Genomic DNA, 72,089 nt, shown 5'->3' on the forward strand with positions numbered 1-72,089 from the left:
GAAAGTCTAGGGCTGCCTAAACCCTTTTTCTCCCACACCTGGGCGTGGTGCTGAGGTGAGAAAGCAGCGTTTCTGAGAGAAAGAAATTAGTTCTGGGACAGAGGCGGATTTTTGTGATTTTCGGAGGGAAAAGAGAAACGGCATTTATTGCCTTCCTGGATTATTTGGATTTTGGGACGTGGCGGTGGGGGGGACTATTTCTTCTCCTCCTGCTGCGCGGAAGGTTATCAGGACAACGAACGCGGAGGAATCCGCCAAGCTCCTTCCTGCGGCTCAACCCAATTTTTGCGAAGCCCTCCCCAGACTCTGCTCGCGAAAACGCGAAGAAGAGGGCGTGGAAAGAGGCGGGACTCAGAGCCTGGAGGGCTGATTTGACGCTCGCCGCGGCCAATCCGGAACTTCCTTCTGCCCTCCTCCGCTGCCTCCCTCCCCCACCGGAGCGAGCGCGCCTGGCGTTAGGGCGATAGGTCGCCTCTCCCGACGCCAATCGCTGTTCGCTGAAGCCGCGAGCGAGAGGAGGGGCGTAAAGTCAGGGCCGAAGGGGGGCGGCGACTAGCCCCACCCCTCCTTTCCCTCTTCCTCCATTCCGCGCCGCCGCTCCCCTGGATGGACGACAGCGGCAGCCAATGGCCTCGCGCGCGGAGCGGGTGGAGGGCGGAGCGAAGAGGGGCGGGGCGGGGCCGGGTCTGGGCAGCCAATGGCGGGTGCGGAGCGGTGAGGGGCAGCCAGCGAGAAAGAACGAGGGTGGCAGAGGCACAGCTCGGGGGCGAGGAGGTTGGTCTCCGGGGCGGCCGGGCGCGGGGGGGCCGAGCGGGAGCGGCGAGGGCGCGGGGCCGAGAGGGCGCCGGCTTGGCCGCGGGGTGAGGGGGCGGCGTAGGCCCCAGGCCTGGGCTGCGCGAGGGGGTGGCGCCCTCGCTTTGTTGTGGTGGGGGAGGGGCAGGCCTTCCCTGGGTGGGGGAGGGGCGGCGATGAGGGTGGGGAGAGGACCCCGCCTCCCGCCGCCCCCTCCTCCCCCGTGCGGCCCCCTCGGGCAGCGGGGTGGGCTCGCCGCGGATGCTCGGCCCGCGGGAGCCTCCTCTCCGGCCTCCCCCGCCCCCATTCCAGGAGCCTCGCTCCTCCTCGGGCGGCAGGCGCGCGCCCGGGCAGGATCGCCGCCCTCGCGCAGCGCACGCTGCAGCCCCTCGCTGCCACTGCGGGGTTGCTGCGACAGCCTCCCGGGCTGAGGCGGGGATTCGGCGGGGCCGGGCAGGCGGCGGCGGCGGCAGCAGCAGCAGCATCTCGGCCAGCCCTGGAGCGCCTCCGCTTCCCTCCCGAGGCACGTCTTCCTCGCGAGCAAGGAGCAGCGGCGTTGGGCTTCCGAGGAGCTGGTCTGTACAGTCCCCAGAGTCTCGCCCGAGTCCCCCTTCTTAGATGGGCGTCGGGGCGGCCATCGGAAGCCAGAGTCGCGCCGGAGAGGCCGGGTTTGTATCTGAGCAGGCACGGAGCGGATTGCAGGATACTGCTCTGAGTGTAACTGATGGAAATCCGCATCCTCTTCCTCCCTTGCGATCTTCGCGAGCGCTTTCCTGCAGCACGGCTGGGGTTCAGGCCGCGCTCCGTGCGTGCGTAGTACACGGAGGGGACTGAACTTCTCGGTAAATAGGTTCGATATTGTGGTGTGACTTTGCATACTCGGTCGACGGGGGTGCGGTTGGCCGTCATTTTTCTCTCAACAGAAAACGGGGGTTCAGACAGCACGCGCATCACGGTCTCGGCAGTAGTGAGAAGGAAAAGGATGGAAAGGTTTCCCCTTTAGGTCTTTCAACAGGGACATGGTTAGGAGTACTGTAATACTTTAAGTACAGTATCCTCCTAAAAGCAAAAAGACGGAGCAAATTGCCCAAACTATGTATTTTAGGATAGGACGCTTCTTTTTTAAAAAAATGCTCTTTCCCCCTTTCGTTTTCCTGTTCCTATGATAAAACCAGTAAGAAGATTAAATGACTTGAACTTATGTTTTCTCTTTCCAAAATAACGCTGCAAAACATAGTCTGCACAAAATTACTTCTGGATGAGATATGTGAAGATTGTTTTTGGTGTCTGCAGTTATAGAACACCAAGAAAGGAACCTGTCCACTCTTCACACCTTTTCCATTGATTTGGGGTCCTCAGAATATTCCTTTTTTTAAACAGTTAATGGAGAAAATCCATATTCTCTTTCAGAAAGCCAGGCTTGTGACAAAAAGAGTACATGATTGCCTGTATGTAGATGAGTTAATCAAAAACTGAAATGGGATGCTTAGTTCAAAAATAAGGTGTGTACCCCCTAGTTCTTAGTTGTAAGCATTTGGTATTTTCAATCAGGAATGTACAAAATTCTGACTACTTATGAGCTAGTAATGTGCAGTTTCTGGGAATTGTTGCTGTTCTTGTACAGGCTGTTGGATACAACTATATTTCTCCAGGCTAATATCATGCTGAATGGGATAAAATCGTTCTTGTAATACAGGAAATGTTGATACTCACTGTAGGGAGTAATGTACTTGGAAAACGCAATTCAGTTGAGTGAATTCAACTTCAGAGTAATTTAGTTTTCCTTTTTCCTTTCTTATACAAGTGCCCAGTTGCCTTATGAAGAACGTGCATTTTGGAAACATGCCTATAAGCACCGCCTGTTATCAGGACTATGAACATTTATATACTCACAGGGCAAACAACAAACATCTGCTTGAAAGAATTTTAAATGGGGCATGCTGGGCAAAGGGATGAAGTAGAGGTAGGAGCTGAGCAATTTGCAGTCATTGATATGGGGGAAGCAATATCTTGAAAGGGTCCAATCTTTGTTCACTAATTTTATTTGTAAAAATATCCCTTGGTTGTCTTTTGAGCTATAGTCCTCACAAGATTTCTTAGTGAAATCTGATAGTGTACTAGCAAATTCTCTCTTTTGCCCCCTTTGACCCCAATATTTAGTCAAAATATGATTTGGAGGGCTTTCTACTATAGGGCAGTTTTTGAAAGTATGTGGTGATTACAACAAGGGAGGAGACAGGCCCCCTACTTCTACTGATGGAAGCAGTTTCTTTAGCAGTAAAGTGCCATAATACATTAAAATGTAATCTTATAGACTGCATTACCCAAGAGTCAGATTTGTTGAATTTGACACTGCTTGCACACATGCTTTGTGAAGTTTGCTGTCTCGTCTTTTTAAAGGTAGCTTGACAGAAAGGTTAACACTTTCAACATTTAACATAATTTCTAATGAGTATTGACAGCAAAAAGCAGGTAATGTCTTGTGGGTATCTATTATAGCTTTGTGACAACCTTGTAAATACCTCTGCCTATAATGAGTAAGACCTGTTTTAAAGTAGCTAATTGAAACTTAATAATAGTGTGGATTCTTACACATATACTTGGAAAGAAAGTTTGACTGAACTTGATGAAACTCATTTATTTACATGCTTAAAAATGGATTGCGTGTTCTTTTATGTCCTGTATTATTGGCAGCAGATATGTGAGACAGTGTGGGCTAGCAAATTAGTAACTCTTTTTGGCAATTTTAAGTTTTTGCAGGCTGCATTGTCTGTAAATGAGGCAATCTGTTTTTGTTTTCCTATGCAGGTTTGCAAAATCTTCTACCAGTTAAGAATACGAGAATACTGGCCGTGTTGTACTCTGAAAGGTAGAAGATGTTTTTTCTTATAGCATACAGTATGTGTCTTAAAAATGTCTCACGATATTTTGTGCTTGTTCTTGCAGAAATCCTATTAGAGTAAATTGCTGCTGTTCTTATAACATGTAAGGGGAATTGAAACTGTAGTAGACTTGCCCAAGGCCACCTATTGCTGATATGGCAATTGAGTCCAGATTTGAATGTGTCATATTTACTTGTATATTCTAAAACTAAGGTTGTTTGTTAAATTTTTTACATGCTAGTAGCTACAGTTTAACAAGTGCAAGATCTGTGTTTTAAGACCATCTTTTTTCACATATAGATGAAGATGGTTTGGATTTCTAGCTGCAGAACTATACGTGCTAAATATTTCTCAGTCTCGTTTAGTAAGACAATTCACGTTGTAAAGTGGATTTGGGAGAATCAGGAAGCTTTAATTTTGAAATACAGTATTTTGGTAATATAAATGGCAGGCAGCCGCTGCTAGAAGTAATAAACTCGTACTGATGGTACCGTTTCTCCCATTCCCCCAGACTGGGGAAGCTGAGAATGGCTGTGGCTCTGATGCACAGACTTCTTACCGGAGCGTTGTCTTACCATGGCCTTCCTGACTTAGGGGATACTCTGGTTGACAGGAGCCAGCAGCTAGGAGTCAAAGCTCATCCACTGTCAGGCGTCCTGCTGACCAGCCTGGACAGGGCAAAGGTGGGAGAGAGTCACCGACTGGGGACATGGTGTGCCACGGTTGTGGGGAAATGTGAAGTTCTGTCAGAGAAGAACAGAGAAGTAGAAGACAAAAGTTGAAAAGGAGGGAGGAGAGGCATCATAAGGGCAAGAAAACTAAAGACAAGCAGCAAGAACCAGGAGAGACAGACTGAGAAAAATAAAGGAAGCTGAGTGAAAAAAAGGTCATAAGGAAAAGCTTGAGCAGAAATAGTCTTTGAGGTAAGGGGCAGCGAGGATGAGGAAGACAAGACACAAGACAGTGATACAAATTGGGTGAAGCTATTACGATGTGTGGCCAAGATTAGGATGTTCTAATTTGGGGGCAGGGGGGAGTAAAGACTTGGAAGTTTTTTAAAGAAAATATGGCAAGTGTATTTTAGAGCTTATTTTACGGTTCTCTGTATTTCTTGCCTCAGTGGCAGGAAAACCTGCTACTAATTTTTAGCAAATGTTGTAAAAAATAGAGCTGTTTGTGTACACAGGACCTCAGGTTCATCATGGGTGGGGTAGACAAAAGGTTCCATTTACAAGGAGAGGCTGTTCCTTGGTTGCCTTTAGAAGCAGCCAGCTCCCCCTTAACATTTATGTAGATGCTCAACAGAAGTAAAACAGAATAAATCTAGGGCACATATTCTGCTCTTGCAGTAAAATAACCCCCTTTCTCTGTTGCTTTTCAGCAACTAGTACATAAGGTATGTGACTCAGAAGATAGTCAACAACCATCAGTATTAGTAAGCATTGATAAGTGGTACCCTTTTTAAACTATTGAAATTGGCTGCAATTACTACATCTGCTGGCAGTGAATTCCGCAGTTTATGTATTGTATGTATTAAATGAAAAACGTAGGGAGATTCAAGATTGTCTGTCCTGAATCTCCCTACGTTTAGTTTCAACAGCTGACCTTGAGTTCTAACTTCAAGAAAGGAAAGATAACTCTCCATATTATCTAAGCAGCGTGTAAATGTATGTATCGGTATGTTTTTCCTTGCTCTTCTTTTGCTCCAAGCTAAATAGCCCTAGTTACCCCTCCAGCTTTTTTGGCTGTCCCCATTTTTTTCATCTTTTCCAGTTCTATCATAACTTTAAGGTGCAACGGCCAGAGCTGCATACAATACTCCAAGTGTGTTCTTGCCATGGATTTGTATAAAGACATTACTGTATTGGCAGTTGTGTTTTCAAGCATGGAATTTGACTTTTGCAGCTTTTGCACACTGGGTTTATATTTTCATTAAGCTATACACCATGGCTCTAAGCTGCTTTCCTCCAATGTACATCGTTTTACATGTTTATACTGAACTACATTTGCCCTTTGAAGCCCATTTACCTGGTCTGAAGAGTTCCTTTTGGAGCTCTTCATGTTCCCTTTGGTATCATCAGTAAACATGTTACTTTACTACTCAGCTCTGACTCCAGAGTTTTTACATATAAGCTTGAAAGCATTAGCTCCAACACTGATCACTTTGCCCATCTCACCAGTGTTAGGATCACTTATTTATTCCTGTTCTCTGCATTCTGTTTTTACTTAATTCCCAATCCATGAAAGTACCTGTCCTTTTAACCTGTGACAACTGAATTTGTTCAGGAGCCTTTGGAATTTTTCAAAGACGTTTTAAAAAATTAACACTATTTATTGAACCATCTTTGTCCACGTGGTTATTGAAGCTTTTAGAAAAATCTTCAAGATTAGTGAAGAAAGACTTACCTGTGCCATATTGATTCCTTTTCAGAAAGGCACTCTCTTCTATGTGTTTGCTTATTTTCTTTTTAATAACACATTTAACCATTTTCTTGGAGTAGATGTTAAGGTGACTAGTTTGTAGTTTTCTTCAACTTTGTGATCTCTTTTTAAACATCAGGACCACATTTGCTATTTTCCAGTCCTCAAGGACAGATACCATTGTTTAAGAGAAGTTATGTATTTTTGTGGAAAGATCAACTATTTCATAAGTAAGTTCTTCAGGAACTCTTGGGTGGATATCATCCAGACTCAGGGACTGATTTATGTTTAATTTGGCTTATAACTTCATCTAACATTACTTCTGTTTGTCTGAGTTCATCTGAAATTTCTTCTTGAAAAGCTTTGTGTACAGGAATCTGTCCCACATCCTCAGCAGTGAAGACAAATAATTCGTTAAGTTTCTCTGCTATTTTTCTATCTTTATTAGCACACCTTTAATGCTCCTTCTCTAGTTGGTTTCCTGTTCTAAACAAATTTGAAGAAAATGTTGCTGTTTGTCTTAGTTTTCTTTGCCATATGTTCTTCTAAGCATTTTTGGGAGGAGGCATGTTTTATTGACTGCCTGCATATTTTTTCCCCCCAGAATTTACGTTCTTTATTGTTGTTATTTGGACATATCTTCAAATTTTTGAAAAAAGCTCTTTTCTTTAATGCGGTTTTTAACTCTTCTTAGTGACTCTGAATGGTAACACTGAACTGAGGTATACATTGTAGTTGAGATTCTATTGTGGCTTTGAATAATCTCTAGGCATTATGAAGACACTGCCATCTTGACTCTTATTTCAAATTCTCTAGGTCTTTTCCCACCTTTGTTATTTCTGTTTTACTTTGTAAAATTTCTACTTTGTCATTAATTTGTTTAATTTCTCCCATGAGATGCCCTATAGATTCTTAAACTTTTTTGTAACTTCTTGTTTCATCTCCTCTTTCATCTTTACAAACCTTTCTTCCATTCTCTCTTCAAAAGCAACCAGCTCATTTTTGACAGATTCAGATTTATATATTTGTTTATTGTATCATATTTATATAGATGCCCATCTCACAAAAGAGTGACTTTGGGCAGCATACATATCTGCTCTCCCATTTTTTCAAACATTTTTTGTAATATTTCTGGGGTAATTCCTTTTTCTGTCGATTGCTCTGATGAACCTCTCCTTCCCTCACCTTGCTTTGCAGCTTTTTTGGTGGTCACCATTCTTTTATTTATAATGCAGAAGTAAAAGTAAGTCAGTTATAAAGATGAAGGTAAAAAGCAGGTTTCTCTTTTTTTTTCCTCTTTCGCTTTCTCTATACCCTTATAAACATTTATAAACAGCTGTTAAAAAGATTGAAAGCACTTTCTATTTTCTGTTTTCTTTCTTACCTATTCACTATTCTTTTTTTTTGTTTCTTTTTCAGTGTTTGTATTGTTTTTATCTTGTTAAAAATTTGAAAAAAAGTTGAGTTAAAGATAAGAGAAATGGAGAAAAATAATAGAAAAGTGAAAAAGAAATATAGAAAAAGAAGGAAAAAAGGAAAAAGAAAAAAAAATAAAGAATTGGCTTCTGGTCTTCTTAACAGCAGTTATAAATACATTTATATTTTGCCCGCTCTAAGGTTACATCAAAGTTTCCTTCTTTCCATAGTCTACCCTTTCTAATAATCAAATCCATAAATCATCAGTTCATTTTTTTCTTTTTTAGCAAAAAGTCCATAAAGAGTTCCAGTTGCTAATAAATGTAGTAGTTGATTTCTCTCTAAGGAAACAAGTTAATTTTGCCATCTCTGGTAGATCTGTTGTTGTCACCAAGCATTCTTCCATTGTATTTCAGAAGCTTTCCATTTTTGCACATATAGTTGTCTCACAGCAGTGATCATATATAAAAATCTGCCACGGCTTTTTTTTAGTTGTCTGTTCATTAATTCCAACAAAAAAGGTTCTGGTTTCAGTCAAATCTTAGTTTTTAAAATTCTTTGTATCCGTATATGTATTTGAACCCAAAATTTTCTGGCTTTTTTACAAGTCCACCAATCGTGATAAAATGACCCCTCATGTGGTCCACATTTCCAACATAAATTTGAAGTACCTTTATACATTCTAGATAATTTTTCTGGAGTCATATACCAACGGTACATCATTTTATAAAAATTCTCTTTTAGATTATAACATAATGTGAATTTCAGTCCTTTCAACTACATGTTTTCCCACTGTTCCAGCAATATGTCCAAAATCTTTAGTCCGTTTTATCATAACCCATTACTGTTTGTTTTCAGACATTCTAAAATTTCATTTTTCATCTGTAGGTCAGTTTTAGTTTCTTGGTTGTGTGTCAATTGCATACTGCTACTGCTTGAAAAGGAACTGGCAAACCAAAATCAGAAGCAATATGTCTGTGCACAAAGAATTGTCCTGCATGTCTAGTCAACACACTACAAGTGTGACTCAGGATCAGTGCCAGAAATCATTATTAGCTGTAATAAACTTTCAGTAAATAGTTTGTTTTCAGTTACAGTGACAAGGTTCACACATTGTGCTATGTCATAATGTGGTTTGTTTACCTTAGCAGGTTGCCTGAATCCAGCTTTTGTGATTTGAGATCAAGGCTTAATGTTACAGCCCAACTAGTTGTAGCTTACAGTATTCAACAAACCAAGTTGAATTAAACCACAAATTAGTATGTGTGTGAATCCAATTGTTGGGCATATTTGCATGATTTAGTGAGCCACTCTAGTTAACAGAAATGTTTGTGCATCACCAAAATTGTCAGTTTCAAATTCTGGTTAGTGTTAACCTGAAATGGTGGCTCCTCTGGGTTAAGACTATATGTTTAACTATAGGAAAGCCACCAGTTGTAATTAAGGAGCCACACAGCATAGGGGTAAGTTAGTAGGTGTGTTGGGGTGGTGGCAGTTGTGCCTTCAAGGCAGTCTTGACTTCAGATGACTATATGTACAAGTGCGGGCAGTTTTATTGGCAACAATTTGGGGGAGTGGTTTGCCATTGCCTTCTTCCTAGGGCTGAGAGAGAGGGACTGGCCCAAAGTCACCCAGCTGGCTTTGTGTCTTAAGACAGAACTAGAACTCTCACTGTCCTGGTTTCTAGCACAGAGCCTTTAACTACTACACCAAAGTGACTCACACATTCCTTTTAATCAAGCTTGTTATGTTGTGCTAATTGGCAGAGTGGTTGCTTTGGAAAGAATTCTATTTAAGAGTCAGGTGGCCAAGTTCTCCAGCTGCATGATTTCTCTTTGGTGACTGTCTGGAAGTGGGGAAAATGGCTTCCACTTGGTCTGGAGAGGTCTTGCTATTTCTCAGGTAATGTGGGTAGATCACCAGCAGAAGTGAACAGCCCTTTCTTTCATTTTTGACAGACATTATTTTAAGCAGGAAATGAAGTTCCCCTTTCACTTTCTCCTGGAAGGGGAAACTGTCCCATGACAAGTAGTACCTTGCAAGTTGAAGTGATATAGGGCAGAAGAGGAGGGGGCTGCTGAATATGCTGATCAGGCTAGTTGCTGTCCCATTTGAGTCACTGTGGTAGAGGCAGTGGTTACATCAGACGGGGAAATAGAGTTTTTGATCCTACAAGCACTACCAGAACTTGGGATCAACCAATAAATTGGATTAACTTAAAGATGGCAGTTCCTGGTTGACTTTTGAGATTGGGTGCTAAACAAGTAGTAATTTGGCTATCAGGGAATATCAGGATTATAGGGGAGATTGCTAAATTGAAAAACATCCTGGAATGAAGCCGTGGCATGAAGTAAAATCAGTTAAGAGTTAAGCTTGACTCAAAGGAGATTTTACCTTAATCTTTAAAGAAAGTATTACTTCATTCAGTATCTAATTACTGAAGTTCTCTGTCACAATATGACAAGGCTACTAATTTAAACTACATTTAAAGGGATTAGGATGTATTTTTTGTTGATTTTTATCTCGCCTTTTGTTCAGGAGCTCATGATGATATATACAATGCTGGTCCTCCCATTTTCCTCCACAATAACACCTGTAGGATAGGTTGGGCTGAGAGAGAGTTGTTATTTATTTATTTATTTATTTATTTTTATTTATTTATTTGTTGGATTTCTCCCCCGCCCATCTCCCCCCAATGGGGGACTCTGGGTGACTTACAAAAAACATTAAAACTATAAATATATATATAAAATACATAATACATCTAAAATTTAAGTTAACTTGATTTGATCAGTGAGCTTCCTTGACTGAGTGGACGTGCTAGGATGTTTTCAATGCCAGGACAGCACTTTAACCACCCTCCCACGCTGTCTCACTTTCACAGTGATCAATAACTTATCAAAGCTGTTACCATGACAGAAAGACAATGTTTTCCAAGATATCCCCTGTTTATTAACTTACAGAGCTATATGACTTGCTTTAGTTAGAGGGGTAGAACTTTCTTCTGCAGAGAAGTATTGATACACTGGGTTTTAAAGTTGACACCTCAGATATTTCTGTAAAGAGGTAATTTCTGAAAGTTTGATTAGGTACAGAAAGTGTAATATTTGCAGTGAAAATTGTGAGAAGTAATAACAGTGCTTCTCTGTGTGAAATAATATTATTTGGATTAATTGCTACTATTCTGTGTTCTGTCACACAAATACTAATAAATCAAGCTGTGGTTTGATTTTGGTTTGTTTTAATAATTAGAATAAGCTATGGACCCTGGTTTGCTTTGATTAGTACAGTTAGATTAAACTTGCAATAGAAAATGAACTTAGTCTAATGTGAAATCAGAAGCTTGCTTTCTTTTTCATGATGTGAGGAGCATAAGTACTTAAAGCTGCCAGCTCATGCATAATTGTTTAAATTCAGATTTAGATTATTATTTAAATCAGGCAATTGTTTGTGTCTCAGATAAAAGCGCTGTTAGAGATTAGTGATTTGATCTTTAATCTTTTAAGACAGTTGGCTGAAAATACTACACATGCTCTTGTTAATTTCAATGAAGGTCATTTCATATAAATGTCTGCTTTACATGTATGCATTGTTGCATTGTTAGTCATATATAGTTACAACTTTAGAACCTCCCTTTCTGTTTTTGTATCAGAAATAAAGTCTCTATGACTCTTGTGAAAGTTTTCTCTGCTGCACTGCAGATAAACTTATATAGACTATGCAAATTGCATCTTTTTTTTAAGACTTTTTTTCCCCTAGCCCGTAGTGAAATTGTGTTTTGAATTATCTCTGTGCCAATTATTTGAGTGTTAGGGCATGGCCAGAAGCATTGGTTGGCTGCATTATTTTTTCGGCCTTACGTGTTGTACTGTCAGTATATTACCTTCTCAAAATCTACATTCATTTCCTAACCCTAACTCATTTCTGAAAAATAAAGAGTCTGGAGTTATGTATTTGTAATTGTTTCTTGATCTTGAGAGCAACAATGTACACAGGGCTTACAGCAGAGGAAACATTGCCTGTGCTCTGTATTTTTGACAATTGTATACATAGTTTTAAGGGTTTTCAGATGTATATTGCATTGCCTTAATGGACCATGCATGCAAATTTGTAATTGGAAGCATCCATTTGAGATCTTGATTTGCTAAGTGAGCTATAAATATTGCTTTCTAAAAGCTATAAATGTTGCTTTCTAAATAGGACTTAATTACTTCTTTTGTAAAGCCATAAAGCAATACCTAAACTTAATTTGTTAGAATATTTGCAATTGACCTTCAGTTAAACTGAATTGCTGCAGGTCGTGCAATAGGATTAATTGATCCATGGAACAAGATATTAGTCTGGTATATATGATCACTGATATATACCAGGAGCTCAGGTGCCTAAAAGTTTGCACTTTTGTTGTAATGTATGTCATAACATACATTAATTGTTAGTTTAAGAATATTTCCTAAAATATTGAAAAATTAAAAATGGATATATATTTTTTTATTTCTAATATCTGCCAAGATTTTACTAAAGATCAGTTAAAGATTTTGAGAGCAGTTGATGAACTACTTTATACATATTTTGTATTTTTTTTTGGTTGTACATCTTGAGGACCATGTCCTTCCTGTGGTCTGAAGAACTAAATAATGGCTTAAGGCCAGCACAGTATTTCCATAGTATTTGCTTTATTATCCTCTTCTCCAATGAACTGCAGTGGGTACCATGTTGCACAATATGAGGAGTTGTTGCCACAGAGGCTCATGGTGCAATTTTAAGAAATAGAGGGAAGTAGGAAACTACCAGCAAATTCCAACAGAGTTACTTTTGACTTCAGAAGAGGAAACTTCTGAAATATTAGGGGACTGGTGAAAAAGAGATTGAAAAGTCAAGATGGTCCCATCTCTTCATGGTACCTGGAAGTTATTTAAAACCAAAATAATTGAGGCTCATCTAGAATGTGTTTTACAGCATAAATAGGGGCCAACCAAACGATAGCTATTGCCTATGCTAACTGTGGCTGATTTGGGTCAAACTCCACAGCCTTGGAAGGAATGTAGTTTATTCACTTTTGATTTAGAGAATGTTTTAGTGTAGGGTTGTTCAGCCTTTTTGTTAATGAAAGTTCTGATTGATGAAAAATAAGCTGAGCTGCTAAAAACATAGTGTATGTAGCTTGAAAAGTGTGGACTCTCTGGGTATTGAGTTTCAGGTACCTGGACTAGAAAGCTTGGCCTTCAAAATATGGTCTCTTGCTGTCTGTTTGCACCCAGTCATCTGAGATACATAGTTGTTGGCTGTTTGGTCTGCTAAGGAGATACTTAATAAGACATTCTAATAGTCATTTTTTAGCAGAATAAAGTTTCTGTGCCAAATGAAACAATACAGTACAGGTTTTTATCTAGAACTGGGGTTGAAAGGAAACATAAATTGGGAACTAGTAATAAAAAGTCTTAATGCACTCAAAGATCTAAGAGAATCTTGGAAGGAGAGGACAAAATATCAATCATTTCTAAGCAAGCTTTTCAAATTAAAGTCCTAGATGGGTGATCTCTAGTTTATATACCTTCTTTGCTTTCTGCTATAAAGCTAATATTAACAAATACTTCAAATATTTAATTTTGTATTAACATGTTAACATCCATGTTAAAATGTGTCGTGTGAAAATATTGCTAATGTAAAGACGCTTTCCCCATTTTTCCTAAATTGTTTTATGAGTTTCTTATTGGACCTTTTTACCTTGTTTTGGAGTATCAGAATAGGATTTACTCAGTAGGCATCATTGACTTAAAAACTGAGTAGGAGTGAATGCTGACACTGCCCAGCAGGGTGCTACTTGCTCTTTCATCTTGCTCACCGTACTTGTATTGAGAAGGGAAGTAAGCTGCCCGAAGTTGTATTTTAAGATGGGTGGCCATACAAATCTTAATGAATGAATGAATGAATGGGCCGTCCATCCGTTCATTATGTGACTAGTATAGTTGCAAATGCTTTAAAAGGAAGGAACCAAGTTTGACTTGGTGGTCATTTACTGGGATCAGATCTTTAGATGATGATTCTCAGAACTAGAAGCACTTCCTTAAAAGGTTGAAGTCCCCCATCCCATCCCATTCCTTCATTATAAAGGAGCTAAGACAAAGCTACTAGAGATCTTTTATTTTGTAAAAATAAAAATATTTTTCCTGACTGGCAGGTGTACTTGCTTTTGAGTGATAACCATAGTGATCCACAAACAAGGTTATGGCACACAGTTGGCTGGCAGAACGTCTGAGTCACTAACACCTTTGCCCTTATCCTTGAATATGATGTATGTGGATTTTTTTTAAAACTTTTGCTATATTGTATTGGTGGAATCAATCTGTAATTATTAGGAATATTTTTTTGCAGTCCACTCAAATAGCAACATCTGTGGGATAGAGGAAAAGAGATCTTTTTAGAGATAAGATCCATAGATTTATCTCAACATGTTAACACGCCAGAATGTGCAGTTGCCTTTCTTAACTTTGGGAAGAGGGGGCAGAATTTCTCTGATGCTATACTTAGATTTGAGTGCCTCATGATGTCAGTGCAAACTCAAGGACAATTTTATCTCCCCTCTTCAAACTGAAGGAAAAGAAAGATGGCATGGCTTGCATAATTGTCTTTTTTTACAGTTTAGGAAAGAATAGCCATCAAGCTCTTATTCAGCAGTTATCTAAGATATAATCTGTTGGTTTGATGGATGCTCCATGTGTACCCAATTATTGTATTTTTCCCGAATTAGTGAGCAAAGCTTAACATTGAAAGTACGGATATAAGAAATGTGTGAGGAAACAAATATGACTAGAGATTACAAGACAACCTTTAAATGATAGTCTATTTTATTAATCAAATTTATATGGCTGCCCATCTCATGGATATGACTCTGGGTGGCATACAATAAAAACAGAACAATTAAAAATAAAACTTTAAAAACTGTTAAACAATTAAACCATAAATATAATGAAAACCATGAGAGAGTGCTGTCAGGCTCTTACATACGATATAACCATTCATGGACTTCCCACTTCCATGGGATTCCCAAGCCTGCTGACAAAACCAAGTTTTAAGGGATTTCTGAAAAATTAGTAGTGTCAGGGCCAGTCTCACCTTGGGAGGGATGATGTTCCACAGGGCGGGCACCACAGCAGAGAAGGCTAACTCTCTGAGTCCTGTCAGATGGAACTCCTTAGCAGACAGGACCCATAACATGTTCCTCCTGCCTGACCAGGTGGGACAGGTAGATGTAACCGGGGAGAGGCAGTCCCTCAAATAATTAGTACTAGATTAATTGGGTACATTGCAACCTATCTACACTCATATAGAGCAGAAATCTTTTTTTCCCCCAAATTATGCTTTGAATTGGTTTATATTATATTGATCTCTGTAAATGTCTATATTTTTATTGTAAGTAGTACAGTATATTGTATTGAGGTAAAGATTCACATACACGTTCAAGACATTGTTGTAGGTATTAATGCAACCTTTTCCCTTGTTGTTCTTTAAAATGGCATTGAGAACATGAATAACTTTCCAACATATATAGAAATTTGGACAAAGCAATTCATATAGAGATACATATATGGCTTTTTAGAACATACATTGTGCCTTCAAGTTGGTCTTGACTCCTGATGAATGCCTGGGTTAATCCCTGCAGTTTTCTAGGCATGATTTTCAGAAGAGCTTTCTTCCCAGGTCTGAGACACAGTGCATGACTCAATGCCACCGAGCTGGTTATGGGTTCTTTTGGCTGAACTAAAATTTGGTGAATGGAAGGATTCCTTTGCGAAATGAAGACTTGGTGCCAAACCATGAATAGTGATACAGTTTTGCTTATCTTATGCAAAAAGATTCTTGCTTGCTCTGTGCAAGATTGTGAATGTTAGAGAATTGCATTCTTTTGTATATATAATAAACAAGATGCAGGAGTATCAATTTACACATTTTCTATTCCTTCTCTCCACTCCCCCCCGCTCCAGTAATTATTACCAGCCATTGCTTCTGGTTGCGATTTTTTTTTACTTTATGATGGAATATGGCAGTGATAGGACAAACTGTTTAATAGAAATAGTTTTTTTCCCCTGTCTGTGTGATTTAAATATAAATCCTAAAACATCTTGACATGGTCATCACAATTAGATTGTCTAAAAATAAATGGTTGGTTTATGCATATGCGGGGTGTGTGTGCGCATTTTTCCCCATTACAGTAAAAATGTGAGGTTAAATATTTAAGGATTTCAGGGTTGCCTGGAAGCCTCAACTAGCAGCTCATTTCATCTGAAGAGGCTTCTGTGCATATGTTGGGTTTTGTGCAGAAATCTCTTCCTGGTCTTCCAGTAGCTCTTCTGGCTATTGGAATTACAGGAGAAGAACTTGAAAATGAAGGTTAGCAAGATGTTTATTTTACTTCATTTTTTGAAGTAGATTCTTGTTACATTGCAAACCAGTTTTGGAAGGTGCTCAAAATGTAACATTCTGTTGGCTTCTTTGTAGTATGCAAACTTCTCATTTATTACCTTTTAAATGAAAGAATCTTGGTGCTGAAAAAAGACATGTGGGTGGGGAGTTGGATAGGTACCAGGGAAGGTGTCTGTGGCACATTTGTTCTCATAGGGACTATTTTACAATTCCTGGTGGATTCTAAATTATTTTTATATGCTGATGACATTTTGGCAATACTGAATAATTACTTCACTGTCTAACTTGATCTGGGTGGTTCAACAATTGGGTAAATATTTGGGTTACAATATTAAATGGGGAAAATCTAATGTACTTCCTTTGGATCTAATATATTAATTGATCAATGTAAGATGTCAGGTTTTAATCTGTATTAGTATACTAAATGTTTAGGATTATATAAAAAGCAAAAACATTTCAAAATATTTGGAAGTTAAAATGTTACATGCTTTAGATAAGATTGCTATGGATATTAATAGATGGATCAATATTCCATTAAGTTGGTGGGGTAAAATTATTTATTTATTAGACACATTTATATAGCTGCCTATCTCACACAAAGTGACTTTAATGTTATTAAAATGAGTATTATTCCCCAGTTGATTAAGAGGCATTCCAGTGTCAATTCCAAATGGATATTTTATTTATATACAGTGATGCTTAAAAATTTGTGAACTCTTTTCAATTTTCAATATTTCTGCATAAATATGACCTAAAATGTGATCTGTTCACATGAGTCCTAAAACTAGATAAAGAGAACCCAATTATAATTGTATATGTAAATATAAATTATATCCGAAATTATAAAATATAGAAAGTCAACATTAAAAAAATAGAGATTAATTAAAACTAAAATATATATACAAACCCCAGGCAGAGAGAGAATGAGTACATCCACCTCAGTAATGGAGCCACCTAGACAAATCTCCGGTTCTCTGGGACCCCAGGCCTGGTGATATAATGGAACATCAGAAGGGATGGAACTGACCTGATTTTGCGGGGGGGGGGGGGGGATGTTCCATAAGGCGGGTGCCACGGCAGAGGCGGCCTGCCACCTGGGAGCCACCAAGTGTAGGTCCTGGGCAGATGGTATCTGTAGCACGCCCTCTTTGCCAGATCTGATGGGGCAGGCTGATGTAATTGGGGAGAGGCAGTCCCTCAGATAACCTAGCCTTATGCCATGAAGGGCTTTAAAGTTTAAAACCAGCACCTTGAATTGAATTCAGAAGCAAACTGGCAACCAATGCAGTTCATGGAGCAGAGGTGTAACATGGAGCAGAAGCACACATAACTGCCTGCGCTGCTGCATTCTGCACCAGCTGAAGCTTCCAAATACTCTTCAAGGGCAGCTGCATGTAGAGCGCATTACAGTAGTCCAATCTGGAGATGACTAGGGCATGAGTGACTGAACAGAGCCTCCTGATCCAGAAAACGATGCAACTGGTGCACAACCCAAAGCTGTGCAAAGACCCTTCTAACTACGACTGCCACCTGCTCTTCGAGTCTAGGAGGACCCCCAGATTGCACAGTGGGTCTGTCTGGGGCAGTACCACCCCATCCAGCACCAAAGATGGCATAGTTCTAGAACCAGTGGGCCCAAAAATCCAAAGCCACTTAGTCTTCCCAGGGTTCAGGTGAAGCCTGTTGTTCTCCATCCAGATCCTCACAGCCTCCAGACACTGAGATAAGACATTCAGAGCATTGCTTAATTTGCCAGGGGCAGAGATGTATAATTGGGTATCATGAACATACTGATAATACCTCACTTCATGACAACGAATGAGCTCACCAGCGTCCTCATGTAGATGTTAAAAAGGAGAGGAGAAAGCACTGAACCCTGTGGCACCCCACATAGTAAGGGCTGAGGGCAGGACCTCTCCTCCCCAATCATCACTGACTGGAATCAGCCCTGAAGAAAGGAGTCGAACCAGCACAACAGTGTGCCACCCACCCCCAATCCTCTGAGCAGATCCAGAAGAATACCATTGTTGATGGTACTGAAAGCCATTGAAAGGTGAAGTAAGGCAAGTCTGGATGCACAATTCCCATCCCGCCCATGCCAGAGATTATCCAGAAGCGTGACCAATGCCGTTTCTGTCCCATACCTGGGTCTGAATCCTGACTGAAAGGGATCCAGGTAATCCGCTTTATCCAAGGTCCTCTGAACTGTCACGCAACCACCTTCTCAACCATCTTCACCAAAAAGGGGAAATTAGATACTAGACGAAAATTGCTCAGTATAGTGGGATCTAGCGATGGCTTTTTGAAGAGATGAACCAAGGCCTCTTTAGGAGGCAAAGGAACAACAACTTGTTCACTCAAAGAAGAATTAGCCACTGCTAGAACCCACTCACACGACACCCCCTGGGCTGCTTTCACAAGCCAGGAGGGGCATGGATCTAGAGAGCAGGTGGCTGAGCTCACAGTCATATGGACCTTGTCCACTGCCTCAGGTCCAGCAGGTTCAAACTGTTCCCAGATAACTGGGCAAGATTCTACCCCAGGCATCTTGTCTGGACCTACAACAAAAGCGGTGTCCAACTATAAGCAAATCTGAGTGATTTTGTCCAACAGATGCTGAGTAAATTCCTCTGCATACCCCTGCAAAAGGTTCCCCAGGCCCCTTTACCTAAGAGGGCTCATGTCACCTGAAACAGGGCTGCGGGGTGGCATTCTGTGAATGCAGTAAGGGCACAGAAGTACTGCCACTTCACTGCTCTTACCACCACAAGGTAGGCCTTGATAGTGGCTGTAACCGTGTTTAGTCAAGTTTGCCCTTGGTTGAGTGCCAGTGGTGCTCAGTGATAAATAGCCAATACTAAAAGTTTTAAGAGTTGAAGCGTGCACATCTATAGGCAGCAAATTTGCAGAAACCTGGTCTAGTGACAGGATGGTGTAGTGCTCTAAATGTGGAGTCCCAGGTTTTAATGCACCCTCAGCTTTGGAAGGCAGCTGAGTGACTTTGGGCCAGTTGCTCTCAGTCTGACCTACTTACTTTATAAAATTGTTGTGGAAATAAAATAGATCTTATACTTAGAAATAGGCACATACCAAATAAAAATACTAGTGTAAGAAGTCTCCATTTTGTCTGGATAAAATGGAAGAGTAGGGAATTATTTTATTTAAAACTTTTAACAGCTTTCCTTTTTCCATAGGTTGTGAAGGGCAGCTGAATTGTGTTAGGTGTACTATACCTGGGCCATGTCATCTATATTGCCATTTACCCCACCGGTTGTGAAGAGACTGTTAGGGTGGAAGAAATCTGCTGGTGGTTCAGGAGGTGCTGGTGGAGGTGAGCAGAATGGACAGGAAGAAAAGTGGTGTGAAAAAGCAGTGAAAAGTTTGGTCAAGAAGCTCAAGAAGACAGGACAACTGGATGAGCTTGAAAAAGCAATCACTACCCAGAACTGCAATACAAAATGTGTTACAATACCAAGGTAAGAACTTTCTAAAGCAAAAATTGAGCGTAATTGAATAAGTATGCAGCAAGGGTACAATCTTGTTTCGCTTTTATGTATATATCAAAATGTTGCCATGTTTAGGTTATGGCAGTACCTATTACTAGAAGGCCATATTGGCTCTTCAGTCAGTTAACCATATTTAAATGTCATCTTCCAGTTTGGAACAATAATTTCAGTTTTGTAAGCCACAAATTTACTATAAGAATTCGTCTTAGTTGTCAGCACTGGTTCCGGGATGTCTACTTTTCTGTTACTGGGATATCAAGAACATCTGGATATCTTCTCCTAGTGGGCTTAAAATGACAAGGAGGGAAACTGTATATGTGGTGAATTGGGAAGTATTCCCAGAATAGAATATGGATTCATTTATTTTTTAAATTGAGTTTTTCTTATGGAACATTATGCACTGGGGTCTGATTCTTTCATATGTCCTGGCCTTCTTAAAAATATTATATATAGTGATGAATTACACAAATGAAACCAAAAAGATCCAATATGAATAAATATTTATAAAGCATAAATGGTAGTTTTAGGAGCTTTTGGATATGACAGATTAGAAGACTAAAATGAAAGGGAATATGGTAAACATTCTGAATTCTCTTTTGCTTGTTTTTCTGTGACAATTATGTCGTGAAGGCTGGGAATTCTGGGGAGTGTGGTCAGTTCCAGCTCATCTGAAGGATACTTTATTTAAAAAGTTAGGTTAAGGCCAGCAACATGCACAATACAAGCAACATGCTTAAAGTTATATGTATTCAACAACAGCAGCTGTCAACGTACTGACTCTGTCTGGAGGCTGTTTGGGTCTGGATGGGGTGGAACAGGAGGGATTTTGAACAGGTTCAGTCGGCACGGCAGTTGTGCCCATTCCTCATTTGGGAGGACCTTCAAACGGTTACTCACGCCCTGGTCACCTAATGATTGGGTTATTGCAATGTACTTTTACCCAGGGCTGCCCTTGAAGACCAACTGGAAGCTACAGCTGGTTCAAAACGCAGTGGCCCATGTGTCACCACTGCTACGTGAGCTGCATTGGTTCCCAGTATGGCACAGGGCCTGCCTATCTAAGGGATCACTTACCTCCAATCGTTTCTGCACCCCCAGTATGTTCCAGCAGGTTGGGTGCACTCCAGGTCCTCTTTTTTAAAAGTCATCTTGCAGGACTAAGAAAGCATGCCTTCTCTGTCGCGGCCCCCAAGGACAAGGACAGCACCCTCTCCTAGGGTTCCAGAAAGCTCTTAAAACATGCCTCTGGTCCCAGGCCTGGGATTAATATATTGTTGTATTTTGCTTTGTTTGATTTGTGTCATTTTGAGATCGTATTAGCCCAGGCTGTGATTTTAGGTTTTACTTATTTGAATGGATTTTGTTGGTTTGTATGCTGCCCAGAGTCAATTGGAGTTGGGTGGCTATAATAAATTTAAATAAATAAACAAGTACACATATGTACAAATCGTAATGGTTGGAATTCTCAGTAAAATGGGGGTGAGAATTGAATTTTGTTCAGTTGTCAAGATTTAGAAGAGAAGAAATCTCACTCTAAAATGATTCCTTCAAATACAGATTTAAATAGATTTGTATGCAGTCTCTACCGGAATCAATATTGGTTTACTTAAAAATGCATAGATAGATCATGGAATGACTGAACAACAAAATGATAAAGGAGGGTCTAATAAAAGTAAACATATATTGGAATATTTAATGTTTGCTTTCTTTTTATTACTGCATGGTAAATGCTAAGTGAGAGAGTCAGTTTGGGATAGTGGTTAAGGCATCAGGCTAGAAACCAGGAGACCATAAGTTCTAGTCCTACCTTAGGTACAAAGCCAGGTGGGTGACCTTGGGCCAGTCATTCTCTCTCAACACTAGGATGCAGGCAATGGCAAACCACTTAGGAAATTCTTGCCAAGAAAACTGCAGGGGCTTGTCCAGGCAGTCGCCAGGAGTCAAGACTGACTCGAAGGCACCAGTATATAGATCAATAGATGTAGGTGTAGGTATAGGTACACACACACACAGACACACACACACACACAAAGTGAAACTCTAATGGGCATTTTTATCATTCAAAGCATGTAATTTGTATAAAGCTGGCAAAATCATATGGCAGATGTAGAAATTTTAAAATAAATTCACACGTGGTATTAAGCCATAATGTTTCTTGTTTGGGATGTGCAGATAAGGTGGTGTTAGTGAATTAAACCAGGGTTTGTTTTAATGAAGTAGCTGTAATTAGAAACCATTATTTTTGTTTCAGTGATTGCAACTACAATGCAGCATTAATTGCACATAGGGTTACAGTGTTTGTGGCTTCCTGACTTAGTCCTGATTTAATTTTCTGCCCTGCCCAAGCCTCTAGTGAATCCAGAGAGCAATAGTAGTTAAAAATAATAGAATATAAACTGGAATTCAACAATTAAATCATGATTAATTACTGCATTTATGTCCTGCCTCTGGGAGTTTAATATGGTATACATGAGGATCTCTTCTAGTTAAATCTGCACAAAAACTTTTAGGAACTTCCACATTGCCCCCATGTTGATGCAGTTATATTGGTTACCACATGCTTTCAGAGCCCAATTCAAGAAGCTTACTTTATTGCATAAGCTGTAAATCACTTAGGCCCAGTTTACTTACAAGAGCAGCTATTCTGGTAGTCTGCCCTGCCCCCTTAGCTCCTCAGTTGGATAGCTGTTACAGGTTCTGTCATGATATATCTAACATGGAATTCTCATTTTGAATTCCTATTATGGAAAAATTGCCATTGAAGTTGAGGCAGTCCCCTTTCATTACAATTTAGGAGGGGCCTTAAAGCCAGGTGTTTTTGCAGTTTGGGGGGTTTAATTGTTCAGTTCTAATATTAATTTAGGATTTCTATATGTATGTATGTAAGTGGTCTAGATAAATATACTTTGTGACATATGGTGGGCTAAGGGAGAATAATTGGTCATTCTTTGCTGTTATCTGTTAGCTTGGGAACTGGGCTTCCGAGGTCCAAATCTGATATCTTAATCACTACACTATGCTAATTTCCCCGCAAGATAGTTTCAAATTAGTTTTTGATTTGTTCTGTAAACCATGACTTAATCTCTTTTGTGAATGCAGAACATTTGAAAATAAAAAGAGGGAATGTATATTTTGGCTGATGAAATAATGAATTAATAAGTAAATACTTGAAAACATTATAATGTATAAATTGGCTGTTGATTAAATGATTAATTAGTTGATAGAAGCTTGAAAATATTCCAGTCTATGGATTTTAATGCTGTAGGATGTTATAGCAAATCTTACCATAGGTAACTTTTATTGTATTTATATTTATGGTAGGTCTTTAGTCCAAAGTAATGGTAATTGAATACAAGACATTCTTCTAAGAGAAGAATGCATCCATGACTATCCCTAATCAGTTCTGCAATATAGAATGTAGAGAAATTAAATAATAACCTCCATCTCCACATTTCAAAAGATGAATGTAATCTCATAATGGTTATATGTTTTGACTTTAATTTTTATATAGCAGAAAGATTTTCAGTAATAGAACATGGGCATGATTTTGCTTAGTCTAAGAAATTTCCAAAAACTGTACTGCAGACTGCACAGGATGCCGCCTTTGGACCATATATTTGACATCTCCATACTTGAGATTTTAGTCCTTAATTCCTTTGCAAGCTAATAACTCAAACGTAAAGTGTAGATTGGTACTTGTATTTGCATGAAGACTTCACCATCCGTATTTTGCTCTGCTGCCTGCAATTCTGTTTTGTCCATTAAAAAAAGTTTTAAAACTCTACATTAACTAAAGATAGGTAATTACATGATATTCAGTAAGCTTGTGAATGTTAGGGAGACTACTAACTTATCTCTTGAAGATACAGTCTGCTGAAGGAAAGCAAGATTTTCTAGCCTAAGGTTATTGAATAATGTATACTTACTTCCCCATCTCTCCTTTTAAAATCAATTGGAAGGAATCCCCTGTTTCTGATCTATAATAAAGAGATGAGAAATCTGTGGTCTGAGTTGCTAAACCAATAGCATAGACAGTGGTGAGAGGTGCCGGAGTTCAGCAACACCTGGAAGGCCACAAATAGCTCCATGATGAAACAACTTCTGTATAAAGGGGGAAAATGAGATAAGATTTAATATCAATACAGGTTCTACCAAACTGTATTCTGGTTAAATGCTGGAGCTTGTTATATAAAAAAAAAAGGGATTAATTTTATTTTATTTTTTGTCTGAGCCAAATCATCTGGAGTTTTCATCTAATATGTGGTAGTTCTAGTCTGATCTCTCGTTAGTTTTAATTATTCATTTTTATAGGGAGCTTGCTGTTTATTTTTTAATAATCTGATCATAGATTGTTGTACCTTCTGTTGTCCAGCTGTCTGCTGTGTTAATTTAAATAGCATGAGCTATATTTATGCATGTTTATAATTTATGCATCTATGCATCTTAATTTTAATCTCAGTTTTTCAAAATCTGATTATGCTTCTTAAAATTCTCAGTTCCTTTCAGCTTGTGCCTAACAGTTTATATTCTTGCAAAAAAGATTTTATTGCCCAACCCCTCCTTTTCCCAAATATACTAGATTTTCTTGCATAAGCTAACTCAGTAAAGGTTCAGCTTTCTAGATGCAGCTAGTCTGATAGCCTTAGTTGTGCAAAATGACTACTCTTCACATCCCATATGTGATTTTATGCCTGTGCAGAAGCCCCATTGGGGTCTTATCTGAAATTTTTGGGGAGAGGCCTGCTTCAAATGCATGTACTACTCTAGTTTGAATGTTGCAACAGTTACCTCATTGAAAACTTTGCCTTTCAGGAGCAGCTGATTTTATTTTATATTTTATGTTATTTGAAGCTGATTGTGGCACTAACCTTCCATGCAAAGTATGTGTTATATATCCTCTAAGGCCCTTTGTCACAATGCAGTAACTGTGGCATTAAATGACACCTTGCTTGCAGATGCTCACTCTATCTTCTTTGCTTATAGTACTATAAGCTGTACCCTGCAACAAAATGATATATGTGCTTATCCATACAGATGCTTTTCCTGGGATGGGAACACAGGCTTGCCTGTTCAAATCCTTGTTGGATTGCTGAGGACCCCCAGAAACTTCACTAAGTACATAGTAGTAGTCATTGTTTACTTCAGATTAAAAGGTGTACAGGTATGCTTGAAGTGGCTACTCATTCCATGCTCCAGATCATAATTTTCCCATGATAATCAGTTTCACCTTACATCTTCCCAGGGTCTTTGTATCAATTCAGAACATTGGGGTGTTGCTGAACTTGACCGAGGCCACAGTTTTCCCATTACTGCTACTATTTTATTGATTTATTTATCTGCTTTTTATTCAGGAGTTCAGGATGTCATAGTAGTGCTCCCTCCTATACTTTTCCCCACAACAACAATCCTGCAAGATAGGTGGAACTGAAGAGAGTTACTGGTCCAAAGTCATTCAATGGCCTTTTGTGTCTTAGGACAGACTACAGTCTAATATCAAATAGGCAGCATCTATTCCAATGGTCCAGTTGCCAGACTGCATGCATCCCCTCTAGTGATATGTCATGGCAGACAAAGCTCAGAATGATTGTCCTGCTAGATAGCCAACAGTGGTAGGCAACTCTCCCAACATGAACACAGAATTCCCTCCCCACATTCTTTCTGACCAGAAGTATAAATTTCCTGAACAAGTTGGGGAGCACATTCTGTATGACAAAGTAACTGAGGATGTTGGAATCATCAAGAATACCAAGGTCATTATCAGTTGTCTAGAGGTGTTGATCTTATGGAAGGAACGCTGCACTTTTGAACAAGTGCTATGAAACAGGATAGTACAGATTGTCTCCAACAGTTCAGCTGCAGTCAGTTATATCAACGCACAGTCAAGTGTGAAATGATGTTCCTTTGTATGCCTAATTTGACAATTCTGAAAATGTAGCATCACACACCAGTTACCTCCAGGGGCAGGCAGTCTTCCAGGATCCAATCAACCCCTGAAGTCTAGAAGCTAAAGTCAAATCAAGAATATTTCATAGGAACATAACACATGTACTGTTCAAATACCGGGAGAGAGCAATCACAATTTCTGTTTCCTTTCACAGTATTCTTTGAATGGTCATCTGTGCATTAACACAATTCACCCACTTTTTCCTCTACTGATGCTTACTCCAGTAAGTGCTTTCAGTCTTAGGAGAAGAGAGGAGGAAATGGGAGCTGTGCCGCTAGGCACGCCCAGTGGGATAAGCTTCCAGCTAGAAATCTCAGATCCAGAAGACTCTGAAAGCTGCTCTGCATGAACAACACAATGTATTGTTGTTGTATTTTTATCCCGCTTTTTAAATTTTTACACACACACACACACACACAAATAACTCAAGGTCGTGAACATACCTAATACTCCTGCCTCCTATTTTCCCCACAACAACAACTCCTCTTTGAGCTGGGTTGGGCTGAGAGAGGGTGACTGGCCCAAAGTCACCCAGCTGGCTTTCGTACATAAGGGAGGCCTAGAACTCTCAGTCTCCTGGTTTTTAGGCCAGCGCCTTAACCACTGCATCAAATGATGATTCAGACAGATTGCAGTTACAGGTAAGGGACATGTCATATTCAGGTAGAGTGCTTTATCTGAGACTGTACCCGACTGAGAATTTGAATACCAGTGAGAGAGTGACCCAGTCCCAATACAGGTTGAATTCTATTCCTTATTTTTCATCTCTATTTTGTCTGGATTTATTTGTTCACCCTTGTGTGGTCCATAGATTTAGAATTTGAACAGCTTGGATTTTGATTTTGAAAAAGCAAATTGGAATTTGGCGTATTAACATCGGTGAACATAAACGTTCTGGATGACGTCTCCCAGTAGTTTAAGGTACATGCTAAATACCAAGAGAGAACCCTAAGGGATTCCACAAGCCAACAGTCCTGATGTTAAATTGAAGTTCCTAGACATTCTTTTTGAAATTTCCCCAAAGGAAACTGGATGCACTATAAGATAGACCTTCAAGATCTACATCTGCAAAATAGCTCAGTAGGATATTAAAGGCAAAGATTTTGACAGCTAATGAGAAATGCAGCACTGCAATGAACAGCGTTTAAATGGTTGGTGGCCACATTTAGCAATTTTTGGATGGGATAAAGAACAGTGAATGAGGCACTGATGCAGAATGGGTGGGCACGGCTGGGATTGTCTCCTTTTATAAAAAAAAGTTTTTATTTTTAAAAACTATGTTAACCATATTTTTGGACATGCTGCAATTTTCATACTTTCCATTTCAAAATGGCAGGAGGCTGCATCACCAGCAACACAGTTGGAGAGGGCTCTGACAGTCATGAAAAAGAGCTTCAGGGGTTACCTGGGGCCCTGACTTGCCTGTCCCTGGCCTAGCAGAACCAGCTAGGATACACATCTACTATTCATTCAGTTCATTGTGCTGATTGTTCATTAAGACAACCAATCTCCATCCCATTACCAGGCCTGAAGCCAGATTGAAATAAATCAAAATCAGGGATATAAATATGTGGATACAAGGTTGAGTTAGAGCTTCCTTCTGCCTTTGTTGCAGCTGTTGAAGCCCTTCCCAAAATTATGTCTGCTATGGGATGTAATCATATTTATATTAAAACCCTTCCCCCGCATTACTGATTACTGATGATTAACTAGGAATACACAAAATGAAAAATCTATTTCATTTTGAACCCAGAACAAATACCTTGTGTTTTGGAAGTTCTGCTGAACCATTCTGGGTAGGTTGTGGTTCAGGAGAACCAAAATCTGGAATGTTCTAGGTTTTGGACAAAATAAAATTCAGATACAGGTAGTCCTTGGGTTACGACTACAATTGGGACCAAAACTGCTGTCGCTAAGTGATGTCGTAAAGTGTGATGTCATGTGATCATGTTGCTTAGTGACGGCAGTTGCGATAGTCCTGGTTGCCATTGTTAAGCGAGGACCTTGTGAATCATTTAAGCGAGGACCTCATGTGACCACGACTTCTGACTTCCTGCTGGCTTCCCCATTAACTTTGCTTGTGGGAAACAGGCAGGAATGTCAGAAATTGCCATCACGTAACCATGGGGATGCTGCAACAGGTGGAACTTTGAGGACCCGTTGTAAGTCCCCCTCATTCAGCAGTTTTGCAAGTTTGAACAGTCGCTGAACAAGTGGTCATAGCCAAGGACCACCTGTAGTCTTATAAGATGAGTAGGGTGAGGCTGGGTGTGCCTCGCTCTCTCTTCCCTCTGCACAGCCTGTGCACTGTCCTCCCTGCCAATCTTCCCAGCGCCCTCTTTTCCCTTCCAAAACTTCCGCTAGTTTTGAAGCCAGATTGGCAGTGGCTAAAGAGAGATATGGAAAACAAGTTTCTGGGGAGAATAAGCAAGCAGGTGGGTTGGTTGGACAGGTGGTGCTTGCAGCCAAAGATTTTGGGGGGGTTTTCCTGCTCATCACCCCCATCTCAAGTATGGGGCATCAGCACTTGATATGGACCACTCAGAACTAGTTGTTCTGTGCACATAATAGTTTGTGTATGGGTTGTTTTGTATATCACTAAGAATGACATTTTAAAAATTTAAATAGTTTAGTTTAATCCGATTATTAAAAATTAAATTGGATTTTACTGTTATCTTAAAGCATTGTGTAACAAATGAAGGCTGAGAGATAAATACTACTAATAATTTCTGATTATTACAACCATACTTGTTAACACCAGAATAGGCAGTTGAGAATAAGAATGGGGATAGGTTTGTCCTGTTCTGCAAACTCTGCATATGGAGTCAGGCCCTTGCTTCTCTCTTCCAAGTGCAAAGGTGAATGAATAAAACACTTGAATTAAAAATAACTCTCCCACAGACATCCGGTAAACTTGTTAGTTGACTGCTTTGTGCACTATATCAAGAATTGGCGTAATTGGATGGCACTTACAAAAAAAAATGAAAAAAATAGATTGATGTGTCATAGCCAGCATTCTTAACATTGAGTTAAAGTGCAACATTGAGGTCTGTTTCTGTAGCCTTGAACAAAGTGCAGGGAAATAGCTATAAGAGTTCTAATGCTATTGAAATTTGGAAGAAACAGAAATATGCAGTGACATGAAATAGAAAGTTAAATGGGTCCAACTGATTTGTTTGTTAACATTCACTATACTCAGTACCAGGATCATTCCTTTGTTACTAAAGAAGAGGAGTAAACTATGATATGGACTTCCAACAGATGTCCTTACATGTTGAGTACCAGATATATACTCAGTTTCAGGGCTCAGGAATTCCATGCTTACTGTCATGTTAGAAATTGCAGAGTTCTGTCATGTAACTTTGAGAGGCTCTGGCAATCTCTTGTAGCTTTGGACTGCAAAGTATTTGCAGTTAATGGAATTCAAACATTTGATAGTTGAAAAAGCAGGCATATCTTTTAGTTCACCAACGGCTTTTTAGAAAAGCAATTATTTACATCTTCTGATTGATTAAATGTACTAGCCTCAGTAACTGACATCTAAATTTCTGACTGCTATTACTTAAAAGCTGAATCCAATTTAAATACCTGATCTGTTGAAAATACAGTGCTCCGATACTTTTGAGTATGATTTGAATTTTCTAGAGGAACATGAATTTCATTGACTAAATGCCTAAGTAAATATTTGGTATGCCTTTATATGAGATAGTTATGTAACTATTAATAACTGATCCTAATGACTGGTACTGAAAAAATAAAAGCTGATTATTGAGTATGGAAATGAAAGTGGGCTCAGTGAAGAGCTCCTTTGGACATCAACCAGGCAACAAATTTACAGCAATTTTTTAAGTCACAAAGCTGATAAGATTTCCTGTGATTTCAGTATGATATTATACCATTGCTCTTCCTTTAAAGGAGATCATGTTGTCCAAACGGCAATACAATGACAAATGAGGTGTGCAAGATGCAAAGTGGCAGTCAGTTCTTTTGATTGGCTCCTTCACTCCTGGCCTTCCAGAGAGATCTGAAGACCTGGCTCTGCCACTTGGCCTGGGGTGGGGAGGGAAGAGACCAAGTGTAGGGATGGCTAGCCCCTTAGAGGCCTGTCGTCTGCAGCTCTGGTAACCATCAGCCTCTTGGACTTCTTTTTTGGTAACGCTTTGTATAGTTTTCATGTTTTATGTAATTTTGGATATATTTATTGTTTTAACGGATTTTGTGAGCCACCCAGAGTCCCCCATTAGGGGGAGATGGGCGGAGATAAATCTAATAAATAAATAAATAAATAAATTTCTATGCTAAACAGTAGAACTCTAGAAAAGAATAAGAAAGAGCAAAAGACACTAAAGACAGAAGAAAAGAGGAAGAAACTTAATGCTATTCATCATTTCTCTCTGTACTTTTTAGACCTTAAAACCATTCTTATTTCACCATGCTTACACGTTTCTTCACACATTGCACTTTCTTTTTTAAACTTCTCAACTCTCTTTTTGAAGATCTTATCAACTCCATCCTCTCAGCCCATTTAGTCTTCCAACATATATCCGCTTTGTGATTCAGTCCTCATTCTCTTTATACGATCAAGCCATCTCAATGTATCTCTTTCATGCTAGTCACTTTTGTATTCAGTCTGCAGTCATTAATTACTCATTCATTCTTAATCCCATCCTTTCTTGTTTTACCACACATGCTTCCTAAGTACCCCATTCCCACTGCCTTCAATTTTCTTTTATGTTTCCTTTGCCATACTCTGATGTGTTCACTTATTTTTTTAATTGATCTTAGATGGAAATTAAAATTGAAGAGAATGTTCACTCATCAAACTACTCCGTGTAATACCAGGCATGGAGAACTGCAGTTTATTTAAACCATAGTGGGTAAGCAAAAAACCCAGAGTTTGAATGTTTTCATATACTAGTTTATTCTTTTGACCTTTGTTCTAAACCTATATTTTCATGGGTTCAGAAATGACGGGGAACTGATGGTTTAAAACAGTAATGGTTGCGTTCATTTTTCTGATGTGGAGCTGAAAAAAGGGGGTGAAAAGACTGCAAAGTTAAAGCTCTTCAGGGACATTTACAGCATGATTGTAAAAGTTTCTCAGACTCTTGGAGATTTGTCTGTGGAGAACTTAGTGCCCAAGTCAGACAGCTGAAGTACCAGTGCTGTGTACCTTTGCTTTGCTTTGCTTTGCTTCAGCCACAGTTTTGTTTGTAAGTACAACTTATGGCTGAAAAAGCACGGATAATACAGTACCTGATTATCATGACTTGATAACACAGGGAGAGCAAACATGAATTTTCCAGTGGAATTCAACAGGAGGAAAGGATAACAAAGAGAAAGAATGACCAAGGAAGCTGTGTGTTCTGAGAAATTGGGCATTCAACTGTGAGGGGTGAAAATATCATCTCCTGAATAGCTGCTGATTGGAAGAGCTGTGTCATGAGAACTGATTTCCTGTTTGGGTTATCAGATGACTGCTGCTTGCTGAGTAAGCCAAGACTGTAGGAGGTATATAAGAAAGTCAGGTTCCTGGGTGTGAGCTCATTGAGCTGATGTCAGTCCTACGAGGCAGATCAGATCAACAAACAAACTCCACAGAAGACTAAAGACTACTGTTATTTTTTGTTGTTGTTGTTTAGTCGTTAAGTCGTGTCCGACTCTTCGTGACCCCATGAACCATATTGCGCCAGGCCTAACTGTTATTTAGATTGGCTCTAATAACATAATGTTGCAAGTCTGATTCTCCTTCCTCTCTTTTATAACCATGTGAATTAGGGAGGTGTCTATCCAAGATGTTTGCACACACACTCTACATGTCCTGGACTTAATCTGTGTCTTCTTTCTTGTCTCTTTGGTAATGGTTCTGCCCTCTGTCCCTCAAGGCCATCCTCTTTATTTGCTACACCTAATGATTAATGTTTGCCTTAGGATAAATGGAAGTTCCTGAAAACAAAAATATGAAAAGCACAATTATAAAGGGGGGGAAAAAAGAGCAGTCTAGCAGAAGAAACCTTCACAAAAAGCTTAATGAAGATCTGAAAACAGAATACAAAATAAAAGGAAAAGAATCTGTATATGACTTGCTCAGTGAAGATGGCAAAAGGTTAATGGACAACTTTCGTGTCTTGGCTTCAGCAGCAGGGAAGAATGCCAGAGTGGCAGGCAGGCAGGCAGGCAGGGCGGAGGTTTTGGCTTGGTGTGGCTTGGATGAAGACAGTGCTCCCCTGGTCTTTTTAATGCAACTGGTGGTACTTTCAATATCCAGGTCCAACATCCCCCCCCCCCAAACTTCTTTATCATGGCATTGTAGAATTCTGAGTCAGAAAATCTCTGGAACTTCCATGCATGTGAGGTATCACTGTCCTCCTCTCTGGATAGCTCCCCTTCTTGATCATACCTTCAGAGGAAACTTGATTTCTCATTTGACTCTCTTGATTGTTTGCTGGGCCAGTGGTGCTGTGAAATACTTCCTTCCTCGATTAACACATTTGATCTCAATAACACCAAACAAGTACTCTTGAACTTCCTTTCCCACTGCTTCCCTCTCTGTGTTTCTTGCCTGTTCCCTTCCTAGGGAGACTTTGGTACTTTTTTAGTTGTCTCTTGTGCAAGCATAATGATACATACAATCTTCAGAGATGCAGGGGCATATGAAGGGGAGGAATATACTCTGATTTGCTTTAGTTTAGTTCATGAATTGAATGAACATCAAGAATAGCTTGCAGTGCTGTTTTACCTAGAGGTTGGTGGCTTGTAGATGGGCTTGCTAGAAGGGGGACTTTGGTCCATAGGGAAGCTACCTTTTCCCCCAGTTTTGGGCCACCTAGTAGACTTAGTTACTCCCAAGTGTATTTCAGGCATAACGGGGTTTGCTGTCTTCTCTTCAGACAAAGATCTCCAGTTTGGTACTCATTTTCTCACTGCTTGCCATTTAATAGATGTGAAGGTGGGATGTCCTACTTCTCCCAGGGACGGGAAGGGTGAAAGATGTTGAAAAGCCTATTATTGAGAAAACTGATGCTTGGATGGAATTTCATCTAGATACTGAATTCAAGGCTCCTGTCGGGGTGGGGGAGGGAGGTCTACTGGAGGGCATACAATTGCAGCCAACCTGTCTGCATTTTTGGTCAGATGCATCCCAGTCTCCTTGCAGTGGGGCAGTGCTGTTGCTGAACATTGCTCCACCACTCTTGTCATGCCATCTTCCATAGTCAACCCTACTGAAAGGACATTGAATCCTGCAGGAGAAAAAAAATTAAAAATGGCCTAGATATCTCCACTTGCTGCACTCACTGCTTACTTTAATGAGACGTAAATGAAGGGAAGAGAACCCCGCCAAGTTTACCAAGCCTGCTGTGAATGGCTGCAGCTGTTTCCCATCTTTTTGAGTTTCCACTACACTGCCACAGTAAACACAGGGTACTGCTCTTTTGTCTCTGTTTGCTGTGTCTGCTCAAGAATATTAAGCTCTTTCACTCTCTGAAAGTTGTCTCTTACTTCATCCTTTTACTTTCCTGCTCCTGTTATCTGATTCTTTGGCCTAAAACGGAGCTTAGGGGAATCCGTTTCTGTTCTTAGAAGGTAGAGGTAAGGCTAAGGAGAGCGGGTTAGTCTCCACCCAGTGGAAAAAAACCTAAAGTGATGAAGTTAACCCTTTTCAGTTGGCTGTATCATCAGGTGATCAAGGATTGGTGGGATAGCTAATACTTAGAAGGCAAAAATTAAATTCAAAATGGATCTTAATAGGTTAGGGAAATGGGTTGAAAATAACAATGAACTATAACAGAAACAAATGTGCAGGTACCAGAGGGAGGATTCCTGATTTAGTAACACCGAAAGGATTGTGGAATAGTTGATTACAAGTGGAGATGAATTAGCAGTGATACTGCTGCAAAAAAAAAGGTAAATTCAATTTTAGGATGCATCATTGAAAGTATTACTTCTAATCTCAGAAAGTAATACTTACTCTGTATTGGTTAGATCTCAGTGTTTAATATTATGTGATAATACACTAATATTAAGCATTGAGAGATTGTGGAACAGGTTCAGGGATACATTCTATGAAGAGAAATTAAAGTGGCTGGACGTGTTTAGTTTTGAGAATAGTAGGCTTTCAGGGGATAGGATAATACTCTTGAAAGTGCCTACAAGGATGCCACACAGAAGAAAATCAAGACCTGTTCTCTTTAATTTCAGAATATAGAAAACAAAACAGTAGGCTTAAGTTACAGGAAGGCTGAATGTTTGAAAAATAACAGTAAAAGCAGTTTGACTGTGGAATCACTTAGAGTTGGTAGGTTCCTCTTCACTGTATATGTTCAAGTAGAGGCTAGAGAGCCATATGTCAAGGAACTTAATTTCCTATACTGAAGAGGTATTGAACTAGAAGGTTTGAATGGCCATGTTCAACTCTGATTCTGTAGTTCCATGCACAGAACCCTAAGTTGTATGCTACTAAGCAGAGTTCGGATTTGGATTGAAGCTTTGGAAAAATTGATGCTTTAACCTTAATACTATTAAAAATATATAAACAAAAAGTATAAAATGCTAAAACTATGATGGCCACCCATTGTTTGCCAGGACCAACGGCAATATTTCATTTCACCAGCTTTTGAAAAGCAGGTGGATGGACATCCCATGGACCTTCAAGAGAGAGACTGTTCCATAGAAAGGGAGCTCCTACCAAGAAGACCTGTTTTCTGGTTCCTGCCTCATGAATTTTTGTGTATGGGGCTCTTTTAATAAATTGGTCAACTTGCTACAATTGAGTCTAGTCAAGTCATCTATTGATGTATCCTGATACTGTGCCATGGAGGGCTTTAAAGATAATTATCTTTATCTGAGGAACTGCCTGTCTCCGATTACATCAGCCCATCCCATTAGATCTGGCAGGGAAGGTATGCTATGAGTTCCATTGGCCAGGGACTTGCATTTGGTGGGTCCGAGGAGGTGGGCCTTCTCTGCCGTGGCTCCCTTCTCATGGAACATTCTCCCTCCTGATGTTAGGCTTGCTCCTTCCCTGCTATTGTTTAGGAAGTCTCTCAAGACCTGGTTATATCATCAGGCCTGGGGGTCTTTGGGAACTGGAGACATTTCTCAGATGGCTCCACTGTGATTGATATTCTGCTCTTTACATAGGGTTTGTATATTTTAAATTTTTTGATGATATTTTACTTTTTATCCTTTTATAATGTTTGTTTTTTTTAATTATTTGATGTTTTATTTAATGGTTGTACGCTGTTCACAGTCACTTTGTGTGAGATGGGTGCCCATAGAAATGCAACTAATAAATAAATAAATAAATAATGACTAGTATTTTGAATTGGGTCTGGAAGCCTATTACAACTTTAGGATCAGTGTCACTACACTGACAAGGTTGCCTTATCAGCAGTCTAGCTACCACATTTTGCATGGCTACTAGCCATTCACTTCTTTGCCAGCTGGAAGTAAAGAAGGTTAACCATTTGTTAACCTTTTTCATATTTGCTTGATGTGATTGATTTGGTGGGGGTTAGTTTTACCCCAAGGAAATCTAAGGCTATTGTAGATAGAAACTAATCTATCACTAATTAAACATGTTATAGAATACAATATGAATAGCTTCCATTGTAAAATTTTAGATGTAATGATTTGATATGAAAAATCATCTTCAAGATTTGATCTGTACTGACTGTTTTCAGTGGGTCAGTTCTTTGAGGTTGTAGTTATTAAATGAACAGCTCTTCCTGAATATGCCAAAAGGAAGGCATAGAATAAAAACAGAGCTATCATGACAGAATAAGACAGACAGCTCCTTATCAAACTGGTGACTTAAGTATTATACTTGAAAAGGTGAATGTTCTACCATTCTAAACAGCAGTAAAATTATAATTTTCATGTAAGAGTGAAAGATCACTTGCTCTAGCTATGTAATAGCCAGTATTCATACTCCATGGCTGGATTTGCACTTGATGTGTGTGAAACTCCCTATTATGGCTTGTGAACCATGTTTTCTGACTTACCCTGATTTGTGAAATATTGCTAATGCCAGAATAGATTTTCTTAATCTGCACTGTATGTCTAAAAGAAGCCAAATGTGAACTCTTTTTTCTGATTCTGATCATTACGGCTTATCATCAGTTTTATTCTGGAACGTTGTTCATCTGTAGAGATTGTAGTAACCGTTCAGATTTATCTTGTCCATTACTTCTTTAGCAGTAATGAATGGTTGTTTGAAGACAGCTGGATCAAGTCCTGAGGAGCAATGAGATTTAAAAACAGTCTCCATTTAAGCAAACTCCCTTTGTAATTAGGTTTCTTATATTTTGGTTAGTACACTTCAAAAGTGGAGATTTTATTACAACTGTAATATAAAGTGTCTTCCCTCACCTTCTGTCTTCAGTTTTTAGTGGTTAAATGCTATCTCTCTGGTAATAAATCTATCTTGTCTAATAGCCTTCAGTACATATTGTAAATCCCTTCACTTTCTTTTCAAAGCATTGTATCTAGAACTGTATATTTTGTAAGATTATTTTCTTCTGAAGTACTAGTTTGCAGGCTTGCTATCCTGTATTGACAGAGCTTTATTGCTGCAAAATAACTAATTTCTGCACATTATGTGTAATTTAGATATATTGTGGAATTTGTTGCCCAGAACAGTTTATTTGTCCCTTTACTTCTAGCTGCTGAAACCCAGTCTTCTCTGTCAGGGTCACAGTATGGGGGATTTGATCCTAGACCCTGGTCTCAAGGATGCCTGATGATTTGTAGCTGGAGATGCAAATTTCTTTCTATTTTTTTCAGTCTGTCAAAGATTGCAGAGAAGAAATGTGCAGGCAGTATGGTAGCCAGTTTCCAAGTGATAAGCAGCAAACTATTTCCTGCTCAGCAGCACTTTAACCAAATCTACAGAAATCTATTCATCTTAATTCCACTACACTCAGTAGCCCCAGGTCCCTCCTCCTTTTATATGTGCTCTACAACTTAGAGAAGACCGATGGAAGATATGTTTTGGGGCTGAGCACTGGAGCAGCCAAATATTTTGATTGTTCATTGCAGAGTAGCATGGGACTTCTCTTTCCTCTCCTACACAAAGATGATCGGTTATTTATTTTTTTTCTGGTGTGAATATTGAACAGTGTGATGAACTGTTGCCAATTCTGAAGCCTGGTAACTACCTCAACCTCAGCCTCTGCACTGTACAGAAGTTTTGGGTCTCCAGTAGACAGAAACAATAGCAAGTTACTATATCATGGTAGATGAGTATCCATGATTCTTTGCACAAATAGATATATGGGATCTGTTAATGTTCACCACAGCATTTCAAAACATTCCAGAGTTCAAATGAGCCATCATCTCTGTCCTTGAGCAGGAAAACCATGTGCCAGTGCATGGATCAAGGATAGGATAACACCTTTCCACTTAGAAATACTGCAGAGAAGTCTCTCCAGTGCCATATTATCCTTTCTTACCCAGCATCCAAGCAATTCAGTATCTGTTCATTACATTGGTACTTCGTGTCACGTATAGATTATTTTCACCCTTGCTTGTAGATTCAGTTAAGAATGGCAAGGGTTCTCTTTAGTCTGTCCTGGTTGTTTCCTAGTAAAAATACAGTCTGTTTTTTCTGACATTTTAGTATATCATCCTCCGTAAGTTCTCTGCAGGTTAAACATAAAAGCAGAATCTAATAAATTAGTGTTTCTCATGGAAAATTTGGATGGTGTATCTTCACCTGCATTCAGGTTGCCAGGGTTGCACGTGGCACAGTGCACAGTCCCACCTTCCAGTTGAGGTGGCACACTGATCACCACACAACCTATCTATCCACCATGCTGCAAGCTTTGCTTTGACTAGCCTTTGCAGTAGTCTTGGCTCTACCACGGATCCATGCAGTAAGCTAGGATTTCCCTTTCCAAGGCCAAGGATGGAAGATTCTGAGCTTTAAATGTTACTGAAATGTTACTACAATTACAAGTAAGTAAACTGGTTTGTATCCTTCTAAAGGCATTAGACCAAAAGACATACCCAACGGATGTCTTCTTTTTGCCACTTTGATTATGTTGCCTTTGAGTAATATTGCCGATTTCCTGAGAGTTTTCAGTGACATTTGAAAACACCAGCTGAGGAACTTCTCCAATTGTGTTTGCTTCATTTATTTTAGGCGTGCATATTCTAAATATTTTTGTAATGTCAAGCACTCTCAAGAGTTGCTTAGCATTTTCTTGTGTTCATTCATTCTACTTCTGAAGAGATTGTTTATTGTTTGTTTTGTTGAGGTGAGTCATTTTTTTTCCAGTACAGTTTTTTCCAGGGGTGTAACTGTATTCATTCAGAGATTGAAGTTTGTGCGTTGACAGCTACATTTTCATTCATTACTTGTGTGGTTTTGGACATGAAACCTGGGTTAATAACCTAGGTCAGTGTTTCCTAACCATGGCAGCTTGAAGACGTGTAGACTTTAGCTCCCAGAATTCCCCAGCCATCCATTCCCATTCCCCAGCAATTCCTTGCTGGCTAGGGAATTCTGGGAGTTGGTTGACATGTCTTCAGGCTGCCAAGGTTGAGAAACACTGACCTAGGTGATTCAATACTTTCTAATCTCTTTTCTGTGCCTCATAAATTGTGTCTCCTCCAGCTTTTTTTACTACCATCTCTTGGAGCCAAGCCTGATTTATCAGTGGCAGTTTATAAAAACAATTGTCACAGCGTATTGCCCAAGTTTGTCTTTTGGGAAGTAACTATTTTAACTAAAATAGATTGAGCCAGCCAAATATTAACCAAAATTTCAGGTAGACTGTGGTTTGTATTGAACTCATCTGTAAAGTTCTGCAAAGTTTTACAAACTGAAATGTTGCAGAACTTTGCAAATGGGTTCAATACATACCTTGAAAAGACAGCTCCGCTTGACTGTCTGGCAAACATTTTACCTTTTGGGTTGTGTATACTGTGTATCTTAGCTTTTTTTTTGTCTCAACAAAAATAGTTTCTGAAAATGCATAGCAAGAGATTAATTCAGCTTTTGTCATTGCTGCCTTTCTTCTTCATCTCTAAGTTAGAGACTGTTTTGAATCAAAGAGAATTTCCTGCACAAGGAATGGATATGTCAATCCCATGCATGTCCTGTGTATGTCTTTTATGCACATGTGCCTGCACACACATGTAGGTACATCTCACTGTTCTTTATAAAGCACTTATAAAACACATTCTGACTTAAATGTTTCGCTAGAGACAGTTGGAAAATAGAGGCTTTTGGGCTAAAATGAGGTTTTGGCAATGAATTTATAAATTTTGAACTATAAATTCAGTAAGGTAGCATCAAAATAGGAAAAATGTATAGTGATTTTTGGCATCTGGATTTTTTGCTAAGTTTTCTTTCAACAGTTGCTGGGGGATAATGGGTAAACTAATTATTGGCTTAATAGGAAGTGTTGGTCAGCGTTAACAGGTACTAATTTTCAAAACTTTTCCAGTACGGAGACCACAGCTAGTGCCAAAGATGAGCCAATTCTTTAAGTATGCAGCTTCTTCCGAAGGAGCAAATCGTTTTCAGGGTTGTGCAACTGAAGCAATTGTTTATGAGTAGTATCTTTCTGTTCTTGTGGTCTGGCTATATTATTCCAGTAAACGTAGTGATGTGCAGATGATTAATAAAATGCACAAATAAAGTACAGTGGATTCCTTTTGTTTTTATGAGCTGTTTTGCAGTATATTATAGGCCTGTGCAAACCATTCAGAAGAGCGTCTTGGAAAACACCTGTTGAATCCACAGTTGGAAAGTTCAGCGTGGTGAAGAAGATACCTCTGACAGGATTGGTATTGGGGTGAGGTGGCAGTGCTGAGCCTTTGAGAGGAAACTGTAATGCTTTGAGCAGTGGGTTCAGGGGTATCAATACTTTTGGCTGCATCTGTACCACTTACTTTGCAGACTGTCCCTCTGAATGATATGCACAGCTCTAGGAGATCAGAAGTATAAGCAATTAACAAATCATTTACAGCTTCCAGGATACCATTTGGTATGCTCTTGTTACCATGGGATGAATTGCAAGTTTCTTTAGGAGGTCAATTTGTTGTTGCCTTATTGTTGATTTATGCCAATATAGCCATGATGATTATGTATAATAACTGCTGGATCTTTTCCTGTTTTCATGTGCATAAATTTCCTTTCCCAATCGCCTGATCCTGGTTCTTAATTTGACTTTAATACCCCTTTAAATTGGTGTTTGATCAGATGTATAATCAAAGAGATGAGATTCATGTGAGGAAAGGTATGCTGATTCCTAGATTATGGTTAATTTTTTATGACTGCACTAATCCTGAATTGCAAAGATAATAGCAAAACTTACTAAAAGGCAACCAACAAGGAAGGAAGGGAGGGGTTGTGGTAGCCTTAATTCACAATATATGGTGATGTTCTTGTCTTAGGGAAAAAAAAGTTGGAAAATACGTTACCAGTGGAAAATCCACAATGCTGCTTCTATAAAGGATTTGTGAACGGGAACAGATGTTAACCGAGCTTCTTGCTTGCAGAATCTTCTGCATTTATTTAGCATTTCAGAATTAGTGGTGGCTAGGAATATGAAACAAAAATTTATATCTAGATAACAAATGATGTTTAAATATAATCAGATATCCCCATTCTGAGTTTTGGGGTATTATAGAGTATTGTTTGAAACAGTCCATGTAATGTATGCATTTCATATCTCGAGAGCAACAAATAAGCAACTGTTGTTCAGGAAGAATAGCAGCCTTGTTTTGTTGGCTGATAAGGAAAAGGTTTTTCAACTGAAGCTTTACACCTACTAAGATACATAGTCATGTTATTCTGTGGTAGCTAAAAATCAGAAAAATGTATTAGCACCTTTTCAGACCATCTGCTAGGTTGATTCTTCTCAGGATCCATGTTAATCCCACTAAACATGCAAATTGTCTAGCTGAATTGACTTCTAATACTTCACTATCCAGAATATTATCACCAGCAGGCAAGGCGGATACAGTTGCAACTTTAATTGGATTGACTTTTGGTAAGTATTGGCAGTTTTGAGTGATAATGGAGCTCCTTGGGGAGAAATTACAATGTATTGAACTATTGGTCAGATCTTAGATACAGTTTCTCCTTCTGGTTGGTGCAAACCGAAGCACATGAACTACTTCCGGAAAAATGCAAAACAGATGAAATAATGTTCTTTGTAGGTCAAACTATAGATTTTTGGGCATTAGTGTAAATTAGGTTTGTTGTGATGCTGTTTTCAAATTGGTAGCATTGGGTGCTGGGACTCCTATGAAATGACAGCTGTCTTTCAGGGATAGATTAAAGGAAAATCTTTAATATGAATCATTTTTTTGGAACTTAAGTTGAATTGCTTGCCTTCTGTTGGATTTCATCTTGTATTTGTATACTTGTTAACAACAAACTTTGGATGTATCCTTTCTCTCATATGGCATTGAAGACAAAGTGGTGGTGGTGGTGGGGCTTATAAGGACATTCCAGCAAAAATAATGGAAAACTTGCACATTCCAGCTAGTAACAAATATACTTCATCTTGGTGATTCCTGAATTCTGATCTAACAATTTGTTGAACTCTTAATATTTTACTGACATGGCTTTAGTCTGACTTTCTATTTTTCTTTTGCAAAGATCTTTCCTAAAGCCAGATACTGTTGTGTACTGCCAAGTTGAGGAGGTTTTGCCTGTTTTAAGGTATATTACAAATATGCTAATTGCATAAATCCAGCAAACTTGCTCACCGTTTTGAAAACATCATTTTACCTTAAATCACATGTTCCATTTTATTGGCCTCCTTCATATAGAAAATACATGATTTTATACTAGTAATTAAAGAAAAAGAACAAAACCCCAGTGTTTTCTATGTGAAAGGAAGTTTTCTGTACATTTCTCCCATGTCTTTACATCATGGTAGTTTGAATAACCATGCTTCCATATTCACATCAACTTTTTTTGTTTTTGTTTTTTCAATTTATACACAGCACTTGCTCTGAAATTTGGGGACTGAGTACACCAAATACGATAGATCAGTGGGATACAACAGGCCTATACAGCTTCTCTGAACAAACCAGGTGAATATTCTGCCCTGTGTCTCATTGTAGAGATCTTGTGGGAGGGTTCGGCTTTCAAGGGTCTTTTCAAGTTGCAGTGCTTCCTAGCAGCAGAGCATTTAAACACGGATGTTGTGTTCTCAGTTGATGTTTTGACCAATGAAGTTCTCTTCATATTAGTGCTGTTGGAAAAATGGGAAAACTTGGGAGGGGGTGCGACCTCATGATCTGTTCTTCATTTAACAACATAGGGACATTTTACATCATACCAAGTTACCAAGTGTGTCTTTAAAAATGCTTGCACACTATGCATTTGTATGTATGTTTTTTTTTTTTAAAGAATTAGGTATGTGCATTCAGAGACAAGAAAACAACTTGTCTGGCTTTTGATGGTTCTTTTTTTTCCATGTCACCCTACTTGCATTGTGTACTGAGACTTTGTCTTTCCCATCCCATGAATCATAAATTCATCTGCATTTGTGTAGGCCTAGGCAGTCTATCTTAAAACTAGCAAAACTTTTCAACTGGTAGCAGCAAGGAATGCAGAAATGCAAACTGATCGTGAAATCACAGACAAGCATGATGTGGCGTCTGATGGAAGCTGCATGTTCTATGCAATGTGAATTACTTGGGTATCTGACTGCTGTAATTTTATGCGCAGTCTTGTACAACCTATATTCTTACAGCAATAATTGTCTGTTTTAGCATAGTGTAAGTATTACTGGTGAGCAGACTTATTTATTGTTCAGTTACTATGTCACACACAGATTCTTTGATTCAAGGGCCAGTAATAGCAGTGTGTGCATTAAGTATATAACTTTTATTGCAAAGAACATACGCTGAAGGATATAAATGTCTGTTGTAGCTCTTTTGCATTTTTCTTTTTCGGGTAGGATGGAAAGGTGCTCTAAGCACCATAGTTCTGAGTATGTCAACTTAAATGTGCTGCAAGTAAACAACTCAGAACATTCTGGAATATATTTTCTCCCTGTAGGTCTCTTGATGGCCGGCTGCAAGTGTCCCATCGTAAAGGATTGCCGCATGTCATTTACTGTCGTTTGTGGCGCTGGCCTGACCTTCACAGCCATCATGAACTTAAGGCCATTGAAAACTGTGAATATGCTTTTAATCTTAAAAAGGATGAAGTGTGTGTAAATCCTTACCATTACCAGAGAGTGGAGACTCCAGGTACGAAGATGGCAAGCGCCGCTGTCGTAAAGGTGTTGGCTTATGCAGGCTTCTCTTACTAAGCTTCTGACTAATCCCCAGTGTGTACAAAGTTGAATCAAAAGAAGTCTGCGTTATTTCCAAGGGTTTGAGTGGGAGTTACTCCAAATTTTAATTTTTCACAGTGGTACATAAATGTTGAAAAGCATTGTTTGTTGTATTGAATGCATGTGTTTGGCACTTCTTGGTATAGCTTGGAGTTGCAAAGTGTTGCAAGCATTCATGTCAGTTAAAATGACAGAACTCCTAAATTATCTTCCTTTTCTGCTTCATTATAGAGACTCATGTGACATGAAGAATTTTTAATATAGAGACATCTGAATGATACATTTGTTCACTTTCCTTTGGTAGTTCTAGGGAAAGGGGTCCACAGTCTGGAGCAGCCACTTAACGTGCTTCATTTATTGTTTTTCACAGTCCCCAATAATTTCCAAGAGAAATATAGTTTGCTCAGCTGGATTTAAAAAGCATGTTTTTTTTTTAGGGGGGAGGGAGTTGTTGCTTAATTGCTATCTTGTCATTGTGCAAGGAGCTGCGACTGATAGAAATGGTGTCATGCTAATTTATTTTCACATCTACCATGTGAGCTGAGAGATGCCCCAAGGTGACTTAGTGAGTTCTGCATCTGGGTCTCTCCGTTCCATTTCTACCATTAAGCAGTTAAACAAGAATCAGAGAGATCTTGTTTGGATCTCAGTCTTAAAGATAATATAATTCTCTTGGTTTAGTAATTGCTTTCCATCCTTAAACTTCTACCTTTCCTCATGGGGGGGGAGGGGCGGTTCTGGGGAAAATAGGACAAATTCCTGCTTGTTAGAAGAAAGCAAGAAATAAAGAAGATAGCTTTTCTAGTAAATATGCCTAGGAGTTTCTGTGGCTAAGCCTAAATCTTGGTTTTTTACACATCTTGCTTCATTTTAAGGGGAGATCTCAGCTATCACAGACTGCGCTAATCACATTCACACTGGATATTTGGATGTAACATATATTAAGTCCCTCCCCCTGGAAATGTTGATACAGAAATTAGCATTTCATATGCTAATTGATATTGCAATTTTCTGTGTGCTTACTTGGAAATAAGCCCTGTTGCTCAAATTTGGATTCTGAGTAGGCATAAAATTGAACTATCAGTGCCTTGAATAATTAACCTTGTTGTTTCAATATAGGGTCTGCAATATGTTCCTAGTTTTATAGAGGAGTGTGTGTGTGTGTGTGTGTGTGTGTGTGTGTGTATCTATGGTAAATTGTGTTTAACTTTTTGGGATGTTTTCCCTCTTCCCAGTTTTGCCTCCTGTCTTGGTACCACGACACACTGAGATTCTGACTGAACTTCCACCTCTTGATGACTATACTCATTCCATTCCTGAAAACACTAATTTTCCAGCAGGAATTGAACCACAAAGCAATTACATACCAGGTATTCATGCAAAAGCAAATGGAACTATAACATGCCATCGAAAAACAACAGCACGGGAAGCGTGGGATTGCTTGCTAGGATTGGGACTTTTTTAGAAGTGTTGGGAGTGCTGGACTCTGTGTCCACCTAAAAGATTGTTTAGGCATCACCAGAATCTTTGCCAGTATTCTTTTTCATAAATAAAAGAAGAAAGAAGATCTTTGACAGCATGGATGGCCAGTCTACCCAGCCATAATGGATTTTGACATTAATGGAGAGTTGACAATGGATTTTTTTTTTTGTCTGATCATTTGTTGATGGCTTGAGTTTAGGAGGCATTGTCCACTATGGGATTTTTTCTGGTAGATTTTAATTAATAACGTTGCTAGTGATATTTGTTTAAGCCTAGTCCAGAGTAATTTACACTGCTAAAGTTATATAACCTGCATTCAGCAAATCTTGTTGAATTGTTTTTTAAACAACCCTTTTAAGATCTAAAGATTCTCCCTTTTTTAGAGTACCCAACTTAAGTCCTTCACATCTTGGTTATGGCACTGCCATGTTGAAGTTCCCTCCTAAGGATACTTTTCTCAAACTTCCTCTGAAGAATTGCAAAACCATAAGGATTGTTGTATTACATTTACTTAGGTGTTTAACTGATACATGTTCAAATGTACTACTAAGTGAATTTCCCCATTGTCATTTGATGTTATGGGTTGTAGCTCTAGTTTTATTTGTAGATCATAAAGAGTGTTCTGTGAGCTAGATTGCATATAAACTATGAAAAATAACTTTTGTGCACTGGGTCTAATTAAAAACACTTGAATTAACTTTTCTTACAAAAAGAACACTTATAAAATAAACTTCAGGAACCCTTCACTGTCCACAGTCTAAGGATATATTTACATTTGTTGGGGAGGGAATTGCTTTATAGGTATCTGTAGCCCCACGTGGGATCATGTGTTAAACTATTATCTAGTTTGCCTTTGGTGTGAATCAGTAACAGTATCTCAGAGAATGAATGGTGATAATTAGTTGGGTTTCCTGGCTTGGCCTGAGCTCTTTAGTAATTTTTTTTTATTTAGAAATCTGTGCATCCACAAGCTTGCTTAGATAAGTATGGGAGTTGAGGCTGTGAAAGCCAGCCCCCCCTCCCCCCCCCTTTATGGTCTTTCCTTGCGAAATTAGGTCTGCACTGGGCTTCTTCTTGTGTTTTGCTTGAATATGAATAGAAATCTCCAAGTGACCACAAGCTCTACATTTGTCAGGACTTTCCTGATTGAATGAGAGTGAGTAGAAAAGCTCTACATACTTATTTATATGACTGTCCATAGAAAGTTTGGGACCAGTATGTCCTTTCTGATAGTGGAGCTCAGAGCAGAGCTTTCCCTTTTCTGTTCCCATTCTGGAAAAAGACAGACCCCTATCCCTATCCCTCCAAAAAGTGTTAGAAATGTAGTGTATCGGTGTAACGTCTGAACATGTCTACAACGTAGAGAGACTGCAAACTGTGGCATATAGAATTAGGGTAGGGAGAAGGAAGGGAAGTGCAAGTGGCCGTCTCATTTTTTTCCCCTCTGAACCTGAACATTGATGGTCTTTGCTGTCTAATTGTGGCAATGCAATTTCTGGCCATAGGTGAACTTAGTGGGGTTTAAGGGAAGCAGTTTGACTCCCAAATATTATGTCTGTTCTTTATTCTTTATGGTTAAAACTATAGTGTGCATGGTATTGGGACAATGTTTTGTTTTAAAAGGTTATCAATTGTATTTTGCTCTTGGTAGAAACACCACCTCCTGGGTATATCAGTGAAGATGGAGAAACAAGTGATCAGCAGTTGAACCAAAGCATGGATACAGGTAAATGCCTTCATTTTTATAGTGTGCCCAAGTCTTTTGCCCATTTTTGTTATGGTTAGGGTTATCTCTAAACAAAAATGTTCTTAGGTTGATATCCATGTTAAACTACAAAGGTGTGCTTGTTTATTTAAGTTTATTGGCCACCCAACTCCAGTGGACTCTGATAGTATGTATGCTGTGCCAAAATCAGTTGAAATCTGTAGAAAAGATGCTATGCCAAAGATACTTGTTCTGTTGGGGATAAGGCAGGAAACATCAGTGATGGTTTAGCACCAGAATTGGCATACAGTGTCAAGCTTGATGAGTGGTACAAGAAATGCTGTGATAAATGTTCATGATTTAAGTTCTGCTTTTAATTCTTAAAAGGGCAAATAATGTTCAGATCAAGTAGCAGAGTTTTTAATGGATTACATTTCATGTTTTCTTGGATTCTTAGATACTGAAATGGCAAAGCATCAGTTGAACGTCCTTTTCAACAGGGTTTATATATGACCTATCCAGATCTCATAACCTTGATTTTTGTTTGTAATTGCTGATAGGAGTAAGATAAATCGTAAGCTAAGTTACTAGAAGTAATGTTAAGGTTCTACGATGACAACTCTGTAGTTCCTTCCATCCTTCTTCCAAACATTTCCCAATCTTTACAACACTGAAACATATGCTGTGCATGTGGCATGATATTTTTGGCATTGTTTAGTCGCTAATCTCTGAATCTATGGGTGGGCAATCTTTCTGACCCTGAACATTGAATACAAAAATAAGTGACGGTGGTACTCACTTCTTGTACTATCACCTGTGTGTAAATCATGTTCCCAACAGTGTTTGTGGGAAGAGATGCCCATAAGGATGACCACAATTGTATGCATGTAATCTGGATAAAATTGGGGGCTGAGCAGTTTGGGCATCCATGACAGACTTCAGGTTGCCCAGGTAGTCCTCAACTTACAACCATTTGTTCAGCGACTGTTCAAAGTTACAGCAGTGTTGAACGAAGGGACTTACGACTGGCTCCTGAAGTTATGGCTGTTGCAGTGCCTCCACAGTCATGTGATCAAAATTTGGGTGCTTGGCAGCCTGCCCGCACTTATAGCCACAGGGGTCCTTCAACTCCCCCCACCTACCTATCTCCCTCCCATCTATGCCCTCTTGGCCCCCGGCTACCCTACACTCTGCCGCCCAGCTGACCTTCGCCATTTTGTTGCTTCAGCTGTTGATGAGGCATGCCCGGCCTGGTCCTTCACAAGGCAGCTGCTTGCCACATGAGGCTTACTTCCCCAGGTCACACACTGTGGTTTCCTCAGAAGACCTGGGGAAGATGGCCTCCCGTGGCCAGCAGCTGCCTCGTGAAGGGCCAGGCCAGGCCACCTCGTCAGCAGCAGAAGGCAGAAAATGGGGTGGTGCAGTGCAGGGTGGCAGGGGCCTTGGAGTGCAGAGTGGTGAGGGTGACTGTGGCTGGGACTAGGCTGGGGCAGCTGTGGCTTTGGGCCAGGCTGGGGCTGGGCTTTGTGCTGTGCTGCAACTCTGGGGCTGCTTTTTATAGCCCCAGAGCTGCAGCGTGCCAAAAAGCCCCTCTGTGCCACACTCCTGGGCCGGGGTGGGGCTGGGCTTCATGCTGTGGCTCAGGGGCTGCTTTTTGCAGCACCAGAACCAGAACTGCATCATGACAAAAAGCCCCTTTACGCTGCGCTCCTGGGCTGAGGCTGGGCTTCGCACGAAGGGACTTTCTGGCACACCGTGGCTCTAATGCTGCAGAAGGCAGCCCCTGAGCTGCAACGTGAAGCCCTGGCCCAGCCTGCAGCCAGATTGGGGATACCTTATCAGCAGTGGGAGCAAGAAGAAGGTGAAGGTCAGCTGAGGTGGCAGCGCACGGGGTGTTGGGTCTCAGAGTGCAGGGTGACAAGTGGGACTGTGGATGGGACTGAGTTGGGGTTGCTGTGGCTTCCTGGGGCATGGCAGGCAGCCCCAGAGCTACACAGTTCTGGGGCTGCTTGCCGCCCTGCAAGGCAGGGTGCAAGGCAGCTAAAAGGGCAGAGATCGGAGGGAGATGGGTGGGGCAGTTGGAGGCAGTCCCTTACCTTACTGAGTCTTGGGACTGGGAGGGACCAAGCCCTGAATGGCTTGGATTGGGGTGGGTCCTTGGCTAACGACTGGCAGAATTCACTTATGACTGCAATGGCAAGTGCCGGGATTGCCATTGCTAAGTGATGCAGTCACATGACATATCAGTTTATGACTGCATCACTTAGTGACGGAAATTCCAGTCCCAATTGTAGTCATAAGTCGAGGGCTACCTGTATGTGTCTTAGGCAAAACTTGACTCACTTTTTCAAGCACAGCTTTATGCAGCTGTTTTTGTAGCAGCCATCTTTGTGGCAATTCCTAATTTGCTTGTGATAGAGAGAAAAACAAGAAGCCATGCCAAAACTGCCTTCTGGAATTCTCTCCACTCTTTAATAGCAGCTGCATTCTAGGTAACAAGAGAGAAGAGGGCAAAGATCTTAGAGAAGCTGGCAACCTTCTGAGCTCTTCCCAATTGCCTCTTGTAGGACTACATTGGGGGAGTGGATATGTGTCTTCTCTGCAGCCCCTGATGGGTCTGCCTCATTTTTAAGCTGGACCTTTCTTTGGCTGGCTTCTCTACCTACATCAAATTTGCTCCCATTCTGTTCAGCTTTTAGAGGATTACCCTGCTGATGGACAGACAGACAGACAGGGTCCTGAGGTCCTTTGTGTACTTTCTTTCCATCGTTCCACTGAGTTGGAAATAGTAAAAATGATTCCAGATTCTCTTGACTACCATGTCCAAAGGTAATGGTAGCTTGTGGAATAATACAGCACCCAGCTGCCTGTCTAAATGGTTTGTGTGAGGGTTGTGTGTATGTGTCTTTGTGTGCGTGTGCAAGAGAAAGAATAAAATAATGTTCTTGTTTGTTTCCCCAGGATCCCCGGCAGAGTTGTCTCCTAGTACACTCTCTCCTGTCAATCACAGCCTAGGTAAGCAGTAAACACTTTCAGCAACTGAATTGACTTTGCATTAGAAACCAACTCTAGTTTAGAAAGAGTACTCTATCAAAAAGAGATCTGCAGCAAGAGATGAATGGATTGCATTAGTTGGCACTTCTGCCCAGCACACCTTTAAAATATGTTTCAGGTAAAAAAATGCCTTATGCTTTAGGGCATTGGTCCTCAGATTTTGGGCTCACTTCCAAGTGTAGGATATGAGCAAAGATGCATATTCCACTGAAACAGGCAGACAGTAAATAAAGCCTTTTGAGCCCTGGAAAAAACAGCTACCTTATTTTAATATTTTCCTCAATGAAATTATTATTAGTTCTGTTCTAGTATCACTTGAAAAGCAACATTAATATGAAAAAAAAAAAGTAAAAGGGCTCCAGATTTTAAAAATTAAGACTATGAGTCACATCTAATCAGCAGCTTACTATTTAAATTAGATACCCCCACGGACACATCCTGAGCTAAAAATGTAATTCTAATAAGGATTTACATAGTTAAAATAAGTGCTGATCCTGCTTGGAATGAATTGTCAGCAATCCTCTGAATAGGTTTGAAAGGTATTATTGCCCATTTGATAGAAAGATAACTAAGGCTGAGTAGAATGTTGTGGGAGTTTTGAACCCCAAGGGTCTTGATTCATCATTTAGTTGCTTAGCTATACTGTTACATTGACTTTTCCGACTATTGAAGATGCTATAAAAGTGTTGCACTCTGCACTGCAGGGGACACATATCGGTTTCCTTCCCAGATGTTGTTGGACTCCAACTCAAACAGCGTCAGCCAGCATGTTCAGAGATGATGGAAATTATCTTCACCATCTGGAAGGCAACACATTTCTTCTGTCTTTTTGTAACTCTGTAATAGTGGTTACTGGACTGTGCAGTGGTCTGCCAGTTTTCTCGCAGGAATGCCCTTATTTATGAAATTGCAAAAGTACAGAGGAAAAAGTTGCTTGATTTCAGTTCTTGACCTAGTTGAGAAAATGAACTGGGAATGAGGTGCAAAAATAGTTAAACTACTTTGTTGGGATGTTACTGGCATGCTGTATGTTTAATGACAGTTCTATCAATTTACAGGTGCCTGGAGAGTTCTTTAAAAACCAACTGTTGGTGAATCTCTAACTAGTTCCAGCAACTTGTATTAATATTTCCATTGACTGTGTTTTTGGAAATGAGTCCCTTACTGTGAAAACAGTACCCTTACTTTGAAAATGCGAGTCCCTTACTGTGCTCTAGGCAATTAAATCAAGTTGGTTTAATCTGGGATCACATTATCATGGAAAATGTGGTGTTGAAGAGTGGAACCGAAAGTGCAGTAAAGATATGAAGTTGCTGGATAAAATGAGGTTCCAGACAAAGAACATAACCTCAACTCTGTTTTCCCCTAATAAGATCACTGCAAATAAAATGGAGAGGTGGCAAGAACATTTACAAAAATTAAGATGTTCAGGCTGTTTTGCTGTGTGAGATGAGTTAGAGCAGTGTTGTCCAAACTTGGCCACTTTAAGATGAGTGGACTTCAACTCCCAGAATTCCCCAGCCAGCATGGGTTGAAGTCCACTCATCTTAAAATGGCCAAGTTTGGACAACACTGAGTTAGAGGAAACATAGCTTTTTAAATAAAACATACAATATTTTTATTTTACCTGTTCAAGCAGCAGCCAATTAAATTTTAAAGTAACTGAAGGAAACCCATCAACCACTGTGTAGATAGAGCTTTGAGCGCGGTTTCACTGAAAGCAAGGACGTTCCGGTTCTGTTTCGAGAATGGTAGCCATGACTATCAAACTGTTGCCAAACATTGAGAAGTACAGTGCATATTAACCCAAGAATTATTTCTCTCTCCCTGCCAGACTTGCAGCCAGTTACCTATTCAGAGCCTGCATTTTGGTGTTCAATAGCATATTATGAACTAAATCAGAGAGTGGGTGAAACTTTCCATGCATCACAACCTTCGCTTACCGTAGATGGATTTACGGACCCCTCAAACTCGGAACGATTCTGCCTAGGTTTGCTCTCCAACGTGAATAGAAATGCCACTGTGGAAATGACAAGACGGCACATAGGTACGGGCATCTGGTCCCAGGGTGACTTACCTTTTTTCTCCAGTCTTCTGCCCTTCACAGCTCAGATCTTTCACCCTTAAAAGGTTTGCTTAAAGCCCTTACCCAAAAACATTTGAACAACCAATGCAAAAAGAAGCAAAACTCGCTTCTTTAGTTTAGTTTAGTAACTACAGCATGCCAGCTACAAAAGAACAGTAATCCAGATAATTTACAGAATGAGAGACAAGAACATAAGCGCTTCAGATGTTAAGCTTCGATATTTCTTTTTTCTCTGTTCCTCATTCCCCCACCCCAGGAAGGGGAGTGCGTCTCTATTACATTGGCGGGGAAGTTTTTGCTGAGTGCCTAAGTGATAGTGCAATCTTCGTGCAGAGTCCCAACTGTAATCAGAGATATGGCTGGCATCCTGCAACTGTGTGCAAAATCCCACCAGGTAAGATGTGTAAAACCAAGAAAGAATACATTGAATATATTAAAATGCATTTCCAGCATTGTGATGCAGACTTCTTCCATGTGGCGTCTTTGGACATGCTGGAGGTCAGCTCCTTGTGTTCTGTCCAGCCTAGAGTGTGCCTGGGAATATTGGGAGAGGAGGGCCAGCCCCTCTAGAAGCTGCAAAATTTAAAAAAAAAAACGCCGCAGAATCTTTAACAGAACATTTTTCTAAAGTGGGGATGGGTGATATAATATTGACCTGGTGAGGATGGTGGTAACTTGGCAATAGTAACCAACCGCAATCTTTTTCCTTTATATAGGTTGCAACCTGAAGATCTTTAATAACCAGGAATTTGCTGCTCTTCTGGCTCAATCTGTGAATCAGGGCTTTGAAGCAGTGTATCAGCTAACTCGGATGTGCACTATCAGGATGAGTTTTGTTAAAGGATGGGGAGCTGAATACAGGTACTCGGTGGAGCTTCCTTGTAGAACTCCCTTGTTGCAGGGTTGAATTCCCAAGTATATATTCAGGTGCAATCCTAGCATTCTCACAGAAACCATCTAGTCTAGGCTAGCCTAATGCTTAGTATTATTTTTACATAAAAATAGTGGTGCTTTAGTCATTTCAGATTACGTTGTGAGAAGCCCAAGCTCTTTTTGAGGGCAGTTAATAAGATTCCAGTGAGAAGGCTGACAAGGGCAGACAGACTAACTGCATGAAGAGAGAATATCATCTCTTAACACCCAGTGGTCCTTGGCTGATAAGACAATGTAGGAAACGTTCTTTGAAGACTGAAAGTATATTCAGGTTTGGTCTGCCCGTGGGGGCTGGTGCTGAAAGGCATTTCTATCCCATGTAATATCTTGTGGTTTCTCTGCCTCTCCATTCTTTGCCACTGGTACTTTAACCTTTACTGTTACCTATGGATCTTATAGAGCCTGTAGCAACAGTCAGTCTTGTAAATTAGTTCTGTACAGTTTGTTAAGGAGAGGTTCTATGTGTGCTCCACACCATTTACCATTAGTTCTCTACAGTGCCATGATTCATGGTTAGAAAAAAGTAGCACATAGTGTTGCAAGCTGGTTATTAAGCACTTGAGCTCCACTTCAGGGCTTTTCTGTTTTATCATATGTATTACATTATCCTGAAGAAAGAGAGAATGGATCCTTAAAATAAAATGTAATATGAACGGTGGCACAAACCTTAATGATCCACTGCCCGAAGTAAGGGTTGAAATTTGTTTTGGAGAGGAGATAGTTGCTTTTTTGTACCTAGATAATAAAATTGCTTGCTAGTTCAACTTGTTCAGTGAGGACAGATACCCTCAAGGCCATGGTGATAGGCAGAAGGAAAACTGCATGTGAGAGAGGCATTGCCTCTTAGCTGAGTTGTGTGTGTGTGTGTGGAGATAGGCTAAGTAGGGAATGGGTAGTTGCATTGGGAAGAGAAAGGGAGAAACAAACTGAAAAGCAAATGTACAGGTAACTGCACTGGGAAGGAAAGAAAAAGCCTGCTTTGGTGACACACAAGAGTCAAATTCACCAGAAAGTGCCCCTCTTGTCTTCTCAGTGAATATCAGATATATAATTCCCCAAATAATTGTGGGTAATTACAAGTGGGAAAAAAAACACTCGATGTTGTAAATTATTCAGTGACAAAGTAATTATTTTCCCTTATAAAATTGGTCTTCCCTATGACTAGGTGAGGATAGAGACTCCCTTGACTCATGCTGGCCTCCTGTTGATATATCCATATAGCTTCCTTGCCCAGATGTATGGAAAGAGTTGGCCATTTCCTCTTCTGAGATGTTTTTTCAACTTCTGCTCTACTCAATAGCTGCTGTTCCTGGTAGTTTCCCATCCAAATACTAACCAGATGCTACCCTGCTTAGTTTTTGGAGACCAGTCATAGACAGCTAAGCATTGTAGTCTTTTAATGCCTATGGCAGGAGTCCTGTGTGATGGTTAGCGATTACCAGCCAAGAGGTCACAAAGAGATGGAAATATGCTACCAGCAGTGCTGATACTTGGAGGCCAGGCCATCCTTCAGGTTCTGGCCTGCTCAAATTTACCTGTAATTAGACTGTATAATGAGGAGAGCATTCTGCTTGGCTTGTATGCTGGTTTCACAATGCCACAAAGGTTTTTATTCATTCCTTCTGTGCCCCCTTCCCCCCTTTGCGTTTCAGGCGACAAACAGTAACAAGCACTCCTTGTTGGATTGAGCTCCACCTGAACGGGCCTCTACAGTGGCTGGATAAAGTATTGACTCAGATGGGGTCTCCATCAGTGCGTTGTTCTAGCATGTCGTAATCTCATTCTTGGTGGGCTCAGAATATGAAGTCCCGGCAACAGCTCGTCTGTCGCAGTAACTCGTGTGTGGTCTCCATGAACTGTTTCCTATCCAAAAAGTTCTGAGAGAAAGAGAGAGAAAGCACTTGAGGATCTCATCAGTTTCAAAGCACCTTGTGGATTTTGTTTCCTATACTCTGATACTAGGTGAAATGTTAGTGTATAGAAACACCTTCTTCTGAAGGAGGGAGGGACGTTTAAAGACTTTAATGGTGTTTTTTATTGGGTATATATAAATTGAGTGTCCTAAAGGTTTACCAGTAACATGGACAGTACAGTTAATAGGTCACGAAGCCTCTCCCAAGCGTGGCACCATTTTGCAGTCTGAGTTTTAGTGCCCACTTGTAGACGTATGGAGCTCTGACTTAAGCAGGCATCTCATAAAAAGCCCAAGTACTTGGTTCTCCATATTTTTTTATATTTTTATATACATATCTGTATGTATGCAGGCTTTTAGCTGCCCTATAAGAAATGCTTATTACAGAAAAGCTTCCAGTTCCACTGTCTTGAGTGTATTAGCTGCTGTCTGTAGAGAGATTAAACTTCGGATTTCATTGCTTGAAATCTTGAGGGTTGAATGGGCCTGAACATGTTCAAAGTAAATGGAATCTCTTACCTTCCCTGCTCTCCAAATGATCAAATCTGGTTTGAATTGGGAACATCCTGTCCATTCAGCAATGCATCTATTGCTGGCAATGGGTGCTGTGATGCTGTTGTCCTTCAGGTTTTCTTTGCATCATTTATGCGCTAATGGAGTAGTGCAATTTTAAGTGTACTTGGTTTTTATAACCAATGAAGCAACCAATTTTTTTTCCCTAACCAGTGAACCAATCAACTTTCTCCCTCACCCTCTGCTGCTTCCAAAACATGAATGTCTCTTTTATCCATGATTAGTAGATTATACTCTGATTTCAAATCCTAGTTAAGAGAGTCAGCAGGATATTCTTCGCCATGGAGATTGAAATTGTCACATACTGCTTGACTGATCATTCCTTTCCTACCAGAATAAAAGGAAGAGTGCTTGCATTATCTTTTTTAATTCTCTGCATGAGCCCTTAGTCTGATGTACCATCAAGTGCTAACACTGGATCTGCAAGGCCTGCACGCATCCATGAAAATAGTATTTTTATGATGTGTTTGCTTGCTAGGCTTCTAAATCAGATCGACAAAGGGGAAGGCCAGGCAGGTTACTGCTTCTCCCGTTATCTTCCCTGAGCCTTCCCTCTGCCATGACCTGCTACATCTGGTGTCCGAGGAGAAGGAAGGATGTGAGGAGGAGAAGTGAGGCCACCATGTCTCCCGTTTCGTTGGTAGATTGGAGAGGAGATCCTTGCTTCACATGTTCCTGTTTGGCGGCTCAATAAGCCTTGGCCTTCTTGCAGACGGTGAAATAGACCTTCTGGGAGGGTTGTATAAAACGGGGCATTTCACCAAAGGCTTCAAATCAAGTCACGAGCATCCATTGTAGAAAGGATCTCGCAGAAGCAGCGGCTTCTGTGGATTGGTTGTTGCTTGTCCAAAGGAACGACCTCCATAGTACATGTTATGGTGAATCCTAGGACACTACTACATCTGGACCTTGCTTTAAAAGAAATATTTTGAATTATATTCTACAGATACGTCTGGGTTGGGTAAGGGTTGGGAAACTGTATAGAAGGGTTCTTCTGACTTGAAAAGTATACATCTTACTAACAATCTTGTGATCTAGCTGTCTGTCCTCGTCGTCGTGGCAGTAGCAGGATTGCCTTTTGTCTGTTTCTTTCCTTCTCCCCCCTGCTGCCCCCCAAGGGTTACTTTGCACTAGTCTTGTACTTTGTAAGTACACCTAGTGGCAATTCTAGCTTTGACAACAAATGTGTGGCCAGTGTTAAGCTTTGTAATTGGCTGCCTGAACCGAAGACAGCAATGGATATTTTTATGCCATAACAAAATAGGGCATAGGAGCAATACCAAAAATCATGCCGGTGGGTGGGAGGGAGGATGGGAGGGTGGCTGGAAACAAAGTGGGCCAGGCAATTCAGAAGAATGGGCAAAGAGTTACCAATTTGTGTAGTTTTACCAGTAGCCTAATGTATTGGTAGAACTTGTGAAACTAAGAAGCTTTCATCTGTGTTGCATTTGCCTAATATGTGAATACACTAATAAAAGTTTTAATTCTCACTTCTGTTTGTTTGAGTGGTTTTGTGGAACACCCTGCTGGTAAATTCTGCATAGAGGATGGTCTTAAATATCAAATGCAAGCTTAATTGTTCTTAGGTGTGAGGATCTGGGCGCCCGATCTGAAGAGTACCTCCTCTTCCCCAGTGCTCCGTGATAGTGTTCCCATAACTGAGCAAAGCATGTGGGGCTCAAGATTTGCTTGTCACATGTGAGCCCAGAATCCCAGGAACGTTTCTTTGAAGTGTGACTTATCTCACAGGCAGACAGTATGAATTCTGCCTTCCCAGTGTGTAGTGATGGTGGCCATCTGGGAGCATTGGAAAAAGGGACATCAGAAGAGCTTGAGCAGGGCAAGGCTGTCAGCTCAGTAAAATCTCCCATGGGACAGGCTGTTTGCCTCCATACAGCGTGGGCCAGGTGAATTTTTGATGTGACCTGAAAAATGTTGATGTGATGTGAAAAAAATATTTTTTGCATGAACCTGGGAGGTCCAGGATGGACTCCACCTTCAGCCTTGGAAACTTCCTTGGGGACTTTGAGCGAATCACTCCCTGTCCAACCTATCTCACAGGACTATTGTGAGGAAAAATGGCGGGTGGGAGTGCTGTGGTCTGCTTAACAGTTCTGGTGCATATAAATGTAATGGAAATTGTTTAGATATTCTTTGATTAGCAACCTTTCTTCTGTCTTCTCTATCTGCCCCATTACCTGACTTGCACAAAAGTGCCCCATCCTTGCATTTCTCTTGACCTCAAACCACTGAAAGTTTGCCTGAAAACTTATGGTTTCATCAGTTCATGGGAATTTGCTTCAAGAATAGTACATTCCTTGAAAACCCACTGAGTTTTGGTCTCTACTTGTTTTTGCCTAGCTCTCTTGCACTTTGGTTACACCTTGTTCCTCCTGTAAATCCTAAAATCCTAACTCTTCTTGTCTCTGGTGCCTCCACATTCACGGTTGGTTTAAAAGGCCTGCAGATAATTGGTCTGTGGCTGCAGTGGAAACCTCCCCTTTTGAAAGATCGTGCATAGGGTTTCCCATCCCCTATTTTTTTTCTGGTTTCATATTTACAATATAAAACTGTCAAATAGCTTTTCCTGACTTCCTGATCTATTTGAACAATTGTATGGAACCAGTTGAGCCACCGGTGATGACAACTGTAGTGTTGAAACTGCAAATGGGCAATAGCTATTGTAACTGGAATTAAGTACAGAAAGGGTGGTCGCAGGGAACAGGACAATCAAGGAATGATTTTATTTAGCTTAAATTGACTTAGCTAATATTTTCTCCCTTTTTCAATGCATAAATTTCCAGGACGACTGGATATTGAAAATAGGGCTCTTCTGTTCAGTGCATTGGAGTTTTGAGGTTTTAATTATCTCCAGTCTGTGGGCTGTTTCGCTTTGTGTGTGCGTGTGTGTTGGCTTTCAAGCCATTTTATTTTTAACCCAGTTTTTCCATTGCCAGTTAAACTCAAATTGATACACCCTATACAAATCCCTCTGTCCCAGCGCTGCCGGTATTTCTTTTAGTGGACGGCAGCTTATTTTGAAATGTTGGTTTAGAAACTCCCTTGAATTTATAAAAAGTTGGCTTTTGTGAGATGATGTCTAAGCCCGAACAGGCGTTATCTGTGGAGCTGCTTTCAGCGCAAGCCCTCGTACGGTGAAGCAGCGTTTCCTAACTTCCTGAAGTATTGGAAGAATGGTACGCAACCAGGGGGTGATGACAATTTTCGTCCTGCATCTTCGAGGCTCTCGGATGGGCTGATGGGGAGTTAGCAAAGCAGTGTCAAACCCTTTCCCTTCATAATGCTTCCTCCAGTTAATCAGAAGTTGGTCTGAATGAAAAGATGAACAGTGGAATTGCATCTACTCCCTATTAATCCTTGTAAATTCAGAACTGGCCACCTCTCACATTCTTGTGCAAGGCATTGTACTCGTTTCGGGGCTGCTAGTGTTGCTCTGTCTAGTCTGGAAATAACAAAATCTATAATTGCAACTGATGCAGAGAAACCTAAAACTAATACTGTTTTAAAAGTTTATTTGGCTACACCCAGCTCACAAAAGTGACTCTGGGCAGTGTACAAGGGTTGAAAACAACAGTTTAACAAACGTAATGCCTACAGTCGCAAACACAGCCCAAGGAGGAGACAAAAAAACATTAACCAGCTTGAATCTGCAGAGCTCGTCTAACCATCCAGCCCAAATGCCTGGAGGAACAGCCAGGTCTTCAATGTCTCACAAAAGGCTAGCAGGATTGGGGCCATCTGAATCTCTGAAGGGATCCTGTTCCATGGGGTGGGTGCTGCCCCAGGGATGGCCCAACTCTGGGGTCCAACAAGATGACCTTTAATGGAAGGGACCCAGAGCACGCCCTCCCTGCTAGATCTGGTGGGGTGAGCAGAGGTGGAGGCCCACGGACCCTAGCCCTGTGCCACGCGGGCTTTACAGATGATACCCAGCGCTTTGGACTGCACCTGGAAGCCCAGCAGGAGACAGAATAGGGCAGCCTGCCTCTAAAAGAACTGAAGAAAGCTGGCAAAAGTCTCTTGCAAGGAAGTAGCAGGCAGAGTCCAAGTTGCATTTTGCAGGGAAGTGGCTATCACGAAATTGGCACAGGGAATGTGACCCTACTTTACTCTTCAGAAGATCCCAGATTCAGTGCTTGCTGGCTGGGGAATTCTGGGAGTTGAAGTGCACACATCTTAAGGTTGCTGAGGTTGAGAAAGATAAACTAATTATTAAGATAAACAATTATTTGCAATTTCACTAGTGCATCCTTGCACTAGTTCAGGAAGCACTTGTGCTAATATTGCTATAAACCTTGCACCCACAGTATCGCTGATGCTTAGGACAAGGATACTGGTGCACGAAGGTTTGCAGATATAATAAGGGTGAAAAATTTCAGATGGCAGTAAAATATCAAATGTTGCTGAATATTGCCAGACCGGGGTGGGAATAGAACCATGGCTGGAACAGGAAGATGAAGATAAGCATATTCATAGGTAGAGTATTTCACAATGTATACAACAGTATTTCCTCCTTGAGTTATACAGGATTGCCCACAGATGTGAGAAAATAAAGGGCTGAGTATGAATGCAATTTAAATAAAGCTGTCCCCATCTGGTGCAGGATCAGGGATGTTTGTCCTTCAACTTCTTTAATATCTGCTTAGGTGCTATTTCTGGAAGAGTATGATTTACAGTTGCTCTATGGTATGGTATGGGTCTGGAATAATTATAGCAACTCTGTAATATTATTCGGAAGTATTAGATCTCAATTGCCGTTTGAGCTACAACTGAGACTCTAATTGCCAACAGCCCCACTCTTACATTTTACTTTCACCTCTATATTGCAAGCTGGACTGTGAAGGTATGCCACAACCCTGCAATGTGCCTGATTATTCACAGTCCTATTACAAGTAGTAATAGGTTCTAGTAAAATAAGAGTAATTTACAATAGCTAGTATAATCCAGTTACTAACATAGTAGCTACTGACTGAAAAGAGGCTGGAGACAATGGCTTGCATTATATTGGAAATGTTCTTACTTAATTAGCCAGTTTGTGTAGTGGTTTAACGCACCAGGGTAGAAACCAGGAGGTGGTGAGTTCTAGTCCTGTCTTAGACATGAAGCCAGCTGGGTGACTTTGGGCCAGTCCCTCTTTCTTAGCCCTAGGAAGGCATGCTACTTCTGAAATCTTTCCAAGAAAACTGCAGTGATTAGTCCAGGAAGTTGTCAAGTGTCAACACTAATTCAAAGGCATGCACACACACACATTTTAAAAACCAAATTGGAGAACACTCTGATTTCTGGACTGAATTGACAGCTTCCATACATCAAAAAGTTTCTGTTTCAACCATGAGCTGCTGGTTTCATCGTGCACTCGGAAACTTTTTCCACTGCCATTTTAAAATTGAATTTGGAACATTTAAAAAAATAGCTGTAGTCTCTAATCATGGAAATTTAAATTGGGAATTGTTTAAACCCAAAGAGTCAAGCAATCTTAGAGTGAGGGGGAAGCAAATGAAATCCACATTTCATAAATATGCATGTTGGAATTACAAAAGCAGATATTTGTAAGAGAGCTCTAGGTCCTTTAGAAAGGAAGGAATTCTTGCTACTTGACAAGCAGTTTGTATCTCTTGCGGGGTGTGTGTGTTGTTTTTTGCTTTAAACCACCGTTGGAGGTATTCTTCTGTGGAACCCCCAGAGCCCTCTGGAAAAATGGGATGGCGAATCCAATCATGGTAATGCAGTTTTCTATGTGTTGGGGGTCAAAAGGTTGTGCAAAAGAAGTGTTGCACTTCCAGTGCATTTTACACGCTTTATTTGCTTATTTTATTTATTTATTTTATTTATTTATTAAATTTCTCACCCACCCATCTCCCCCCAATGGGGGAACTCTGGGCAACTCACACCGAACATGAAAAACATAAATATATATAAATACATAAAACATCAGTTTAAAAGCATTTCTAAAAAAAGGGAAGTTTTATGCTAAAAACACTTCCTAAAGGCCATTTTTTCCAAGCAAAGGCTGAAACTCCCACCCTACCACTTTTAGTAGTAAAAGCAGTAAGCCGTTGCTGGCTGCCTGCCCTGATGTACGGCAGTCCATGTTCCTAAGAAGGATTCATCATTAATGAAGAGCTTGTCCTACCACTGGGTAAAGAAATAAAGTGGCTACTCTCTTGCCGAGCCTTCTAGATGCTGGTTTTCTCTTGAGACAATCTTTCATCCTGCACATGACTAGCTGGCCTAATCTGATGGGTTCACCATCACGTCACCTCCCAAAGCACCCCTAAGGTTGTGTTTCCACCACAGATCCGAACTATACTGATGACATTCAATGGCTGAGTTCACATAATGTTCTGTGCCCTAACTAACAATCCATATTATGGTTTAATGTGGTGGCCTGTTTTGTGCAGGAGGCCACAAAAAATGAACCACTTTGCCCATCTTCAGATCAGCAAAGTTTAGCAGGTTGTATGATTTAGGGGAAAGATGCCTAACTGAGCAAGGAATGGAGAGACAGCTAGTGGTATACCCCTTAGTACCATTAAGTGCATAGCATTTCTTGGAGTAAATGGAAGAGCGGTGAACAAGCAGTGGCTGAAGATCCGGGGCTGGCTGTGGGGCTTTCTCTCTGACCACAAAACTAGTTTGGTGATGCTCAGAACTGCTGGACAAGATGCACTGTTCACAGGGCTATTTCAACTGGAGTTGTAGAGAACTGGATCTTGGATCTTCTCAGTGCTCTACCCATGACTTGACTTCTGAACTGAAGGGGCTGTTTAGCACAGTGTTGCTGTGCAGCCATGTCAGACCATGACACCTGTTTGCTTAAAGTAGACTTCATTAATCTGGGGCCCAGAAGCTCGGTTATTAGGTTGCAGTGACAAGTTTGAGAGGCCTCTGGAGGATAAACATCACTCACATTTGCTCAGATTTGGGTACTGGCTGAGCAAGGTGTTTGAGATGACAGAGGTACCATCTTGTAAGGTTATCTGGTATTAGTTGGAGCCTGTGGATGCTGCAAAAGTGGATGGGATTCTCGGCAGTATTACCTTTGTCACTTGTGGGTTAAATTGCTGCCTTGGTTAATGAAAGCTGCCAAGGAGGTGGTTGGTGCAGGAGGTAGATTAATGCATCCTTGGGAGAAGGACTATTGGCACTTGCCTTGAAGGAGGTGGTGTTGTGTGCCCTCCTCAAGAAACCGTAGCTGAACCTGGCTGTCCTAATCAACTATTAGCTGGTCTTCTACCTTTTCTCTTCTAGGTAGTTTTCCTACTTCCTGAATGGATGGTTCCAGTCAGGTCTGTGTGTGAGAGGTCAACCCCTGGTCTCTCTACTGTGTGGTCCCTCAGGGCTTAATTGTTCTTCTTTTAACATCTATATGAAGCTGCTTGGGAGTTCATCTGTCAGCATGGGATGAAATACCATTAATAAGCTGATGATATCCAGTTATATAACTCCACCCCAGGCCAGGCAGGAGATGCAGTCCAAGTCTGGAGGCTGTAAGAATCTGGGTGGGAAGAAACAGGCTTAGACTCAGCCCCAGCAAGATGGTGTGGTTGTTGGTTCAGAAACTGATGGATGGTGGTCTCTCTCTGGTTCTGGTGGGGTTGCACTCCTGCAAGCAGATCAGGTCTGCAATCTGGGGATCTTCCCGGATGCACAGCTCCTGCTGGGAGAAGCCATGGTTGGGAGGCCTTTGCACAACCATCTTGTGGGCCTGTTGTGGCCATTCCTGGACTGGGAGGTATTGCTGACACATATTCATGCATTTGGACCACTCCAATTCACTCTACAAGGGGCTGTCCTTGAAGACCCTTAAGAAACTACAGCTGGTCTAGAACATAACAGCTCATGCAGTAACTGGCTGGATGCATTTGCCCACATTTGCACCTCTACTATGGGAGTTGCACTGGTCACCAGAGGGCTTCTGATTACAATTCAAGTAGGTGATTGTTACCCCAGGAGCCCTTTAATAGCGCTAGACCTGCCCTCCAAATCTGTTTTCCTCCTCTGAATCCAGATCTCTGCCCAGGTGTAGAATTACCCAAATCAGCTGAAAGACGTTTCTCCTGCTTTTGCATCTTTCTTCCCATGTAGGTCTGTCTTAGTCTGAAGAACTGACTAATACTTTTTGGGCCAGCTGCAAAGCAAATCTGAGATTCACACACAACTGTGATAATGCAGACCCCACTTAATCTTGTATCTCTAATGGTCTGAGGCTATGAATCAACAGCTTTTTCAAAGAGGCCAGGAAGAGCTCTCAGATAGTTTGCTTCCTCGCTGTTTCTCTCTTGAAATAAATGTAAAATACTTTAGTATTTCCATTCTAAAGACCCAGGCTTCCCCACCTCAAAAAGCATATTGCTCCAATAATAACAACGACTACAACTAATACTATTACTCTCTACAAGGAAAGGAAAATATTCCCAAGAATGATCAAAAAGGTTTACTACAGAACATTGTGATAAGACCTGCAATGCAATGTAATCATTGCTGGCCCAGAAAGAACTGAAGATAACAGAGGGCCTCAAAGGTGGCTTAAAAACCTTCTCCGAGAAGCGATTTGTAAAATATTTTTGTCAGCAAAGGCAAAGTTGTGTCTAGGCTTTCCAAGGCCTTTGATGCTAAGCTTCAAGTATGGCTTTCACAAATGATGGAGCAGGAGCAAGAAAGGAGAGAGAAAATTGGAAATTCTTGGAATTCTCTTGCTTTGGAAATTCACTTTAGAAGACGGGCTTGATGGTAAACCTTCTTGAGAAGAGCAGATAGAAAGAGCAAAGCTGCTGGAGCAGGCTACAAATTAATGCATCATAGAAGGTAGAAAGGAGGCCAGATCACAGGAAATTGTTGAGGCTGAGATTTGAAGAGGATGTGTGGAAGAAGGTGGGAACGGAGCGTTCCAGGCAGCAGTGCTGTGAAAATCTTGTTATGCCTTTGTTTATCAAGAACACCAAGATAGAGTAGAGCTTGGGAAACAGTTAAAGGGCAGAATTACTGCTTTTGTAACCTTGGCTCTCCGTTCCTTATCTTTATCCTGAAATTCAGTTCATTAAAGGGTAATGAGACCCTCTGATGTTCATGAAACTTTGCATTTGCAAAGTTTTGCTTGTGATGGAGAAAAATTGATACAGCAAACAAAATGGAGGCTACATCCTTTTCTTCCCTGTCTTTTGGGCGTGACCAGGGTCAACCCAGCTCACCTCTTTGCCCATTCCCACCAGACCCAGATTGGCCCTCCCTGCCCCAGACCAAGCCCCCTGCAATCCCATCTAGACCAGAGAATAGGACCCTCCTCACCCGCTGGTGGTACAGCCCGAGGGCAGCCCCAAGGAGGGAATTGCAACATAGTAACAAGGTGGGAAACCCCAACATTCCGCCCTCTGTCAGGGACACGCCCCCCATTGTCTCAACATTCCATCTCCTTTGACAATGGGCTTCCCCAGCTCTGCTGCCCTCCTGAAAGGGACGTTTTGCCTAACAATAGAAGGAACCCCAGGCACACTGACAAGGACCTGCCTCGCTCCCCCAAACTGGCCATCCAATCAGATCCCTAGATTTCCTGCCTTATAGTCCTCAATTTCTATAAAAATAATTGCTTTCCCATTGTTTGGGGTCCCTCTTTCCTGTGAAGCTGAGATTCAATGGTTGCAATAAATGTGATTTTTTTCTTCTCAGTGTTGTGCTCTGTACTTATGGATTTTCCATGACATTGCTCAAGCTATGCCCTGTCCCCTTTCTTTGTCAGTCATGGTCTATTTTAAATGGGGAGGTTGTAGGGCCAGGGACTTGCCCTTTATTTCTGGGTATGTTCCACCAGCAGAATGTCTCACCAACTCATTAAAATCAATGCACCCTCTGTTTATGGTTGCTATTTGGTTTGGTCAACTTAGAAAAAGTTCTCTGCCAGGGGTGGTGGTGGTGGTGGTGATGATGATATGTAGTGTTTAAATGTTGGAGTGGGATGACCCAAGTTCAAATCCTCAAGTGATTGTGGTATTCATTGGGTACCTTTGAGCCAATCACTCTCTTGCAGCCCAGCCGATCCCACTGTGTTGTTGCATGGATAAAATGGAGACCGCCTTTTCCAACACACCACATCTTTTGCTGTCAGAGAAAAGGTAGGCTATAGGTTCATCCAAGTTTATCTTGCATTGGATTGAAACTATGTGGAGGATCTGTACTTTCTAAAATGGTGAGTTTAAAATTAAACCCTTGTGTAACTCCTTCTCACCATTCTTTGGATTGGCCATGGCTGCAGCCTAGCATCACTCTACATCTTTCCATACCAGGTAACAATCCACAAGAATATTGGAAGAGACCTGTTGGATCAGAGGAAGGACCCACCTAGTCCAGCCTTCTGTCACACAATGGCCAACCAAAAGCACAGAGAAGATTCTGAATCTGGTCTGAAGGGTGTGTGTGTGTGTGTGTGTGTTTCCCTCCCTCCTCCCTTGTTCCTTCCCAGCAGCTGATATTTAAGAGATGTTGACTGGATTCAGGAGACAGTAAACTAGCCATCAAAATTAGCAGCCACTGATAGCCTGATCCTGCATTAATATGTCCCCCCCTTTTAAAACTCTCTAATCTCATGGCCATTAACACATCTCATGGCAGCAAATTCCATAACCTATGTTTAATATTATATTATTTTATGTATTTAGAAGCCATCCGAATAAAGAGAATACAGTAGAGCATGAGTCCAAACATCTTCAGGAAATCAGCAACTTACAGGGATCACACTTTGCAATCCCATTCAGGGCTCAGGCATCAGGGCAAGCCACTTGCTTCCTTACTCAGAAATTAATACTCTAGTTGAGACAACAAAGGCTGTAAATGTATTTCTTTTCTGAAAAAGTGTATGATTGTCTTGAAACCTGAACTAAGCTTTGCATTATTGTTGTGGAGCCCAGCTGCTCCTAATTTCTGAACTACAACCACACAGTTCCAAAACCCATTTCGTACACTTACAGTGTCTTGATGAAGATTCTCAGTCATCCAGGTGGAATTATCTGGAGGTTGAGTCTTGGCAACTGGACTTCTTTTCTTTTGATTTGATACGTTTCGCTGCTTGTCCAAGCAGCTTCTTCAGTCTAGAAAGTTGCCATGATGCAACCTCCAGGTACACTTACAGTGAAAAGCACGTGCAAGGCTTGAAACTGTTGTTTTTTCCCCCAGTCCTGGCTCCCATCTCATCTGGCATCTTTGATGGATTTACACAGCATGCTAGATTAAGCCTGGTAGTTGTGCAAATCAGGCCATTGCATTAAGCCGCACAATCATTTATCCGTTGTTTCGTTAACCTGGGTTGAATGAGTTATGTGAACCTATCTTAAAAGTGGGGTGGGGAGGAAATGTCATTTTGGGTACTTTAGGCCACTATTTGCTGTTTTGCATCAGTTCGCCACATGATGGCAGCAGAGCATCAAAAATCACTTGTGGGGGTGTCTACCATGGAAATGGAAGAACCATTGGAAGCCTAAACCAACTGTTGGGTTACTGCTTAAGCCCTGCTAATTCTGTTGTTTTCCCTTCTTGAGAAAAGTGATTAGCTTTTTCTTTTAATAATTATAGGAACATAATGGCATTCCTGCTCTTCGACTGCACCTCCAGGGCACTGGGAAAATATACCATTCAAGCCATAGAAATTGCAGTTGCTAATTTAATAGCCTACAAAGTAACTTTCTGCAAGATGACTGAATTATTCTCTACTAACCAGTGCAGTTTCCTTCCTTATGAGGTTCTAAGGTTATATTACCCCTATCTACCCATCCATTTACCCCCAAACTGGAGCAACCTTTAGCAGTTTTAGGGAAGGTTTTTATTTTTTTCCCCAACTGTGTATGGGTACATTTCTATTATACATTTGGCAATACCAGGAAACTGCTGCTGGGTATCTCCTGTGTCCTTTGCAAAGGACACTACAAATTAATCTCATTTCTCAAAAGCACCTGTTCAAAAATTAGAGAAGTATTCAAAGTAAACCATTCTTGTTGCATAGCTCTGCTAATAATGTTGCAGTTAGGACATTTTAGACTCTACATTTACTAGGTGTAACACTCCCCCCACACCAAGTTTTTCACCTGCTTGAAAAGGTATTTCGTCTGACCACTTACATTTGCCTTCCTCACTCCACGTGATTTATGGTTTGTGTTAGGTGACTCCAGAAAATGGGTGAATGGATGTAAATCATGGTTAGAATAACTCTGGGGAAGCAGGTTATGCAAACCCAGTCCCAGAGGTGTTAGAACTCAGTCATTAAACCCAAGTTAGTTATGAGTGCAACATATGTGAATAGTCTGGAATGTTTAACCAAGATATGACTGATCAAGAAATGCTAGAGTTGGAAGGGGTTCTTAAGGATCCAATATTAAGCATCTCTGAGATGTGGCTGTCCAGCTTCTGTTTGAACACATGAAATGAAATAGAGTCTACCCCACTGCCAGGTCATTGGTTCCACTGTTGAACTGCTCTTACTGTTGGAAACCTGTTTCTAACATTGAACTGGGATTGTCCTTACGGTAACTTAAATCCATTATCCTGGGTCCTACAGTTGGGAATCTTCTGGGAGATGTTCCTTCAGGAGTTTCGAGAGGGCCACCGTACTTCCCTTTAGCCTTCACAAGTCTACAGACATGCTCAGTTCTGGAGAGCTGACTTTTTACTTAATGCAACTATGCCCCTTGGTGTCCTGCCTGTCAGTAAATGGAATTGGCATAGGAAAATTTTGCAAGAAATACCGAGGAACTTGAACTCCGTGTAGGCAAAGTTGATGTCACTCAAGAACCAGGTGTAAGTGGCTGTATCTTAGTCACTACTCTTCCTACTTATGGGCAGATTGCCTATAGATGTAGAATGTATGGACAAATACAATGACATATTTATACAAAATACAGTAGGTTAAAAAAACACGATAGTTATATACATGTATTAGAAATATATACATACTAGAATAATATTTGCATTAGATAAGTATATATAGAATTGTAATGGTTTACTGTTATAATGATGAATCAACATTTTTTTGTATTTCTTTCACTTTTTTGTTAAAGCACTATGTGTTTTTTTCCCCTTTTCAATAATTAATTAATAAATAAATAAATAAATAAATAAATAAATACATACATACTCAGTTCCTCCAGTTTCTCTGTATAGTGGTTAGTTTCTAGTCCTTCTTGATAGTCTCTGAACCTATTCAAGTTTCCCTGAATCCTTCTCAAGTCTAGTGTGCAGAACTGGGCGCAAGATTCAAGATGGGGTCTGACCTAAGCAGAGTAAAATGCAGTCATTGCTTCCCGTAATTCAAAAATCCTACTTCTGCTGATGCAAACTAAAACTGCATTTGTCTTTTTTTTTTTTGGAGATCAATTTGTTTTATTTATTTGTCAGCTTTATATCCCTCTTTTTGTTCAGGAGTTCAAAGTAGTATACTCATATTCGGTTTGCAGTCAACAACTATCCTGTATCACAAGCACCATTGCCAAACCAGAAAGCACGCTTCTTTTGCAACTGTTTTCTACCAATAAAGGTGCCATCTCAAGATGCCATCAGCTGTTTCAAACTTGGCAGAGACTCTCATAAAGTGAATCTGCCACAATGGCTGGTGTGGGTCTTCCGGGCTGTGTGGCCGTGGTCTTGAAGTTTTGTTTCCTAACGTTTCGCCAGCACCTGTGACCGGCATCTTCAGAGAGCAGGAGCACAGACAGGAGCAGTTCTCTCTGTGCCCAGGGTGAAGTGACCCTTCTGTGGGTATTTATAGAGATCTGGGGGGGGGGATGGGTGTGTGTGTGGGGGGTTGGGTTACTGAGTGGCTGCTTGTTTTGGTGTCAGCATCTGTGTGTATTTTCCTGGGGATTAGGCAGGGTTTTTTCTTCTACTGAATCTAGACACGTTGGTCATACGCAAACCAGACCTCAAATTAGGACACAAAGTCTACAGAAAACCCACCCACACAGACTGATACCTACACAAAAACTCCAACCACCACCCACGTCAGAAAAGAGGCATTATCAAAACCCTCATGGATCGTGCCAATCGGATCTGCGAAACCCAATTCCTAAACTCTGAACTTAACCACCTTAATTGGGTCCTACAAGCGAATGGCTACTCCAAGAATGAAATAAAAAGAGCCGTCAAACCAAGAAAGCAACATGCAACTGAAGAAGAAAAACAGCCACCCACCAATAAAGTATTTCTGCCCTATGTCAAAGGGGTCACAGACCGCATGGGAAAACTCATGGAAAAGCACAAGTTCCAAACAATCTTCAGACCCACCAGAAAAGTACAAGAAGTGCTAAAATCAGCAAAAGACAAAAGGGATCCCCTCACCGCCGCAGGAGTATACCGCATACCATGCAGTTGCGGACAATTATACATCGGGACCACAAAACACAGCATCCAGACCAGATAAAAGAACATGAAAGACACTGCAGACTACAGCAACCAGAAAAATCTGCAGTAGCTGAACATGCTCTCAAGCACACTGGACACAAAATCCTATTTGAAAACACAGAGATACTGGACAACACCAACAGCCACTATACCAGGCTATACCGGGAAGCCATTGAGATTCACAAACACCAGCACAGTTTCAATAAAAAAGAGGAGAGTCTAAAAATCAACAAAACCTGGCTACCAATCCTGAAAAATACAGCCTGCAAAAGGTCAACGAACTCAGCTCAACCACCAGGACATGTGAACAGTTCACACAATGAACTTGCTAATCACCCCCAGCAGCCCCTCGTAAACAATTCAGTAGAAGAAAAAACCCTGCCTAATCCCCAGGAAGATACACACAGATTCTGACACCAAAACAAGCAGCCACTCAGTAACCCAACCCCACCCACACACACCCATCCCCCCCCCAGATCTCTATAAATACCCACAGAAGGGTCACTTCACCCTGGGCACAGAGAGAACTGCTCCTGTCTGTGCTCCTGCACTCTGAAGATGCCGGTCACAGGTGCTGGCGAAACGTTAGGAAACAAAACTTCGAGAACACGGCCACACAGCCCGGAAGACCCACACCAGCCATCGTATGCCGGCCGTGAAAGCCTTCGACAATACAATCTGCCACCTTTAGATTTTTCTTCTTCTCTGCCTAGAATATTATTTTATGGTCTTCTCCTGGATGATTTTGCTGGTTAAGTATATTCTGTAGGAGAAGTCAGTCACTGTTGATCAATGGACAGATCTGGAAATGGAAAGCAGTATTATAGGTGCTCTCATAATGTAACTGTCACAGTGAGCCTGGCCAGTTATAAAACCCCTATTTAGTAAAAAAACATCCCAATGAGATTATTTCATGGGACCATTTTTAGTCCCTTCCTGGATAATTTTTTATAACTCAGCTGATTTTCTGGGGGGCATATCTCCTAACCAAGCACTTTTTATGGTATCATCCTTACGTGCTCAGATGTTTTCCCTATCCAAGGGCAGGGAGGGAAGTGTTGGATGGAAAAGCTGGATATGGGTGTGAGATCCACTGTGGAGATACTCATAGGAACATCAAGGGCAATGTGTTCCTTTAATAAAAAAAAAAGACATTCATGTAAATCAGTCAGTCCCACCAGGTAGACTAGATCAGGAAATCAACTCTGCCGGAAGGCTAAAACTACTTTTGTTGAGATTGGTTCTAATAGCTGAATCTTGCAAGTCTGATTTTACTATATATCCTCCCTCTTCTTATACTCCAGTGAATGAAGGAGGCATCTGCCTGAGCTGCTCCCAAATGTTATCTCTTTTCTCAGGACTTAAAAAATGTTTCAGCCCCTTTTGTCTAGGTAATGATCCTTGCATATTATTGTCAAAGTCATCTTCCTTAATCTCTACAAAATCCTTGGAAATCAGCTGCATCTTTTTTTTTAAGGAGCGCAATCAGAAAAACGCACAAGGTAGATAGTGTTTATATTCTTACCCATTAAAATGTCCTCAGGTAAATTCTTTTGCCTTCTACATCTGTCATTTAGACTTTTAATGAAGAGCCTAGCAAACGTCTGACAGCACTATCAAAGAGATACAATTTTTGTGTCCTTCAAGAGCTGTGTGGGAGAAGATGGTACAACTGATGAATCTGGGACTGAAATTCTGAAGTCATTTTTTTTCTTGTTTGTTTGATTTTTTAAAAAATTAAAATAAAATAGATATATTGAAATCTTTTGGAGACATGACCCTTCTACTTTTCTACTTGAGAAAGGGGAAGAATGTGGTGGCATAGATTTAATTGCTGGAACACATCACTGAAACCTGCCAATAGTTACTGATGCTCTTATCGCTACCCACCTGGATTACTGCAATGTACAATAATGGAGCTACCTCTGAAGACCATCTAAAAACTGCAATTGGTTGAAAATGCAGCAGTTCACATATTTGCAAATCAGACACACTGTAGTCATATAATATCAGTTTCACTCCAGGGTTCTTATTGCAGGCACAAATGATCACATTTTGGACGCATTATGCAAAGACCCAGCTCCCTTGAAAAGTTCATAGTACCTGGAAAGATGGAAGGAAAAAGTAAAAGAGGATGACCAGCAGCAAAGTGGATGGACTCAATTATAGTGATGATGGGTGTTGGGAGGCCTGAAGACCAGGTTGAGGATCATCATGGAGAAAATCTATGTATCTGTCTAGTCGCTAAGAGTCAGCACCAGCTTGGTGTCACATAATCAACTTGCAGTCTATATTTATTTATTTATTTATTTATTTATTAATTATATATATATATATATATATATATATATATATATATATATATATATCTCAAATTTGTCACCGCCCATCTCATTGAAAAGCAACTCTGGGTTGCCAATAGGTTTCTGAGTACAATTCAAGATGGCAGCTTGCAGACCCTGTTTTCCGGTTGCGGCCCCAGCATGCTTGAATGGCTTCAGTTGGGGCTTGTTCTATTGCTGCTGCTCTTCTGGAAATTATCTAAAGTAAGTTATTCTGGAGGATATTGAGGAATAATATGGTCGGCGTTCGCCTTATCATAGTGTTGTTTTTATATTGGCTTTGAATTTTTCATTTATCTGCTGCACATGATTGCTTGATTTGAGACATCAGTGGCTAGGAATTGCAGCAGCATAAAAAACAGTGATGAAATAAATACATTTCGTACCAAACATCGGCTGAGCAAAAATCTGAAAATCGGCTTATTGTAAAAGATCCATGATTTTTTTTAAAAAAACAACAACATATCTCATCCATGTGGCCTATTCTTAGAAGGAACAGGTATGGTTCAGTGGTACATCAGATCTTCTAACAGCTAACAGCCAGCATTGACAATATTAGGCCAAATGAAAGAATTGTCTAATACAGTGATGGCGAACCTATCACACGCGTGCCAAAGGTAACATGCCACAACGTTTTGGGTGACACGCCAGTGTTCACCAACACCTGACAACAACTATTCTCCCTGTCTGAGTTACCAAAAAAACTGAGTTTGTTTTATTTGTATTTCATTTTTGTAATTATTTGTTGTTTCTTTATATAATACATTGGACTGTATTTTCTTTAAATAAATGAATATGTAAAGAATTGTTTCCCTTTTGTTGAGGGGGAGGGGTCGACACTCCAGCAGAGTCAGGCTTTTTCCTAATTTTTGATGCGCCGAGCCCAAAAGGTTCGCCTTCATTGGTCT

At 40.5% G+C, this 72,089-nt stretch overlaps 1 protein-coding gene across 5 annotated transcripts; it reads left to right on the forward strand.

Annotated features, from left to right (window-relative positions):
- The first annotated feature begins 670 nt into the window (after positions 1–670).
- Positions 671–55,919, forward strand: SMAD2 (SMAD family member 2). 5 transcript variants are annotated; one of them, XM_088152955.1, is made up of 12 exons: positions 671–774; positions 3,601–3,661; positions 19,127–19,408; positions 41,352–41,441; positions 42,415–42,608; positions 43,930–44,064; positions 45,828–45,902; positions 48,843–48,896; positions 50,770–50,982; positions 51,278–51,415; positions 51,738–51,882; positions 53,607–55,919. In XM_088152955.1, exons 3-12 carry the CDS (start codon positions 19,173–19,175, stop codon positions 53,728–53,730), a joined length of 1,404 nt encoding a protein of 467 aa, XP_088009081.1. In that variant the 5' UTR covers positions 671–774; positions 3,601–3,661; positions 19,127–19,172; the 3' UTR covers positions 53,731–55,919. The 5 variants fall into 5 exon arrangements, with proteins under 5 accessions (XP_088009081.1, XP_088009083.1, XP_088009082.1 ...); XM_007425495.4 differs by lacking the exon at positions 671–774 and adding an exon at positions 956–1,460; XM_007425494.4 differs by lacking the exon at positions 671–774 and adding an exon at positions 1,488–1,634.
- The last annotated feature ends 16,170 nt before the right edge of the window (positions 55,920–72,089 follow it).

Source organism: Python bivittatus, unplaced genomic scaffold (genome assembly GCF_059951505.1).
Source record: "Python bivittatus isolate LINGU-HERP-01145 unplaced genomic scaffold, Pbiv_v1 ctg000570_np1212, whole genome shotgun sequence".
Lineage (NCBI taxonomy): Eukaryota > Metazoa > Chordata > Lepidosauria > Squamata > Pythonidae > Python > Python bivittatus.

What these genes read in the sequence shown, in the direction of transcription:
- SMAD2 (XM_088152955.1), top strand. Translation starts at nt 19,173, where the DNA reads ATGTCATCTATATTGCCATTTACCCCACCGGTTGTGAAGAGACTGTTA. An exon ending in GAACCAAAGCATGGATACAG is followed by an intron (nt 45,903 to 48,842) that starts GTAAATGCCTTC and finishes TTGTTTCCCCAG; the next exon opens with GATCCCCGGCAGAGTTGTCT. An exon ending in AATGACAAGACGGCACATAG is followed by an intron (nt 50,983 to 51,277) that starts GTACGGGCATCT and finishes CCCCCACCCCAG; the next exon opens with GAAGGGGAGTGCGTCTCTAT.